Source organism: Lactuca saligna, chromosome 3 (genome assembly GCF_052625555.1).
Source record: "Lactuca saligna cultivar CGN05327 chromosome 3, ASM5262555v1, whole genome shotgun sequence".
Taxonomy (NCBI): Eukaryota; Viridiplantae; Streptophyta; class Magnoliopsida; order Asterales; family Asteraceae; genus Lactuca; species Lactuca saligna.
In genome coordinates this window covers 24,775,781-24,847,869 of record NC_136419.1, presented here as the reverse complement: position 1 = coordinate 24,847,869, position 72,089 = coordinate 24,775,781, and the positions used below count along the sequence as shown (strand labels likewise).

At 39.4% G+C, this 72,089-nt stretch overlaps 4 protein-coding genes across 10 annotated transcripts in view; 2 read left to right on the top strand and 2 right to left on the bottom strand.

Moving 5' to 3' along the window:
- The window catches only part of LOC145035275 (F-box/LRR-repeat protein At3g26922-like), a 1,276-nt gene extending 1,245 nt beyond the window's left edge, over nucleotides 1-31 (bottom strand). Inside the window, exon 1 of the mRNA XM_078983847.1 lies at nucleotides 1-31. This exon is cut by the window's left edge and continues 932 nt beyond it. Within this exon, the coding sequence (XP_078839973.1) occupies nucleotides 1-31 (31 nt within the window).
- Nucleotides 32-35,730: 35,699 nt separating this feature from the next.
- LOC145034826 (F-box protein At1g60400-like) lies at nucleotides 35,731-41,114 on the top strand. Of its 4 annotated transcripts, none has more exons than XM_078983358.1 (7): nucleotides 35,736-35,800; nucleotides 36,288-36,368; nucleotides 37,281-38,432; nucleotides 38,573-38,752; nucleotides 38,824-39,342; nucleotides 39,422-39,476; nucleotides 40,416-41,114. In XM_078983358.1, the coding sequence occupies exons 3-6, from the start codon at nucleotides 37,470-37,472 to the stop codon at nucleotides 39,461-39,463; spliced, it is 1,704 nt and encodes a 567-aa protein (XP_078839484.1). In that variant the 5' UTR covers nucleotides 35,736-35,800; nucleotides 36,288-36,368; nucleotides 37,281-37,469; the 3' UTR covers nucleotides 39,464-39,476; nucleotides 40,416-41,114. The 4 variants fall into 4 exon arrangements, with proteins under 4 accessions (XP_078839482.1, XP_078839484.1, XP_078839481.1 ...); XM_078983355.1 differs by having other exon boundaries at nucleotides 37,276-38,432; XM_078983356.1 differs by lacking the exon at nucleotides 36,288-36,368 and having other exon boundaries at nucleotides 35,731-35,800.
- Nucleotides 40,387-43,855, bottom strand: LOC145035274 (uncharacterized). Its single transcript, XM_078983846.1, has 3 exons — nucleotides 41,361-43,855; nucleotides 41,232-41,278; nucleotides 40,387-41,117 (listed from the first exon to the last, which is right to left on the bottom strand). Exons 1-3 carry the CDS (start codon nucleotides 43,853-43,855, stop codon nucleotides 40,387-40,389), a joined length of 3,273 nt encoding a protein of 1,090 aa, XP_078839972.1.
- An 11,817-nt stretch (nucleotides 43,856-55,672) lies between these two features.
- Nucleotides 55,673-60,304, top strand: LOC145034825 (putative F-box/FBD/LRR-repeat protein At4g03220). Of its 4 annotated transcripts, none has more exons than XM_078983354.1 (7): nucleotides 55,695-55,801; nucleotides 56,289-56,369; nucleotides 57,288-58,439; nucleotides 58,580-58,759; nucleotides 58,831-59,349; nucleotides 59,429-59,483; nucleotides 60,043-60,304. In XM_078983354.1, the coding sequence occupies exons 3-6, from the start codon at nucleotides 57,477-57,479 to the stop codon at nucleotides 59,468-59,470; spliced, it is 1,704 nt and encodes a 567-aa protein (XP_078839480.1). In that variant the 5' UTR covers nucleotides 55,695-55,801; nucleotides 56,289-56,369; nucleotides 57,288-57,476; the 3' UTR covers nucleotides 59,471-59,483; nucleotides 60,043-60,304. The 4 variants fall into 4 exon arrangements, with proteins under 4 accessions (XP_078839478.1, XP_078839479.1, XP_078839480.1 ...); XM_078983351.1 differs by having other exon boundaries at nucleotides 57,283-58,439; XM_078983352.1 differs by lacking the exon at nucleotides 56,289-56,369 and having other exon boundaries at nucleotides 55,673-55,801.
- The last annotated feature ends 11,785 nt before the right edge of the window (nucleotides 60,305-72,089 follow it).

Below are 72,089 nucleotides of genomic sequence, written 5' to 3'. Positions count from 1 at the left end.
CTCGTCCAATTTTATTGTGATCAAACTCCATTCTCTGCTCTACCTCGTTAACAATATTCAGTCAAGCACGTACAAACGATAGTCTACACTTCAAAACGTAATAAAATCAGGTAATTGGATGGTAAATAACAATACTTCTTATGCTTGCCGAGTCCTAATGCAACTAAAAAGTGGAGCACAATTTTGGACACAACAATAATAATTCATCAGGTGGTGCTCCTCATAAGGTTGGTCTTATAATTTGATGGTCTCCCCCGCGGGTCACATGAACAGAATTGGATTACCTATCATCGTTTAATCAGAATACTTTTATCACTTCTGTGGATGTATTAAGGCTGTTTGCAAATTTGATAACTCTTCTAGCTAGCTGATAAGTATATATATGATTGTTACTTCAATTAACATAAATCTCATGATGAAACCATCTATGCTTTCTTCTAAGTTCTTCTAATGAAATTGAGTATCCAAAAAGGTGACAAGATTCTATATCGTGCACTGTATTTTCCCTTTCTAACTAACCAGGAACCCAATTTTACACTTACAATACCAGTGAATAAATGCCCAAAATAAGTTCTTATGCTTTAACACCATAAGAGCAAATACATAGTTGTGTTTCATATACATAACTTTATGCAAGAACGGATATATGAATGAAGAAAATAGGTATTTTGATTTGGTTAGACAAATATAAATTCCAAATTCCATCTTCATATACTAATAGTAGAATCACTAGCTAACAGGTAAAAAAATATCGACTAGCATTAACATAATAACAATAATGTCAAAGAGGTTATTTAAGCATCTTTAAGACTTAATAAGAACTATTTGATTACGGATAAACATGATGATTACATTAAACAATCAACAGCTATCACCATAACAAAAGAAAACTTTTTAAAACTAAAAATCTCGACCATCCCGTACCAATCTTAGAATTCGAACAACAGAAGAGTAAACTTCTTAAAATCAAAACGACGTGGACAGACGTTGTAGCCTTTTGTTAATAATGCAGTATACATCAAACAACAATCTCTATAGAAGACGAATAAACATCTTCTTCTGATAATACAGTCTTTTCCTTATTTAGTATTCTCTTGATTTATCAAGTTCCAATCAACTGAAATACGATAATGACTAAAGTAAAATCATTATGAAACTCGAATGCCCTGATCTCTAAATTATGCAGTTAGCAAATGGAAGTTGATAAATCAATGCGTGGATGATGGAAAACTAGGGTTTCAGAGTGAAGTACCTCTTAATCTTCCAAGAAAAGCGAATTCCTGAACCCTAATACCAAGATCCTCGGTTACTCTGTTTATGCTTTCCACCATAAATTAATGCAACAAATTGATTTTAATTTCCAAAAATACAACTTATTTAAGTTAATTTTAACTTTAATTATATTTACCCTTCAAAAACTCAAAGATAATTACAAAAATACAATATGCACAATAACAGAAACTCATCTTTTAGAGTGCCTTTTAGAAGTTTATTTATCCTAAAGGAAAATTTCATTAAAAAAATAAGTTTACATGAAATTTTGATTGATACTATGTTTCTCTTTTCTCAATTAAATTGCAAAGTTTACAATCTGTTGCAAACGGTTTACTTCAAGTATTTTATGTTTCTAACATACTACCTAGACAAAAAGTTGATATGATTTTCATATATGACTCCAATCGACAAACATTTGTGTTCAATTGAACCATTATGTAGATCTATACTTAATTTCCTTAATTTCTTCTTCTTTTCTAGCATCAAGATTTTATGCAATAACTTTCCAAGATCGCTCAAGTCGGTCATCATTTAAGGATGGTATAAGCAAGGCAAGAAATGTTTCCTTTAGGAGATGTTACGGTGGGCAAGCAACAAGGTTCCCTTAGGATGATGAACCACTTGAACGACATTGAGAAGTCATTGAAAAAATAATGATTCTCTAAGAGAATAAAAGAAGAGATTAGGGACACATGTTTGCCAACTATGCTCATATGTGGAAGCTACGCTAGCTTCTTACCTAGTCTTCAAGTGAGAAAATGAAACACATGAAACAAATCGGTCGATTGGTTAAATTAGCAACAAAATTATAAATTTAGTGACTTAATTGAGAAAAAAACACAGTGGTGGAATCACCGTTTTGTCTAAACTTAATGTTTTTGTGCACTTTTGTCCTCATCATTATTATCAAAATGAGTTATTTTGGACCCAAAATCCAAGAGACATTTGTCTATTTATTTATTATGATCCTTCATTTAAGAAGAATGATATGGTACCTATAACTTTCTCCATATTTAGGAATCCATCATATTTACCATTCCAAAGAAACTCTCGACTACGAAAGACCACATCTTTATAGTGCTCCAAGTATCTCATTTATTGGTTTTGGTGTTCATGTTACTCTGATAGATGCATTTTATTTACTTTTTTTTATAGGTTTTTAGCATATTTTATCTTATTTTAACTTAATAATCATACATATTTCTCTTTTTTATCTATATTTGAACACTTCTAGCATTTGTTTAATTTCAGATTTATAGAAGACTAAAAGGAGTGGAAAAGATCGGAGATTGAAGAAATTATGCATAATTCATGATAGCAGAACATTAACTAGTCTTGGAAGCATAAAAATGGAAAATGGGCTAGTTCCTAGGAGAACATTATGCAGAATTTGATCAAGAGACAAGTGCAACTCAATCCCAATAACTAGCAAGCACATAGACACACATAATACACAAATACAAACATAATACACATACAAAAATACACACACACACACACACACACATATATATATATATATAGACACACACAAATATATGTACACACATACAAATACATAGACATACATAAACAAAATATACATTCCACATACAAAATTAAAAATAAAAAAGATGATGTAGAACCTATAGAGGTGTAATCCGGCGGAGAAAATGGTTGTTCCAAATTTCAAGATTTTATGGTAGGGAGCTCTAAATCGCAAAAGTGGAGCTAGAAATTCTAGCAAAGTTGAGTTTTATGTGGTGAGAAGAAAAAAGGGGATGAAAAGAAGAAAAAACGGTGAAGAAAGAAGAAGAAAACCACACCTGTAGAAGTTTGGTGACGTCGCCGATGATGAAAGATCGCCAATGGGGAGGTCGTTAGTTATGGGGAGGCCACCGATTAGGGCTTTGGCAGTCAAACTCTTACTCAATCGACGAGCTGAGGGGAAACAACAAATCGATAGTAAAATTATGTGGATTGAATCGTACAATACATATGAGGAAACTGAAAGACCCCAACTTTCGTATTTTTGAAAGACTCAAACTTTCACACTTCACAATATTATTACACCAAAACATGCTACTTGCATATTCATATAAGCAATATTTTACATTGATAAAGAGATTACAAACTACTGGATACAAACCGACTATTACAAAGTGTTATATATTACATAACTACCTAGGATATTGTAATTTATACAAACATAAACTGGAGTACAAAAGTACTATTACAAACTATTCTAAATCTTTCAACAGTATGTGATCATACTAGTTCTTAGCACCTGCAATTGTTAAACATTGATAGGGTAAGCGGTGATGCTTAGTGAATTCAATAACAGATACAATATAACGTTATGCCATATATATACTTCAATATGGCAAAAGCAAAGAGGAACAACAAGACATATGTGAAATCATGTGACAAGCGTTCATATTAATCAAAGACTTTATTCAAAGATATAGTTTTCAATGCTTGATATATATCAATAAAACTTTGGCCCAAATGGCATAGAAGACATGCAATTTCTGATTAACACCTTGTTAGATGTCAGGTTTATAGTCCTGTCTAACCATTTGCCAATGCCATAGAATCGAAGTCATTCTCTTACGGAGACATGCTCTACATGGCCAGAGGCTACGTACCAGTACCAATGTGAATCTAAGTCCTTTCACTGATCACATGGTCAAAGGTATTACATTTGCTATAAACATTGCGAATAAAATAACACGGGAAAATAACCCAGAATAATAACACTGAAAAGCACATAGCTGTAACAACCCGGATTTCCAGGTATCTTTCATTTATATATTTTTTGGTGTTTTGTGAGGGGACTCGGCGAGTTGGAGCTCAAACTCGTCGAGTAGGGTCGCAGTTATGGATGCGGGTTTGCGCCTGGACTCGGCGAGTCTACGCTGTTTAGTGAAACCCTAATTTCCCGGTCCTAAGCTCTATTTAAAGGACCTTATGGCCCTTCATTGTGGCAACTTTGATCCTTGAGAGCACCAAAGCAGCTAAGGGTTCCTGTGAGTGAGATAAGAGGCCATTGTTCACCAAATTTGTGTGTATTTGCAAGAAAGGAAGGGGGAAAGTCAAGCTAGAAGAGTTGGGAGCTTGGATCTACTTCCATTTCGTCAAGGGAAGCTTCTTGAGGTATCTTTCAGAATTTATTTCCGTATTTTGTTGATATGGTCAAATCTAGGGTTTCTTCTTTCCTTGTTTGCTTTGTAATTAAAGTGTGAGAGGTCCCATGGAGATATGGTACCTAGATCTGGACCTTAGCAGGTCCAGAAAGTCCTAAATGCTATGTTTTATGTCCTTCCTTTTGGGTTGGAGACTAGGGTTGCCATCTTAGAGGTCATTTCTCCAAAAAGAGCCTTGTAAATGTTGCATGGTAACCAAGATTGTGACTTTACATGATGAATGAGCTTAGGAGGGCCAGATCTATGAGTGTATGGAGCAGATCTAACCTCAGAATCAAGATTGAGCTGATGCATGGCATGGACTCGCCGAGTCTGAAGAACAGACTCGGCGAGTAGCATGAAGTTTGTCCTTAACCACTCAGTGAGTGGTCCTGCCGAGTTATGGTTGACTCAGTGAGTCACGGAGAGTTAGAGAGGGATTGACAGGTGGACTGAGTCGAGCTGGAACTCGCCGAGCTGTCCTTGCGACTCGGCGAGTTGACTCGTGGTGGCCCCAAGATTCATGACCAGGTGGAACTCGTCGAGTCAGGGGAGTACTCGACGTGTCAAAAGAGAATCCTAGAGAGTTGGTGAAAACGCTTAGACTCGCCGAGTCGCTATAGTGCACTCGCCGAGTCCGGTCAAATTGATCGTTGACCGTTGACCAGAGTTGACCAGTGTTGACTTGGTAGGGGTACTCAACCTTAGTGGTAAAGGTATTAATTAGATATATATGATGTTATAGGAGGATTATAGCTCAGAGGATCGAGCACGAGTGATTTCCAGGATTCGCGAGTTATCGAGATATACGAGGTGAGTCTTCTCACTATACTGTACCCGGAAAGGTTTGACTGTGTGACTGGAAGGTCGAATGTGATATGAGATATATGCATTATGTGTGATAAGTTAAACGTTATATGTGCCATGTATGATATGCTTGATATGGGCCGGAAGGCATTATGTTATGGGCTGGAAGGCGAATATGTTATGGGCCGGGAGGCCTTGTAATGTGGACCGTAAGGTTGACGTGGGTAGGACCGGAAGGTTTACCCAGTCGGGACGGAAGTTCCCTGAGACACATGGACCGGAAGGTCAGGGCCTGGAAAGGCGTATGTGTGTAGGTTGTATTTTGCGGAACTCACTAAGCATTTATGCTTACAGTTGTTGTGTTATGTGTTTCAGGTACTAGCGAGGACCGTAGGAAGGCGCCGGCGTGATCGTACACATTATCGAGGGAAAACTATTTTTATGATCTTTGGGATGTATTATGTTGTGACAATATTGTTTACTTTTGAATTTGAAATATTAATCGATGTTTTTGATGATTACAAAAGTGAAAAATTGGTTTTAAAATTTACGTTGTTACAAGTTGGTATCAGAGCATTGGTTTGAGGGATTCGGGTACACCTTCGGGCGTAACTGAACTCAAATCGGGGATTTGAGAAAATTTTAAATTAATAAATCAATAAAATTTGATAAGTGATTTTTGAAACAACCAAAGAAGAAGAAGTGTGTACGGTCAGCCAGCGCCCGAACGGTAAAATCCCCAAAATACTCTTACAATATGAGTTATTAGATATGATATGATATGATATGATATGCATGCTAGTAGACTAGGTATTCATATTAGGACTAGAGTGGCCTGATTTGTGATGCCTTAGTCTAGGGAAACCTGCTTCTATGAGGTGCTTTGAGAGCGAGTGGGTAGCTAGTGCATGGCAAGAATAGAGTACTCAGGATTCGGGGTTTGGGGAGGAGGACTTGGGGTGAATGCTGATGCGGTGTAGTTGGTAATATTGGGCCCGTACTATTGAAGACACCGGGTCAGTGGGCAACCCAAGTAAGAATCCCTGGGTATCGGAGAGTGAGTAGGGCTGCGTTATCAAGTGCGATTATGCTCGATAGAGTCTCTGATATTTTTATGTTGTATTTCAGAGATATCATGGTTGGACCACGCCACAGACCTGGTACGAATAGTGTGACTGACGAGGAGCTTCGTCATATGATTCATGAGGAGGTGGCTGTAGCGATCCGGGCTGAGATTCCGGAGATGTTTGGGTTTATTAAGACCATACTGATGGAGACATTTGATGAGCGGTACGCCGCGTTGACCGAGGCCGCAACCACTGCCAGACCACAGGGGGGTGACTCGTTGCTGTTCCGAGAGTTCAGCAACACGAAGCCACCTGAGTTTGATGGGACGTAGGATCCGATTGCTGCGATGAGATGAATTGCTGATATCGAGGGATGTTTCTACACTTTCTCATGTCCGGAGCATCTGAGGGTACGGTTCGCCTTGAACCAGCTCTGCCTGGGAACAAAGGATTGGTGGAAGTTCGTGACGACGAACTTCACTCTGGCAGAGGTTTCAGCTGTGACTTGGGAGAAGTTTATTACTATGTTCAGAGACGAGTACGTTCCCCCGGTGGAGAGGGAACGGTTGGTTCAGGAGTTCTTGACCCTCAAGCAGGGTAATGATTCTGTCACGGTGATCACGTGGAAGTTTCATGAGAGGGCGATGTTCTGCCCCGAGCAGGTGTCCATGGAACAGGCTCGGATGAGTCGGTATTTGGGTGTGCTGAGGAGGGATATCTGGGAGTTCATATCGAACTCGTCATATCAGACTTTTACTGAGCTTCAGGCGAATGCCAGGAAGCGTGAGATCGAGTTGGAGACCCAGGCTAGGGAGGAGGTCGAGTCTCAACGGGTGGATCAGCGGCCGACTCAGTCTCAGTCGGCAGCCAAGCGGACCAAGTCCGCCGATTCGAGATCGGGAGGTTAGAAGGGACGCACTTGCGGAATGTGCAGCAAGAGTCACGAGGGGGCATGTCGATCGGGTGCTTGCTACAAGTGTGGCAAGGAGGGGCACATTGCTAGGGATTGCCCCAAGGGATTCATGGTTTGCTTTCATTGCAACCAGACCGGCCATCGGAAGGCCGAGTGCCCCCAGCTTCGCCAGGGATCTACGCCTGCTGCCAGGGTTACCGAGACTCGGCCAGTGAAGGCTGAGGCTCCGAAGGCTCGTGGAAGGGCTTTCCAGTTAACTGCGGAGGAGGTCCGCGTGGTGCCTGATGTCGTAGCAAGCATGTATTCTTTCATGTATTTACTTTTATGCTAAGATATTGTGCTTATATTATGATATGCGTAGGTACTTTTCTTGTGAATTATGTACCTGCTTTGGTATTATTTGACTCGGGTGCGAGTCGGTCTTTTGTATTGTTGGCTTTTAGCCAGCACATCGGTATTGATCGGGAGGTGATGAGTCGACCCCTACGAGTTTCTATAGCAGATGAGAAAGCGGTATACGCCACTGATGTGATTCGAGGATGTGTGCTCGAGATTTTTGGGGTCGAGTTCCCTATAGACTTGGTTCCTATAGCTATGGGGGATGTCTGCGTTATCATGGGCATGGACTGGTTGAGTAAGTTAGGGGCAGTCATCGATTGCGAGAGACAGCTGGTGACAATTCGAGACCCTAGTGGGGGAGTGCTTACGGTTTATGGCGAGGGGACTCGGTGTGGGTCGCCGTTTTGTTCGGCTGCCAGGGCAAGGCAGAGTCTGCAGCAGGGCTGCAATGGATTCATAGCCTACGTGATGGATACTCGAGTGGCCGCGGGGAGGCCCAATTCGGTTGATGACGTTCCTGTTGTATGCGACTTTTCGGATGTGTTCCCCGAAGAGTTACCAGGTGTGTCTCCGGAAAGGCAAGTGGAGTTCCGTATCGATTTCGTTCCGGGAGCGGCGCCCATCGCCAAGGCGCCTTATCGTCTCGCTCCACCGGAAATGCAGGAGTTATCCTCGCAGATTCAGGAGCTGTTGGGAAAGGGGTTTTTTCGACCGAGTAGCTCACCTTGGGGAGCGTTGATTTTGTTCGTCAAGAAAAAATATGGTTCACACCGGATGTGTATCGATTACCGGGAGTTGAACAAGTTGACGGTTAAGAACCGGTATTCGTTACCTAGGATCGACGATCTGTTCGATCAGTTGCAAGGGGCATCTTGGTTCTCCAAGATAGACTTGAGGTCGGGTTATCATCAGATGAGGGTTCGGGATGAATATATCCAGAAGACTGCTTTCAAAACTCATTATGGACATTATGAGTTTGTGGTGATGCCTTTTGGGCTCACCAATGCCCCGGCTGCGTTCATGGATCTTATGAACCGGGTGTGCCGGCCGATGATCGGTCGGTGATCGTATTCATTGATGATATTTTGGTGTATTCGAGGTCTAGGGAGCAGCATGAGGAACATTTGAGGGAAATTCTTGGGATATTGAGATCGGAGAGGCTGTATGCCAAATTCTCCAAGTGTGATTTCTGGTTACGAGAGGTCCAGTTTCTCGGGCATCTTGTTAACCAAAAAGGGATATTGGTCGACCCGGCCAAGATTGAGGCGGTGTTGAGGTGGGAGGTGCCGAGATCGCCCACTGAGATCAGGAGTGTTCTGGGTTTGGCTGGATATTATCGCAGGTTTATCAAGGATTTCTCCAAGATTGTCGTGCCACTTACTAGGATGACTCGGAAGGGTGCTGCGTTTTCATGGGGACCGGAGCAGCAGTCGTCATTCGAGACGCTTCGTCAGAAATTGTGTGAGAACTAAGCATTCCTTATAAGGGGTGTGGATACCTTCCCTATCACAACGCGTTTTAAAGCCGTGAGGGCAGCAGATCATATAAGAACTCTGCACTTAAGCGTGCTCGGGCGGGAGTAGTACCGGGATGGGTGACCCCCTGGGAAGTCCTCGTGCCGAGTGGCCCAAAGCGGACAATATTGTGATACGTGCAAGAGGGGGTGTTACAAATGGTATCAGAGCCAGGGCACGGGTCGATGTGTTCGACAGGGACGTCGAACCCTATAATGGGGGGTGAAAGTGGGTTAGATCTGATCCCACATCGGCTGGGAAGGAGAACTAAGCATTCCTTATAAGGGGTGTGGATACCTTCCCTATCACAACGCGTTTTAAAGCCGTGAGGGCAGCAGATCACATAAGAACTCTGCAGTTAAGCGTGCTCGGGCGGGAGTAGTACCGGGATGGGTGACCCCCTGGGAAGTCCTCGTGCCGAGTGGCCCAAAGCGGACAATATTGTGATACGTGCAAGAGGGGGTGTTACAACCTTGTACTCCTGAAGGTCTCTCCTTGGAAAGGAATGATTCGATTCAGGAAGATGGGCAAGTTGGGGCCCCGATATATTGGTCATTTCCGTGTGATCGCGAGGGTAGGCCAGGTAGCCTATCTTTTGGAATTGCCAGCATAGTTGGGGCAGATTCACGACACTTTTCATGTGTCGCAGCTGAGGAAGTGTATAGCCGACGAATCGGCAGTGGTTCCATTAGAGGATATTCAGGTAGATGCGAGCCTGAATTATGCCGGGAGACCAGTGGCCATCAGAGATCGGAAGATCAAGGTTTTAAGGAACAAGGAGGTACCCATGGTGTTGGTTCAGTGGCAACATCAGAAGGGATCAGAGATGACCTGGGAGCCGGAGCGTGAGATGCGTGAGCAGCATCCGGAGCTATTTGTAGAGCGAGACTTCGAGGGCGAAGTCTAGTTCTAGTTGGGGAGAATTGTAACAGCCCGGATTTCCAGGTATCTTTCATTCATATATTTTTTGGTGCTTTGTGAGGGGACTCGGCGAGTTGGAGCTCAAACTCGCTGAGTAGGGTCGCGGTTCTAAACACGGGTTCGCGCCTGGACTCTGCGAGTCCAAGGAATGGACTCAGCGAGTCTGCGCTGTTTAGTGAAACCCTAATTTCCCGGTCCTAAGCTCTATTTAAAGGACCTTATGGCCCTTCATTGCGGTTACTTTGATCCTTGAGAGCACCAAAGCAGCTAAGGGTTCCTGTGAGTGAGATAAGAGGCCATTATTCACCAAATTTGTGTGTATTTGCAAGAAAGGAAGGGGGAAAGTCAAGCTAGAAGAGTTGGGAGCTTGGATATACTTCCATTTCGTCAATGGAAGCTTCTTGAGGTATCTTTCAGAACATATTTCCGTATTTTGTTGATATGGTCAAATCTAGGGTTTCTTCTTGCCTTGTTTGCTTTGTAATTGAAGTGTGAGAGGTCCCATGGAGATATGGTACCTAGATTTGGACCTTAGTAGGTCCAGAAATTCCCAAATGCTATGCTTTATGTCCTTCCTTTTGGGTTGGAGACTAGGGTTGCCATCTTAGAGGTCATTTATCCAAAAAGAGCCTTGTAAGTGTTGCATGGTAACCAAGACTGTGACTTTACGTGATGAATGAGCTTAGAAGGGCCAGATCTATGAGTGTATGGAGCAGATCTGACCTCAGAAGCAAGATTGAGCTGATGCATGGCATGGACTCGCCGAGTCGCAAGGACAACTCGGCGAGTAGCATGAAGTTTGTCCTTAACCACTCAGTGAGTGGTCCTGCCGAGTTATGGTTGACTCAGTGAGTCACGGAGAGTTAGAGAGGGATTGACAGGTGGACTGAGTCGAGCTGGAACTCGCCGAGCTGTCCTTGCGACTCGGCGAGTTGACTCGTGGTGGCCCCGCGATTCATGACCAGGTGGAACTCGTCGAGTCAGGGGAGTACTCGACGTGTCAAAAGAGAATCCTAGAGAGTTGGTGAAAACGCTTAGACTCGCCGAGTCGCTAAGTGCACTCGCCGAGTCCGGTCAAATTGATCGTTGACCATTGACCGGAGTTGACCAGTGCTGACTTTGTAGGGGTACTGAACCTTAGTGGTAAAGGTATTAATTAGATATATATGATGTTATAGGAGGATTATAGCTCGGAGGATCGAGCACGAGTGATTTCCAGGATTCGCGAGTTATCGAGATATACGAGGTGAGTCTTCTCACTATACTGTACCCGGAAAGGTTTGACTGTGTGACCGGAAGGTCGAATATGATATGAGATATATGCATTATGTGTGATAAGTTAATCGTTATATGTGCCATGTATGATATGCTTGATATGGGCCGGAAGGCATTATGTTATGGGCTGGAAGGCGAATATGTTATGGGCCGGGAGGCCTTGTAATGTGGACCGTAAGGTTGACGTGGGTAGGACCGGAAGGTTTACCCAGTCGGGACGGAAGTCCCCTGAGACACATGGACCGGAAGGTCAGGGCCTGGAAAGGCGTATGTGTGTAGGTTGTATTTTGCAGAACTCACTAAGCATTTATGCTTACAGTTGTTGTGTTATGTGTTTCAGGTACTAGCGAGGACCGTGGGAAGGCGCCGGCGTGATCGTACACATTATCGGGGGAAAACTATTTTTATGATCTTTGGGATGTATTATGTTGTGACAATATTGTTTACTTTTGAATTTGAAATATTAATCGATGTTTTTGATGATTACAAAAGTGAAAAATTGGTTTTAAAATTTACGTTGTTACAATAACACATATAACACATAACATACATTTGTTCCTATATATTGAACTCACCTTTTAAATTAAATGGGGGTTAAAATAGTAATTTGGATAGCACTTCGGCTTTAAATATGACTTTCTATGTTGAAAACCGAAAGCTTAATTGAAAACCAGGTTCTGCGAAGGTAGGGCTTCAAAACCGAAAGGTTAAATTTTTTGGGCTTCTCGGGAGCTTCGGGACGTGTTTCGGGTGTTAAAATTGATACCGGGGATTCGGGGAAAGTTAAAATAGTGAGTATATGGAATTAGGGTGAAAAAGTGTTAAATTTTCAAAGTTACCCGGGAAGGCTCGCAGCCTCCCTTTATGTAGGGCCGAGGCTTCTGATCCGAGGGTTGAGAAGCGAACAGCTGTCAGCAGATGCGAGGGCCAGCGAGGTCGGACGTGGCTCGGATGCGAGACTGGTAGGCGAGACGTGGAGGAGCGAGCTTCGGACACCAAGGCGAGGCGCATCGGACTTTCGTTGGACCGCACTTCGGTCGAATCAGTATGCAACACACGTCGGTTTCGGTTTGGGCCACGTCTTTGATACGCTGCTGCTTCGTGCGAGGTGTCGTGGCCTCGCACTATTCATGCGAGATTTCTCGGAATTTGAGCCCCGAACTTCTAAAATCCATAACTTTCGCATACGGGCTCCGTTTTTGACGTTCTTTATATGTACGCATAGCTAAATATACGCTCTACAACTTTCGTTTAGACTTCGCCGGCTAATTTTGAATTTATTTTTAATATTATTATTTTTAACAGACCGGGACAGGAAAATCCGTTAAAAATTCATAACTTCTTCATCTGACATCCGTTTTCGTCAGACATTTTACCGTTGTACTACAAATGACGAGACCTTCAATTCTTGTTTAGGATGTATCGGTCAAATATTGTTCGATCTAAAATTCGAGCTTTTAGCTGTCTACTGCTAAGTTGAAACTTCGAAAAATCATAACTTACTCATACGAAGTCAGATTTTGGCGTTCTTTTTATTGAACTTCTCGGTTTAACGAATACCACGACTTTCATTTACATCACTAAGGCAAAAAAATAGTTTATCAAAAACTCACTTTTTACATCATTCGGCGTGTCGGTTTTATCGCGGATCTTCGATTGGTCATAAGGTCTTCGTTATAACTCGGATTTCGACGAGGTTTTCACCTAAATGCTTCTAACGAGATTCTATAAAACATTAAATAATAAAATTTCACTTATTTCAAATTTTATATTTTCGCTAAATTTCACTATTTGGCTATTAATTGGAATCTTATAAGACTTCCAATATTTTATGAGTGATTCTAAACATAGTTTTACTTCATTTCTAGTAAAAACCATCTTGTTAGAACTCAACACTCAATTTCACATAGTGTTTCACAATTTTATTCATTACAAAACACGATTTCAAAATGTGTATGTTACAGAAACACAGAACAAAAGAGGGAAAGAACGAAGCGGAAGGAGGGTATATTCGCGACGCCCTATAGCAGCTATGCAAGCATGTTAGCAACGATATGAATCTAATTGTGGAGACATGTGTCTGGAAGGAAGTTTTGGCGCCATCTATTTACATTATTAGTGGCGACGCAATCGCCGCTATTGGTATTGTACGCAACGTGGTCCAATTGCAAGCCGTTGGATTTGCAACAAAATCAACATATACACTCAGGTTTTCATAGGGATTGGGGTTTAGCCACTATTATCAGCGACATCCAACACGATTGGTGGTTGTCGCCGCTAATAGTGGTTATTCTTATATATATATATATATATATATATATATATATATATATATATATATATATATATATATATACACACACACACACCTTATAAAGTATATTTGGTCAAACACTTAAAAGTAATTCGCACAAACCATAATGTAATATGTACAATCAATTTATGTATGTAGAAAATATAAATCTTATCCGATCAACAAGTCAAAAAGTTAAAGATTAGATTTTGAATTTTTAAAATTTAAAATAAGATTTGATTACGTCTATCTCATTTTGAAATTCAAGTTTTCTTATTTTTATCCCTTAAATATCGAATGTGAATCTTATCCCTTAAATATAGGATGTGAAGCTAGCCGAACTCATTTCTCTCTCATTTACTACTCTCATTTTTCTCTCATCCCATCAAAGTCCACGACAGAAAATTCTAGCAATCACCACCACATCCCATTTTCATTTGCACAAAAAAAACGTCTTTAGAAACTATTTTTTTAAAAAGATTATTTGCACCCGTCGAAAAGCGTGTATAATGGTTTGTGTGTGTGTGTGTATATATATATATATGTATATATATATATATATGTATATATATATATATATATATATATATATGTAACACCAAAATTTTCAAACAAATTTTTCACATTTTCAAAAACATACTTTCATTCATAAATATTATAAAAATGTCATTGTATCACATATCAATCCATAGAAACACGACCCCAATATCATAATGTATAAAAACTCCTTATGTGTGTATTGATCATGTCGCCGCCTTTTGGCGATCCTCACTGGTACCTGAAACACACAACACTGTAAGCATAAATGCTTACTGAGTTCCCGAAAATACCACATATAACACATAATAGCCACTCGAGACTATAACTCTGTGGGACCTCCAGTCCTAACTTTGTGGACCCTCTGGTCCTAACTCTGTGAACCTTCCGGTTCTAAGTCAATAAACTTTGGAAAATACACGGCATGAATCACATAGAATTAATGCAGTGAATCACAATCACATAAAAAACATACAAGATACTCTGTCATATAACTCTAATTACCAGTCTAGGTAAAGTATAGTGAGAAGACTCACCTCGGGTAACTCGGTAATCTCGAACTCGGTAAAAAAATATGGTCTAGCCTCTGCCTAATCACATGGAATAAGCAATCTAATCAATACAACTCTCAAGGATTGACTAATACCTCTCTTAGCACTCTCTAAAGGGTAAAAGACCATTTTACCCCTCCCATGGCGCAAAGACCCTAACATTGACCAAACCCTAAAAGTCAACAAAAGTCAACTCTCCGGGTTACGCTGCGCATACCAAACATGTATGATGGGCATACCCGACAACCTCCCAGAAGCGGGGAACGCGACCCCCTACATTGCGCGTACTGGGATTACTCCCCGCGTAAGTCCCAGTTTTATGCTCCTTAGCATTTGGGGTCTTAAACGGTTATGACACACGTCCAACTTTCAAATATGACCACCCTAAGCCTATTAATCCATAAAGTTGGTGACTTTAAGCCTTTGCATGGCTGTGAGAGTCACCAACACCCAAATCTTTCCACTTTCAACACTCTAAAGCCCACAACTCCAACATGACTTCCTAATGACGACCAAGCTGGGATTTTTATGGATCAACATCACACATAACACTGAAATGGGATAGATCTAGGTCCATGGAGCCCCCTTGCTCTTGAAGTCTCCACCTTTGGGACTTAAACCCTAGAAATGGACCATAAAACACCAAACCAAAATACAGAGGAAAGTTCTGAGCTTTTTACCTCAAAGTGAAGCTCCTTCCTCTGAAGAACTCAGATCCAAGCTTGAACTCCAAACCTTAGCCTCCACAAGCATCCCTCCTTCTTCTTCACTAACACACAAAGGCACTTTTAGCTCAAAACACTCGCATACAAGCTTTAGGATGAAGGAAATGTTGTCTTACGGTTTCACTGTCTGAAATGTTGGCTGAGGATAAGGCCTTAGGATTGTTTTTATAGTGCACAAGCCATAAATTAGGGTTTGCATATGGGCCCGCTACGCCCAGCGTAACCCTGGGAACGCCCAATATACCTAGGTGAGTCCGCATCCAATTAAAGCGCATGAGTACGTACAACGTACTCCTCAGTACGCCCCGCGTACTCATTTGCCTTATTTTTTCAATTAAGGGCTTAACTTTACAACTTTGGAAAAGGAAAAGGGTTTAAGAGACACACCTGGAATTTGGGATGTTACATTTCTCCCCCACTAGAACCAGACTTTGCCCCTGAATACTACTCCTGCACCTCTGACTCTAGCTCCCAAGTCAGCTCGAACCCTCTCCGATGTTGCCACTGGACCTGAACCAGAGGCACCTCCTTGCTCCTCAAAACCTTAATCTTCCTGTCCAAGATCGTGATCGGTCTGTCAACATAATTCAGACTCACGTCCACCTGGATATCCTCCAACGGCACAACTTCCAACTCGTCGGCTATACATTTCCTCAGTCGAGACACGTGGAAGGTATCATGAATCTTGCTCAACTCCACAAGTAGCTCCAAACGATATCCTACCTTGCCCACCCTCACGGACATTGTGAATGGACCAATGTACCGGGCCCCCAACTTGCCGCTCTTCCTGAATCAAATCACTCCTTTCCATGGAGACACCTTCAGGAGTACAATATCTCCGACCTGAAACTCGAGCTCGGATCGTCGCCTATCCGCGTAACTCTTCGGGCGACTCTGAGCTGTCAACAACCTCTGCATGACCTGTTGTATATGCTCTGTCGTCTAAAGCACTAATTTAGTGCTACCCAACACTCACTGCTTGACCTCTCCCCAGCAGATGGGAGTCCGACACCTCCTCCCATAAAACAACTCAAAGGGAGGCATACCGATACTCGAATGGTGGCGGTTGTTATAAGAAAACTCAGCTAATGATAGATATGTGTCCCAACTTCCTCCGAAGTCCAACACACATGCCCTAAGCATCTCCTCAAGCGTCGGAATTGTCCGCTCGTTCTGACCATCCATCTGTGGGTGGTATGCGGTACTGAAATGTAGCCTCGTACCCAACTCCTCGTTGAATTTCTTCCAGAACCTGGAAGTGAAACACACATCTCAATTCGACACGATCGAGATCGGCACTCCATGTCACGTTACCACCTCTCTCACATACAACTCTGCTAGCCTCTCCGCAGAAGATCTCTCACTGATAGTAAGAAAATGAGCGCTCTTTGTCAACCGGTCAACGATCATCCAAATTGCATCGACACCCCTCGCATTCCTCGACAATTTGGTGATAAAATCCATGGAAATCTATTCCCACTTCCACTGGGGAACCTCAAGTGGCTGCAGCTTGTCGTGCGGTCGCTAGTGCTCGGCCTTAACCCTGCGATGGGTCGGACACCTTTCTACAAACCATGCCGTGTCACTCTTCATACAGGGCCACCAATAGTCTCTCTTTAGGTCCAAATACATCTTAGTGTCCCCGGGATGGATCGAAAACCTCGACCTGTGTGCCTCTTCCATCAAAATGGTACGTGCCCCGCTCTCAAATGGCACCCAAATCTGGCCCTAGAGGGTCATAAGCCCTCGACTATCGGTAATGAACTCAGATACTTGCCCGATCACCCGTTCTCTCTTGCGGTTCTCCGGTCTCTTGGCCTCTACCTGGGCCTCCTGAATCATGTCCAACACTGGAGTCATCACTGTCAACCTCATACAAATATCCCGTATCAGGGCACTCTCCACCCTACGACTCAAGGCATCGGCTACAACGTTAGCCTTGCCCGGGTGGTACAGGATCTCGCACTTATAATCCTTTACCACATCCAACCATCTCCTCTGGCGCATGTTCAGGTTGGGCTGATCCATCAGATACTTCAAGCTCTTGTGGTCCATGTATATGGTACACCGAACCCCATACAAATAGTGACGCCAGATCTTGAGGGCGAACACCACAACCCCCAAATCCAGATCGTGAGTAGGATACCTCGTCTCATGAGGCTTCAGCTGCCTCGATGTGTATGATATCACCTACCCTCTCTGCATCAACACCACACCCAATCCCGATATTGACGCGTCACAACATACCATAAAATCCTCCATCCCCTCCGGAAGGGCTAACACTAGGGCTTCACATAATCTCTGGCGAAGTGTCTTGAATGGGGCCTACTGCTTCGGGCCCCAACTGAAAGCCACGCCCTTCCGGGTCAACCTGGTGAGAGGAACAACAATCCTGGAGAAATCCTTGATAAATCTCTGATAATAACTAGCCAACCCCATAAAACTTCTGATCTCTAAAGGGGATCTCAGCACCTCCCAACTCATCACATCCTCAATCGTGGCCGGATCGACAAATATCCTATTTTGGTTGATGAGGTGTCTTAGGAACTGGACCTCTCGTAACCAGAAATCGCACTTGGAGAATTTGGCGTAAAGCATCTCCGATCTCAGAACTCCGAGGATCTCCCTCAAATGCTCCTCATGCTGCTCTCTGGACCTCGAATACACCAATATATCATCAATGAACAAGATCACCGAATGATTCAACATCGGCCGGCACACCCTGTTCATGAGATCCATGAACACCGCCGGTGCATTGGTAAGCCTAAAAGGCATCACCACGAACTCGTAATTCCCATAACGAGTCCTGAACGCTGTCTTCTGGATATCCTCATCACGCACTCTCATTTGATGATATCCAGACCTCAGATCAATCTTGGAGAACCAAGACGCTCCCTGCAACTGATCGAACAAATCATCGATCCTCGGTAAGGGGTAACGGTTCTTGACCATCAACTTGTTCAAGTCCCGGTAATCAATGCACATCCGATGTGAACCATCATTTTTCTTGACAAAAAGGATCGGTGCTGCCCACGGCGAGCTACTCGGCCAAATAAACCCCTTCCCCAGCAGCTCCTGCAGCTGTGAGGATAACTCCTGCATCTCTGGTGGTGCACTACGATAAGGCGCCTTGGCGATAGGCGCTGCCCCAGGAACCAAATCGATACGTAACTCCACCTGCCTCTCGGGAGGCACTCCTGGCAACTCGGGGAAAACGTTTGGGACCTCACGCATTATCGAGACCTCATTGACTGACCTCGGTCTCTCTACATCTACTCTCGTATCCACCACATAAGCCACATACCCACTATAGCCCTATTGTAGGCTTTGCCTCGCTCTAGCGACCGAACAAAATGCTAACCCAAAACAGGTACCCTCGCCATAAATCGTAAGAACTCCCTCACTAGGGTCTCGTATGGTCACCAGCTGTCGCTCGCAGTCGATAACCGCTCCAAACCTGCTCAACCAGTCCGTGCCCACGATGACATAGACATCTCTTATCGCAATCGGGACCAAATCAATCAGAAAATCAACACCGAAGATCTTGAGTATACATCCTCGAATCACATCAGTGGCATACACCGCTCTCTCATCCGGTATGGAAACTCGCAAAGGTCGACTCAACACCTCTCGATAGATACTGATGTGCTGACTAAAGGCTAACGACACAAAAGACCGATTCGCACCCGAGTCAAATAACACCAAAGCAGGTACAAAACTCACAAGAAATGTACCTACATATATCATAATATAAGCATAATACCACAAACTCAAATAAATAGATGAAAGAATATATACTAGCCACAACATCGGGAGTTGCGCAGACCTCCTCCGCTGTCAACTAGAAGGCTCTCCCACGAGCCTATGGCGCCTCGGCCTTCACTGGCCGACTCTCTATAGCTCGAACAACAGGGGTAGATGCTTGTGATGCTCCCTGGGCTGACCCCCGCAATTGCGGACACCCGGCCTTCCGGTGTTCGGTCTAGTTGCAATGAAAACAGACTGCAAACCCCTTGGTGAAATCCTTGGTCATGTGCCCCTCCATGCCACATTTGTAGCAAGACCCTGCTCTACAAACCCTCTCATGACTCTTGCCGCACATGCCATAAGTGCGGCCCTTCTGGTTCCCTGATCTCGAATCGATGGCCTTGGCCCGCTTGGCTGCCGGCTGGGACTGTGCCGATCGCCGATCCCTCCCCTGAGACTCCGCCTCCTCCCTGGCCTAAGTCTCGAGCTCAATCTCCCTCTTCTGGGAATTTTCGTGAAGCTCGACAAATGTTCGGTACGATGAGTTCGCCACGAACTCGAGGATGTCTCTCCTCAAAATTCTCAAATACTGACTCATGCGTGCCTGGTCGGAAGACACGTGCTCAGGGTAGAACATTGCCCTCTCATGGAACATCCTGGTGATCACAGTAACAGACTTGGTACCCTGCTTGAGGGTCAAGAACTCCTGGGCCAAACGTTCCCTTTCCACCGTGGGAACGTACTCATCACGAAACATAGCAGTGAACCTCTCCCAGGTCACCACGACAAGCTCTACAAAAGAATTGTGCGCAGTCACAAACTTCCACTAGTCCTTCGCTCCCAAGAGAAGTTGGTTCAACGCGAACCGAACTCTCATATGCTCCAGACAAGAACACGTATAGAATCATCCCTCAATATCATAAATCCATCTCATCGCAGCGATCGGATCCTGCCTCCCGTCAAACTATGATGGCTTCATGTTGCTGAACACTCGGTACAACAACGAGTCACCCCCTGTGGCCTCGCAGCAGCGACGGTTGCAGTGGCTGCAACAATAGCAGCATCAGAAAGAGCAGCATAATGCTTGTCAAAATTCTCGATCAGAGTTGTCTTGATAGACCCAAACATCTCCGGTATCTCGGCTCGGATGGCAGCAGCCACCTCCTCGTGAATCACCCTGCGGATCTCCTCATCACTAACACCACTGCTCTCAGGTGTGTGGCGTGTCCCAACCATGATGTCTCTGCAATACAACATAAAATATCAGAGACTCGCTCGAGCATACTCGCACTTGATAACTCAACCCTACTCGTTCCCTAGTACCCCAAGGATTACTTGAGTTGTGCACTGCTCTGGTGTCTTCAGTAGTACCGGCCAATACTACCGTCCACACCGTATAAGTATTCACCCTAAGTACGCCTAGCGTAAGATGGGGTACACCCAGCTTGGAGGGGATAAGTGGTCGCAGGTGTTGGAGACGTACGCCCAGCGTACGAGAAGTACGCCCCTAAACCCTAATTTTTAGGGTTGGCTCACTATTTAAAGCACCTTAAGTCCGAGGGGGAGCGCCTCCCTTTCATTCTCAGAGCCTTAAACCCTAAATTCGAGTGGTAGCTTCATCCAAGAGTGTTGTGAGCTTTGTGGGTGCATTTTGGGTGGTTTTTGGTGCATTTCAAAAAGATGGAACTTGTTACAAAGATGGTAATCAAGGAGGAGCGTGTGGATCTGGCATTTGGGTCTCATTCTCAGCTTGATGAAGGTATAAAGCTTTGATATTGATCATTCATCTCTTAGATCTACCTTTGGGAGTTCTAGTTCATTTTGGTCCCAAGGATGGAGCTTTATGGGTGAAATCTGATCCTTAAGCTTAGAGTTGCCACTCTTTGTGTTAAATGAGTCCCTAAGGCAGAAAGTTGCCATCTTGGAGGTCTTAATGGGTTCATGCATGAGTTAAGACCATTTCCATGGAAGTAGATTATCATTTTTGGAGATTGAGCTTATGTGGGTCATGCAAAGCCATCAAGTAAGCAACTTTAGGCTTTAAGATGTTGAAGAGGACTTGGATATGCAATTGTAGCTTCTGGAGTAGAGTATTAAGAACTTAATGGAAAGTGGCTTAACAGAGGAGTACAATGGGCATACATGCAGGTACGCGCAACGTACACTCCATTCAGCTAGTACACTTAGCGTACAGAAGAGTACGCCCCGGTTTGGGATTGATATTTATTTGTGGAGGCCCATTATGGTTTTGAGCATAATTTGGTATTGGACCATTAAAGGACTTATGGACATTATAATGTTGGGCTTTTGTTTTGGGTTTCGGCCTTAGTTTTGGATCATACTGGGCCAAGGGTAGAATGGTTATTTTACCACATGCATGGATTAAGGATTTTGGTATGGGACCCAATCGTTAATTAGGTATATTGTTTGGTACTGACAGCTCGGGAAGCTGGCGGGGCAGAAGCTAAGGAGTTCATGCGGGAAGCTTCTGCAATGCGAGGTGAGTCTTCTCACCATACCAATGGTTCTAAGGCACCAAGGCCGACCCATTTTATGATATTTGGTATACTTTTTGTGTAGAGGTGTGTGACATATTTATGCAGTGAGACGTGGTAGAGATAGCTTTTACACCTGATGGTAGAGATAGTCTTTTTGGCTGATGGTAGAGATAACCTTTGGGGCTAACGGTAGAGATAGCCTTTGGGGTTAATAGTAGAGAGAGCCCTTGGGGCTAAGTGTAGAGATAACCTTTGTGGCTAATGGTAGAGGCAACTTTATAGTTGATTGATATGTGATATGTGGTAGAGGTAGCTTTCATAGCTAATTGATCTGTATTATGTGGTAGAGGCAGCTTTTATAGCTAATTGATTTGTGGAATGCGGTAGGGATAGATCTATAGCTAATTGATATGCGATATATGGTAAAGATAGCTTGTATATCTAATATGATATGTGATATATGTTATGTGGATTATGTGTAGGGTATGCTCTGGGGGACTCACTAAGTTTTGTGCTTACGGTTTATAGTTTTGGTTTCAGATATCATCGATTTGGAAACGAAGAGCTTGGATGGATCGTAGTGCATACACCTATGATTTCCACAGTGAATGATTTTGGGATGAACTCTGATAAATGTTTTTACTTAATGATGGTTTGAAATGTTTGAAATAAATGGTATTAATGTTTTAGCTACATTAAAGATGAAATTTTTACCCTTGGTTTTTGGGTTGTTACAAAAGTAGTCATACTCTATTTAAAATAGTTGTACTTGATTCTAAGGGAATCCGTATCAGAAGGGATGGGTTTTCAGCTAATAAACAAATATCCACACTTGATTCAAATGAGAAGTATTTGATTAAGATTTGAGTTGTATTAGATTTGATATTCACATTTTTCTAGTACGGATATGTGTTAACCATGGTTGTTAAGATCAGTATACCAGATCATTTTCCGTTTTGCAAGATCATGATCGTAAGGTCAAATCGGATCGTAAGATCCTACCAAAAACATTTTAAAACATAAAAAATACATATTCATCCATCAGTTAGGTATCCAGTTAACAATAAATATTTTAAAACATAAAAATTGCATTTACAATACATTATTTGACGATAAAGAATTCAAAATGGTATTCTACGTATTTAGTCCAAAAATATATTTGAATTATTTTTAAAAAATATAGTATCGATCCTACGATTATACATGATCCTACCAAAAAACGAGTCAAGTAAGATTGGGATCGATATACATAGGTGAGATCGTACGATCAAGATCACGATTTGAACAACCATAGTATCAACTATATCCTATATCCCTATCCCATTACTCTTTTTCGAGTAGTGTATGATGCAACTTTAATACAAAATATAATGTATCCTACAAATTTTCGAGTGGATATAGTTAAATCTAAATTGGTTTTTACAAGTATATAACCTTTAAATATATGTAAACAATTATAAATGATCAAATTAGAAAAGTTGAAATTGATGATTAGCAATTAATGGTATTATCATAAATTAATTAGGAATGTACATTATTTGTTATAATTTAGATATAAACTTATATTTTTTTCCTAAAAATAGCAATGTATTTATTAGGGAATGTATATTATTGTTAGTTATAACATTCTACTCATATTATTATTATTATTATTATTATTATTATTATTATTATGTATTTATTTTTGCAAATCTTTTATTAGTCATTATGATTTTAAATTATCAAAAATATTTTTTTTCTCAATCGTGGTTTCCATGGGTTTAAACATAACCTACTTGATAATATATTTATTCATATATAATTATAAATGGTTATTTCACATTGAAATATTGATGTGTGTAAAACTCACTTAGTTTTAATCCTACTTTAATTATCAAATAACACACAAAAGGCAGTGAACCTATCAATTGTGGTATAGCTAAATAAGCAGGGTATCGAACACAGGGAACGGCAAATTAAATTAAAGACTAATTCTATCTAAATTACTTTAGCAAATAAGGGTTTTTCTCTAGTTTTACAAGACTAGAAACTTACTAAACAAAACTAATGCAAGGCTAGAAAAGAACAAATTAACTAGATTCAATAATGGGAAAGAAACTTCTGTTTAGTTCAACTCGGTTAACTTTATGGTTGCTTTTAAGGTAATAGTGCAATGGATTAATTCTTTCGTTGGTTACCGATTCAAGTGATTAAGTTGTGTTCACTACCCTAATCCTTAGCAAATAAACTAATTCAAACAGTGGCCAATTGCTTAACTTAATTATATTTACTAGATTAATTATTCGGGTTAAATTAGACTTGCAATAGCTAATTAAATTGTTATTTTTAATTAACCTCTTGTTCAATAGTCATCTTACAAGCTTGCACATGAATTTACTCAATTTACTTATTAATCCTAGTTTCATATTCATTAATCCTAGACATATGATTTAGTGGTCACTTATCATATGAGGTTGATAATTAATAGATGTTCATGCTAATTAACTATCTTCCTATTAACAGAAAATAAATTATCATTCATACACAAGGTTCTTTAGCAAGCTAAAATAACAATTAATCACCAACTTAGAATTAATCCTACCAATCAATCAAACCATATTGTCAACTTTGTATCCCCAAACAGAAGTATAAAGAAATTAGTTCATAACTAAGGTGAATAACAGCAAACAAATAAGTTCAAGTTGCTTAATCATATTGACCAAACAAAAGAATTAAGTAGAATGATGAAATTACGCCTCAATTACTCCCGGAATTGGATTCTAGCTTCTTTGGTCGACTTCTAGGGTTCTTCTGGCTTCTTATTCGCAGCTTAACACCTCTCAAACTTCTCAGAATTCTCCCCTTTTCGCATTAAAGAGTTATCTTTATATATGCAAACCGACTCGTCGAGTCATATGGCGACTCGCCGAGTCCCTCTCACATTAGTCGTAACCTGATAACTGTCTTGACTTCCGAATGTTTATCTTTCTGAATCCGCGATCGGACTCGTCGAGTCAAGAGATAACTCGACGAGTAGAAGCCTTATTTTGGTTGTTTTCTTTCTTCTTTCCACTCTTGAGCTCTTAACCGCTTCTCTTGCTTCCTTTCGCTTCCGAGCTTCATCTTTGGACTGAAAAACACAATTTAACACTTTTAAGTACCTTTTGTCCATAATATGCAACAATTTAGCTAATATATGAATAATAAACTACACTTAATACACACTAAATATGCACATATCAAAATACCCCACACTTGTCTTTTGCTTGCCCTCAAGCAAAACTGAATTTTAACACATTAGAATCACATATAATAACTCCAATCCAACCCAACCATTATGCCAAGACCGCAACGCATGCATTTGTGTCTAAAATTCCTAAAAACCCCCCATACTTCAAATACTCACAATCCTCATAAACATTCGCCCACTCACCCCGAACTATGCTCATTTTATGCAACCCTCCGAATCTATCCTCAGAAAACCTCTTTAACCTCAAGGTATTTTTGGTTGAGCAACCCAAGCATACATAATCTAGAATTACAACTTTTCGATACCACTTTGAAGCTCTTTGGAATTCTTCACTTGCTTGATAATTTGATCTTGAATATCTTTGAATTCACCACCTTTGTTTGATTTCTTTGGTATCTTCAACTTTTTGGATTTCTTCAGAATTTTCAATCTTCAAATCTCATACTTAACTTTGATGCTCCAAAAATTCTTCAAACTTTTTCTTGTAATTCTCTCTTTCTTTTTAAACATGTAACTTACTTTTTTTTTTCACTCAAAACCCTACATGCTTAAGCAGGGGCGCTCAACTTCAACCTTTATTGGCTAATGATAAAAATCTTCCTGGATACATTTCAGGTTTAGGCTGCTAAACATATTGCATCCCTCAGGCTGAGCAAGGTCGTGTTTTTGTCTCATGATTTCACTGAAATAAGGAAGCCACAAATGCACTAGAACGTATATAGGCTCAACTAAACATTTGGGTTGTCATGCAATTATTAACACAATTCTAACATGAAATCCTATTTTCTTACCAAAATTTCCTAAATTAGATCCTAAATAATCCTTTTGGTATGCAAAATTTTTGAAAATTGACTATTATGTAACCAACCCCCTACCCCACACTTATGTGATGCAATGCCCTCATTGCATACTATGCATAGAAACATAAAAATAAAGAGGGAATCGGAACAAACTCCCCTGGGATAGCAGTGGATAGGTTGATCACTCTCATTTAAGCTCCATCTTCAATAAACTTCATACATGGGAACAATCTCATCCATGTATCGTGTGGGTCGCTCTAAACATGCGAAAATCGGCATAAGATCTTCAAGAATGGATATGGAAGTGGAAGGATGCAAGTGGTATAAGTAGTAGCACCAAATTAGCAGTCATTCGGCTAAAAAAAAAATTGATCGACTCGTCGAGTCTGTTGATGGACTCGCCGAGTAGCAGCGCGCATTCTGAAAATATCTGGAAATACAAAGCGACTCGTCGAGTCAGCTTAGTGCACTCGACGAGTTGGCACCTGAATGAAAAATCTAGATATGTGGCAACTGTTTGAGTCCATAACAACTTCATTAACGCTTCCTCACATGCAGACTCAGTCGCTCACACTCCTAAGACCGTACTTGACACTTTGACGTTAAAAACTCGCTTCCTTGACTCGCTCTCACACGTAAAAACAACCATGCTTTACCTCATCCTAAGCAATCAAAATGCAATCCTGAAAATACTTAAAGCAAACAACTATTAAACAAAATAATATCTTAAAGCATACACACCAAAAATAAAACAAAATAAAAATGCAAATTGTTTAAACACAAAAACACAAAAAAAATTAATCCTCATCCTCCTCATCATCGTTATTGGCTCCACTTCCTCCCGCTCCGCTATGGCGTGCACTAATCCTCTCGTCCCACGATGGAATATATGGATAATTCCCACCATCAATATGTGGAATATTGAAGTGGTCAAAAAGTCGTATGTGGGATTGATTGCTAAAATTTAGCCCCCGCGCCATTTGGTCTTGCATCCGCCTCATCTCTACATTGTACCAATCCATTGGTACATCTTCATTCTCTACCGGAATCACCGGCGGCTCATCCTCCATATCCCTTTCCCTTCGTGATCGCACCCTCCTTCCCGGTGCTTCGGGACCTATAACCGGGTCATCATTTGGGATGGCATAATGGCCACCACCATAGTCTTCAATAATTCGGGCCCTGCGGAAAAGAATAGGATTAAATGGGGGTGTCGGGATCAAAGTCATGAGGTTCCAGGCACCACGGTTCATCAACCCGAATGAATTAGCCAAACGGGTGACAAACATGCCTCCATTGATGCGCGATGTTTTGCGATCTTTGACCGCACCCGCTGAGAGGTATGAAGCAATGCACCACGGGATGTTGCAAAAGACGCCTGGTGTGATAATACTCCAAAGGTAGAAAACATCAAGGTTGGAAACCTTGTCATCGTCCTTCCTCTGGTTGATGGTGGAGGAAATAAGGCGGTGAATGAGGCGGTGGGTCGGGGATCGGATGCTCCCTTCCTGCGCAGACTTCGGGATATAAACTTTATTCCCAATAGTGTGCCACCAACCCGTGCTAGTAACCCCATCGGGAAACACCATGTGAGTGGTTGCCAAAAAGGCCCGAAAGAGGTTCGTAGAAACCAACGGTTGATCATAGATCCCTAGCCGGCAAGCAAGATCCACCACCGAGCATTGATGATACTCGCCTCCAAGACAAAATGTAAAACTTGCCGGATGATACAAATCCACTCCACCGGTAAAAGATACCGTGGAAAAGAACTCCAAGCAAAGCTCCAAATACACCGGCTCTTGCATGCGGAAGACCCGGCTCCATCCATCACATATCATTGACTCGCCGCCATGTTGAAACTCCCTTAAAAGGTATGGAGCTAATTCCTCTTCATATCGCACCGTTTGCAACCATTCCCAATCTATTCTGTTCGGGACATAAACCTCCTTCTTTTTAATATCGGCAAGCTTCTTTTTCCACTTCCGCATTGTTGAAGCGGACTCGATTCGCGGGAATTTTAACCATGGAAATTCCTCTTGGCTACCCCTTGAAGATTGTCCTCTTCTAAACATGATTCCTGCAAAACATATAAACCATACCCAGAAAACACAGAATGTTAACAAGCCGAACTGTTTCTGCATCTCGACTGGACTCGTCGAGTCCATGCCCGACTCGGCGAGTCGCGGGACCTGTACGAGTCAGTCGACGGGTTTCACCAAATTGAACCATGTAATCTCTAATTTCTTGCAAGGGTTTTGTTCAGGGACTTCCTACTAAGTACCAAGGCCATAATAAACATTCAAAACAACAAGATCCATGATAAAATCAAAAACCTAGAATTTAGTCACTATTTCAAAAACGGGTTTTTTTTTTTTTTCATGAAATTGCAAGTGTAGATGGCCTTAATATCACTTTCTATCTAGAAAACAAGAAGAAAGTTGTTACCTTTTTAGTTTAATTCTTGAAGATTTGGAAGAGAGGTTGGAGAAGTCTTGAATGCTTGAGAGAGAAGTGTACCCGGCGAGTGTAATGTGAAAATTGAACTTTTAGGGTTAAAACCCTATTAGATGTAAAAGTAATTTCGAAAATGTTTATTTTTTTCTGTAAATAAGCTCGACTCGTCGAGTCAGGGTCAGACTCGGCGAGTCCCAGCGAGCAGTTAAAATTTCTCTGAGATCAGTATGTACTCGTCGAGTCAGGGTCAGACTCGGCGAGTCGTTTATAAAACATTTCTAATTTTTGAAATTTTGTTATTTATTCAAAATATTCTCACCCCACTCTTAAGCTAGGTGCTCCCTTAAGCAGACAAGTTCGATGATTTGGAAGATTAACATTAAAACACAAAACAAAAACAATAAATGAAAAAAACTAAAGAGTAAAAGAAAGCAAACTCTAACGACGGGTTGCCTCCCGCCAAGCGCTTCTTTTTGAGGAGTCATTAGCTAGACTCCTTCCCATTTACGTTTTGTCGCCTTCAAGCATCGGGAATGTGCGCCGTACTTTTTGCGGTTTATACTTAGTCTTGTAGGCGTGAATCTTTTTCTTATAAGCCCTTTTCAATTCGTCTCTTCTCTTTTTCGCTGTATCATCCTCAGCTGGTTGGGCCTCTCTTTTCCTCTTCTTCTTTTTCAACCCATGCTTTTTCACCAATTTTTGAACCTCCTTTTCTTTAAATTTGATAACTTCATACTTCATATTGGTCCGTGCTCTAGGTTTAGTGGTGAATTGGGGATCAGCTTCCGCTCCGCTTCCATTTATGGCTTCATTCTCTTTTGTGCTCGACTTTTTTCCAAATGGCATCATATCAAGGCATGCCACGTTGGCGTGTTGGACCTCCATTCCTTTTACTTTTTCTGCAGATCGTTCTTCCAAAGAATCACTCACAGTAACTGAATCCAGGGTATGTGAAGAACTGTCAACAAATAAATCAGCTTGAGTTAAGTTTTTCTCCAAATCGACTGGACTCGTCGAGTCCATTATGTCGACTCGGCGAGTCTGGTCGGGTTTCATCAATTCTGGATCGTTGTCTGAGTCGGCTCCTTCCAGTAGCTTCTCTAGCTCCTCCAAGTCTTTGTCAGCATCTGAAACTTCTTCTGAGTGTAGCGTGAACTTACTTGGGTCTTCTTTTAATAAAATATCAAGCTCTTTTTGCAATACCTCATCATCTAATTGGACAAATGAGATTTCTTCTCGCTTTTCTTCTTCTTGCTTGATCTCTGGATTAGCTTTAAACATCACCGACTCATCACCCACTCTTAATGTCAAAGTAGACTCGGATATGTCAATTAGGGCACATGCGGTGTTTAAGAATGTTCTGCCCAAAATAATTGGTATTTCGGGGTCTTCTTTCATCTCCACCACCACGAAGTCTACTGGGAAGATAAACTTGTCTATTTTGATAAGGAGATTTTCACATATGCCTTGTGGATGAATAATTGTTTTATTTGCCAAATGGATTCTCATATTTACCGGCTTTGGCGCTGGTAAATTTAGCTTCTTAAAGAATGAATAGGGCATCAAATTAATGCTTGCCCCTGAATCAGCCAAAGCTCGTGTGGAAACATCATTGCCAAATTCGCACGGGATTACTATATTACCCGGATCACCCTTCTTCTCAGGTAGCTCACTCATCAATATCTCCGCGACTTCAGCAAGATCTTTCCTGGCAGCAAACAAACCCTTAAGCAAGTTAAAGTATTTGGGAGTTTGGAGCATTGTGTCCACGAATGGCATATTGACTTGTAAGGCTTTAACATGCTCCATGAAGGTTCTATAGGCTTGAACTTTTTCTGAAGGAATGGCTCTGGATGGGTATGGCAAAGGAGGGTTGTATGTCTTCAGAAAACTGGCTTTTTCATCCTTCCCGACTGGACTCGTCGAGTCCATTTTGGTGACTCGGCGAGTCGGATCGAGTTCTTCTCGTTCTGGTTCTTCTTCCTTTTCTGCCTTCCTTTTGGAAACCCTTAGTGTTTCTGCCAATTCTTCTTCACCGCTGGAGGTTATAACGCTCACGTTCTCGTTCCTTGGATTGGGTTGGGTGTCGCTCGGAAGTTGGCCCGGTCTTCTTTCGTTTACTTGATGTGCAAGTTGGCCCAGCTGCTTCTCTATGTTGAGAATAGAGGCTTGCTGATTCTTCAACATGTTTCTGGTTTCTTGCATTGCCACATCATGATCATTATGCCTTTTCTCGGACGCGCTTATGAATTTTGTAAGTATGTCTTCTAAGTTCGTCTTCTTGTCCGTCACCGGTTCTTCCTTTTGATAATAACCCCTCTCCCTCTGCTTATATTTTTCTTCCTTCGCCTTCCTGTACTCTTCGTATGGGAGCCACTCCTTCTTCGGTTTCCTCCAGTCTTCATCATATCTATCGCCGCTGGAGTAGCATACTTGAGCCTTTTTATTACCATTCTCGTCTCGATCACATTCCTTAGTAAGATGAGGACCGCCACAATGTTCACATCCAACTCTAATAGCATGGATCGTTTGATCCATTTTCGTCATTCTTCGGTCTAGGCTATCGAGTTTCGCTATCACCGCCGCCATACCATCGTTTACCGAATTTACTGCTCCGCGACTCACTTCATTCCTCGGGTTGTGGTATTCTCTAGAGTGCCTAGAGAATTCTTCAATTAACTCCTTTATTTCTCGAGGTGTCTTTCGAGTGAGTGGGCCTTGTGAATCGAGTAGTTGCCTCGTGGTGACATTCACTCCATCATAAAAGATAGAGACCTCTTGTTGGCTATTGAGATCGTGGTGGGGGCAATTTCGAAGTAGGCTCTTGTATCTTTCCCAAGCTTCATATAGGGATTCGCCAGGTTGTTGCTCGAAGTTGGCAATGGCTTTCTTTAGCTTGGCTATCTTGGAAGGTGGGCAGAAGTGGTCTATGAACTCTTCTTTCATTTTGGCCCATGTAGTAACTGATCCGGGAGGGAGTGACTTCAACCAATCCTTTGCAGCTCCTTTGAACGTGACAGGAAGCATGCGTAGTAGCTGGACCTCGCGGGGCACATTAGGTACATTGAAGTAATCCGCCACGTCATTTACTTCATCTAAGTGCTTATAGGCGTCTTCATGATCTCTCCCGTGAAATGGTATCTCCTTGAGTTGAGCGAGAATATGGCCCTTTAGTTCGAACGTAGCGGTAGCGGGGATTGCGGGTTGTACAAGTCCCGGGCCGGTGTCATCACGCATCCTTTTCTTCCACTCCCCCATGGGGATCTCGTCAATATTAGCCATTGCGGTGGCTAAGTCTTCTTCAATATCGGATGTGTGCTCGCTTTCTTCTTCGGTCTCGTATTCGGTGTCTTTCGGGATCGGATCTTCGGTTGACAACGACGCACTGGATGCTCCTGCTTTGCTGCTCCTCTTCTTGCCAAACATGGATTTGAAGTTTTTGAGTGGTGAGTTCTTTGAAGAGGTGGTTTCTCCAACGGTTTTGCCCTTGTTTCTTCTTAATGCGGTTTCCGGATCTTCAAGAGGAGGAATTAGAGGTGTAGAAGATCCTCGGGTCATGAACTAACTGCAACTTAAAACAAAACAGAACGCGTAGAAAGAACAAAATTTTAATCTGATTCAGCGTCAGACTCGCCGAGTCGGGGCGAATGCACTCGGCGAGTTCACGTGAAAATCAGTTTTTTTTTTTTTTTTTTTTTTTTTTTTTAAACTTAAACAAAAATTGAACAGAAATTAACTTTGCGTAAGATGAATCTCACACAAAGGGTCGATTGAATTAGAATTTAATGCTAATTTTAGAACCGTTCCCCGGCAACGGCGCCAAAAACTTGATGTGTGTAAAACTCACTTAGTTTTAATCCTACTTTAATTATCAAATAACACACAAAAGGCAGTGAACCTATCAATTGTGGTATAGCTAAATAAGCAGGGTATCGAACACAGGGAACGACAAATTAAATTAAAAACTAATTCTATCTAAATTACTTTAGCAAATAAGGGTTTTTCTCTAGTTTTACAAGACTAGAAACTTACTAAACAAAACTAATGCAAGGCTAGAAAAGAACAAATTAACTAGATTCAATAATGGGAAAGAAACTTCTGTTTAGTTCAACTCGGTTAACTTTATGGTTGCTTTTAAGGTAATAGTGCAATGGATTAATTCTTTCGTTGGTTACCGATTCAAGTGATTAAGTTGTGTTCACTACCCTAATCCTTAGCAAATAAACTAATTCAAACAGTGGCCAATTGCTTAACTTAATTATATTTACTAGATTAATTATTCGGGTTAAATTAGACTTGCAATAGCTAATTAAATTGTTATTTTTAATTAACCTCTTGTTCAATAGTCATCTTACAAGCTTGCACATGAATTTACTCAATTTACTTATTAATCCTAGTTTCATATTCATTAATCCTAGACATATGATTTAGTGGTCACTTATCATATGAGGTTGATAATTAATAGATGTTCATGCTAATTAACTATCTTCCTATTAATAGAAAATAAATTATCATTCATACACAAGGTTCTTTAGCAAGCTAAAATAACAATTAATCACCAACTTAGAATTAATCCTACCAATCAATCAAACCATATTGTCAACTTTGTATCCCCAAACAGAAGTATAAAGAAATTAGTTCATAACTAAGGTGAATAACAGCAAACAAATAAGTTCAAGTTGCTTAATCATATTGACCAAACAAAAGAATTAAGTAGAATGATGAAATTACGCCTCAATTACTCCCGGAATTGGATTCTAGCTTCTTTGGTCGACTTCTAGGGTTCTTCTGGCTTCTTATTCGCAGCTTAACACCTCTCAAACTTCTCAGAATTCTCCCCTTTTCGCATTAAAGAGTTATCTTTATATATGCAAACCGACTCGTCGAGTCATATGGCGACTCGCCGAGTCCCTCTCACATTAGTCGTAACCTGATAACTGTCTTGACTTCCGAATGTTTATCTTTCTGAATCCGCGACCGGACTCGTCGAGTCAAGAGATAACTCGACGAGTAGAAGCCTTATTTTGGTTGTTTTCTTTCTTCTTTCCACTCTTGAGCTCTTAACCGCTTCTCTTGCTTCCTTTCGCTTCCGAGCTTCATCTTTGGACTGAAAAACACAATTTAACACTTTTAAGTACCTTTTGTCCATAATATGCAACAATTTAGCTAATATATGAATAATAAACTACACTTAATACACACTAAATATGCACATATCAAATATGTTAGCCATTGATTTTTCAAAGTACTAAAAATACATAACATAAAATATAGTAATATATAACATATAATTACAAAAAAATCAAAGTATATACATATGAAATAAAAGCATTATAAAAAACCAGGAAAAAATATTTCTCCCAAAATTGGTGAATATTATTGGCACTATACCGTTAGAACCCTATAAACCAATTGCATATTTTAATGATAAGCGAAAATACGAGATAATTAGTTATTAATATTGCATTAACATATATGTAATGGAATATGTGAGTATTAAATGTGATTTAGTGTGGATAACCTAGAGGTCTAAAATCTCAAGGGTGTTATTGAAATAAACGAGAGCTAAAATCAATTAATTCACCTTTTAAGTTTTGCTCTTGATGAGTTGATTGACACATCGTATCTTCTATGTCCATATTGACTTTTAGTATTTCAAATTATATTCATATGTATGATAGTGTGTCGGTGAGTAAGAGATTGTTTACACGAGAAGCATGAAGATATGGATGGTGGAAATAGAGATAATAGTCAACAAGTTTTATATGAACCATATGGTTTCGAAAGTTGCTATAGAAAATGTGGTGACGATGTCTATCTCATCTTCTGTTATGCGTTTTGTTTACATGAAGATGGACGAAACACCAAGGACGCGACATCTTGATGAAGAAGGTAGAAATTGGTTAGTGGGATGGGGGAGGGGGGATATTTTTATTAAAGTGTATATAAATTATAAGAAAATAATAGAAAAGGTTGAAAAAATATAATATAAGGGTATGTTTTATGTTTGTGGAGGACAATAACCAAACAAAAAAAAAGTTATAAAAATTAAAGGACTGTTTTAGTGAAAAAGAATTAGTAGGAATGAAAGCTGCAAATAACCGCAAACCACATGAGCAATTTATGTAATTTACTCAAAAATTATAAGACAAAACTGCAAAAATGGTCCCTGTGGTATGCATTTTTTTGGGGTTTTAGTCCAAACCCCAACTTTTTTGGATTTGTGGTCCTTTTGACCATGTTTGTACGTAAATTTGGTCCCTCGTAAAATTAAAATGACTATAATGCCCTTTCTGATATATTTTTTATGTTTTTTTATTTAATTTAAATAAAAAAGAAAATAAATAATTAACTTGGGCCCACATATCTCTCTCTCTCTCTCTCCAAACCTGACTACTCACCGCTCCCTCATCTTCTTCCCCTGGTGCCATTTCCCCTTACTGATAACACCGATAACAGAGAAAAATTCCTTAGGATGACTCTGATTTACAAGATGAATCGATCGATGAATGAGGTGGGCCGGAGCAATTACTAATCGATTACCTTACTCAGAAAACGCTCGATGAGGCCCAAATACCATATCGTTTCAATAATCCTTGGAGTCACCAGAATTGTCAACAATAGCCTCACCAAAATCCTTCATGAATTCATCAGAATCTTCCAGGTTGTATGTGAGGTAAGCCTGCACGGTTGTTTTTAAACTTGATCTTACAAGTTTGATACTTGGAATTTGAGAATCCTTATGGGGATTTTAAGAAGTCGATGAAGGAGACTCATGATTTAGAAGATTGGGATTGTTTGGAGAAGACAGTGGGTGTATGTATGTGTGTTTTGTTCTTGCTTCACCGAAATCCCTATACCCTCTTCCTCATATAACCTATGTTGGCTGATGATTCAATGATGGAGAAACCATGTCATAACCAGATCAGAGTTTTCATCTGCAGTTGGGGGCACCAAAATGAAGGGGGAAACTAGATTGGTAACCACAAACAATGACAGATTAGATGGCATAACGAGAACATAAGAAACAACCACATAGGAGATGGCAGCGATAGAGGAGGCTGGAGAGGGTCGATGTTGTTTGTATTGGGGTAGCGAGAGCATATGGAACCTCAAACCACCATAGAACACCACCCACCTACCTTTTCGACTCGCACCTGAAGAGTTTGTGGCCTGACTGTTGCCGGAGAAGTAGGATGCATCGGAGTTTGAGGAATCATCGGTCGCTACCTCAATGTGTGTCTTTTAATCTCAGTGTGTGTTGATGAAGAAGACGATCAGGAGAGAGAGAGAGAGAGAGAGAGAGAGAGAGAGAGAGAGAGAGAGAGAGAGAGAGAGAGAGAGAGAGAGAGAGAGAGGATGTGGGCCCAATTAATTAATTATTTTCTTTTTCTTTTAAATTAAAATGGAAGAACATAAAAAATATATCACAAAGGGCATTTTAGTCTTTTTAGTTTTCCAAGGGACCAAAATCACAAGCAAACATGGTCAAAAGGACCACGAAACAAAAAAAGTCGAGGTTTGGACTAAAACCCCAAAAAAATGCATACCACAGGGACCATTTTTGCAATTTTGTCAAATTATAATTTGCACAAAAATCGATATTGCTGTAATGCACGAACGTATATAAAAGGTGGTTTCTGGTGTTAGGGTTTAGGCAACTCGTAGATTGTAATTTCTTCGATTAAGAGGTATGTCATTCTCAAACCATAGATATTAGGGCATTCGAATTTCACATTTCTGGATGCTTTTACTTTTGAAATTCTTTGCATCAGTTGATTGGAATTGATAATTCAAAAGGGTATTAAATAAGCAGGCGACCGTGTTATTAGGAGAAGATGTATCTCCTTCTGCTTTTTGTCTGTTGTATTAGCGAAATTATGTTAATTTGACCGATCGATTTCTGGAGTAGTTCAAATCTATATCGATGCTGCAGTACTTACAAAAATGCCAGACCAATACCATTTTCATTTCAAATTCAGACCTTCTACGCTTCAAATTCTAATATTTACACGGATGTTTGAGATTTTAACTTTTAATCTTCATGGTGATAGCTATTTGCTGTTTAATGTACACATCTTTTTTTTTTCTTTAAATCTTTAATCAAAATAATTCTTATCAAGTTTTGAAGTTGCTTAAATACCACATTTGACATTGTTTTTATTATTTTGTTTTTAGGCTATACTGATGATATGGGTATCCGACAATTAGCCTAATAAGATGGAATTGGGGATTTTTTTCTCTATCATCTGATCATTCGTATGTCACTTTTTTATTTAGTTTTGCATTTGAGAAATACATTTTTATATCTCTTCTTATGGTGTTAAAGGTTAATAACATCTTTTGGTGTATCCACTTTTATTACAAGTGCAAAAATTCGGTTCCCAGTTAGTTTTTTTTAAAAAAAAAAAAAAAAAAAGGAAGATTGGTTATGATGTATTATTATGTCTATCACTTTTTTGGATACATAATTCCAATAAACCATGTCTTGGTCAAGATAACAGTCATCCACATACAGCTAGCTAAAAGAGTTATCATACTGCTACGAACTCAAAAATTGAAAGAGAATTAAGAACAGAGATTCAGAGAATAAGTGATTGTAATGTCAAATTGCAATTCAAAATTAAAAGCTTTGAAAAAGAGAACCATAGCTAGTTCGAGGGGCTAGTTTCTCCCTAGATAAAATACCATATATGAAAATAAGATTACTCTCTCTCTCTCTCTCTCTCTCTCTCTCTCTCTCTCTCCCCCCTACCCGTACGCCTTATAAATACACCGTAACAATGTAAATATTGTGAGATACCTAAATTACCCCTTCACTAAAGATGCTCATTTATTTTGCGAAGTTTCCAAAAAGAAAAACGTGGACTTAAATGGATGTGTAGCACATATTTTCAAACAACCTTGATACATTTACAATTGAAGTGGAAAAGTAGTCAAGATGTGATTTGAGGAATCCATGTTAGGAAATAGAATTTGTTCAAGAGACCCCTCTGCCAGAGGCCGTAAGATGATAAGACCAGCCCTATAAGCAGCACTACCTGATGCATTATTACCGCCATGTTCCTTTCCATATTTAGTTGCATTAGGATCCAACATGTATATATATCAGAGGTATTCTTATAAGCTATTATCTAAGTAATTGATTTAATTTTACATTATAAAGTGCAGTTGATATGGGATTGTGATTTGTGGAGCCAAAAGAGAAGGAATGATGGTTATCTAGCTAAAAGCAGAAAAGAAGCATCAATGAGAATGGATATGGATTCTAAATTGTGTTCGGAATCAAGGGAAAATTAACTAGGATATATTGTATCTATGTGCCTGACTGCATATCTGAACGAGGTATAACAACAGAGAATGGAGTTTGATCATGATCATGATCATGTTAGGAGGCGAGTGGTGGAAGAAGACAGATTGAGCAGCTTGCCAGATGAGCTTATTCATAAGATCCTTTCCTGTTTTGACATGAAATATGCTGTTCAAACATGTTCGTTGTCATCAAGATGGGAGTTTCTCTGGACATCAATGCCTTGTCTTAACTTGTCAAGTAGGGAGTTTAGCTGTTTACCAAAGTTTGCCAAATTTGTGAATCATGTTTTGACTCACCGCAACCATCAAGTAGAAGTGTCTTCTGTAAAGCTACATTTCAATGGAGCAGCTAGTCAGGTTTTCGTGAGAAAAATTGCAAGTTATATGTTCTCTCACAATGTCCAACAACTAACTGTTGTTTGTTTTCCCAAAAAACACCATGAATTCCCTCCTTCCCTTTTTAGCTCTCAGACTCTTAAGCATTTCACATTGAGTAACCGCCCTCTTTATACTTCACCTTGCCTTACACCCAAAACACCTTGGGATTTTCCAGCTTTAGCAACTTTGCATCTTAGCCACATCACATTGTGTGATGATCACACCGAGAAGTCTGTTGATCTTTTCTCCAAATGTGTAAACTTAAAGAACCTCACTTTGGAGTGGTTCACTGTCGAGGCTATTGACATCATTACCCCTCGACTTTCTAATCTCGTGCTTATCAAAGGCAGACGCTCATTGGTCATCAACCTGGTTGCACCTCAACTTGAACATCTCACAATAATTGATTGTTCAATCGATTACTTGAATGCTCCACCAGGGCTTTCATCTTTGTGCTACACGGGTGATCTTCCTCAACAATTCTCCAAAGATGGATTTCATTCTCTGAACAAAGTGTCTATCTGTTGTGATATGTATAGGCAATATAAGGAGAAAGTGGCACGCAAGGCTATTAAAATGCTTCAAGAGCTCCACAGTGCCAGATATCTCACACTTAATGTGGACTTTATTGAGGTATGTTGATATCGATCATGTCACCCCATTTATGACATTCAGTGCTGCTGTCAAATGGGTGTATGATATAAATGAAGTTCAAGATGAGATTTTAATGCATCTTTAATGTATAAATTTGTTGTCAATTTTTTTTTTTGCAGTGTCTTTCCTCTTATCCAAATTTATTATCACACCATCCATCACCTTTTAGCAGCTTAATCTGCTTGACTATAGACTCTAGCATGAGGAATGATGCATACAATGTAAAAATGTCTACCGAAGCTAGAAACTTCTTTCTTGAGAACTCTCCAAATGCCACATTCATCATGGAATTACCCGAGGTACTTTTACAGAATCATATACTCATTGCAACCGTTTTCTCTTAAATTAAAAATTCTTGTAAACTCTGTAGCCTCCACCTACAAAAGCAATGAAGCAGAAAGAAGCTAGGGCAAAAAAGGCTAAACGCGCTGCAGAGATTGCAATCCATATGACAGAATTCCAGGCATTGTTAGATCATGATAATATGAATGTTGAGCGAACACAAGCAAAGGAAAAGGTTAATGTTACCCTTGAGAAGCTCATGGCACAATCAAAAGCTCAAGTAGGGAAGATGCATAACCAGACTGAGAGACTTATGGCAGAGTTTAAGATCTGTGTGGAAGAGGTGCGGGATTTGGTTAATGAAGAAGAAGCAGAAGTTAAAGCAATCATTTCAAAGGGAACCCTAATAAGATCATTACTGGAAGATATGCCTAAGAGAGAGAGGACAGAGGTCGAAGCACGCTACTCTCGACAGCTTGAAGAAATAGAAGCACAACATGTTCGTCTAGCCTCTAGGCTTGTGACTTTAGAAGGAATCTTAGCTTGTGAACAATTCATGTCTCATTGCATCTCAAAATATCTGGCATCATCTAATTCCTCCACAACAGTAAGTTTCTGATTTCATTTATGACTCTGAGTATTCCAAAATCCAATATTGATGGCTTTTTAACTTTGCTTAATGTAAGATTCCTACACCCTCCACATCGAGCATCAACCCTATGCCGTGAACCACCCACCCAGGTAACCCTTATTCTCTACAACAGTAATTACTACTTAATTAGCGGGGTGGGATGCGTTGGTGGAAATGATTTTTTTTTTTTTTTTTTTTTCAAAAAAGAGGCTGATTCAATACCAGTTTCGAACGACGTTACTAATCTGAGATATGGTTTTTGTTTTTGAAAAACTCTCGAATTAGTAACGAGAACGAATACCTTTTTTCCTTAAATTCTAGAACGAACTGGATACACCAAGTTTCACTCCGGCCAATTTGGTATAAATTCAGCTAAATTATTGTTATTATATTTTCTCGTGATGTAGTTTATTAAAAATAATCTATGTATATATTTTTATTAATTTATAGTTAATTAATTAAGTAAATATATTGAAAAGGTTGGGGGTTATACAATACAAATAAAAAAACAAAGGCTTAAAACTTTATATAAATAGAAACAAAATAGATAAGATTTCAATACTTATAAAATAATAATACCTCTATTAGTCACATATTACAAATACGGGTTAATGCATGACTTTTAGCACCACAAGGAAAAAGGCCATTACCGGCGACAAAAGTCGCCGGTAAAAGTCCCAAATGTCGCCGGTACTGATAATAGCGGCGACGCGTCGCCGGTACTGACTCGTCGCTATTGATCAATTTGTCGCCGCTAAAGATAATAGTCGCCGCTATTAGTATGTTGCCGCTACTGACAATTGTCGCCGCTAATAATCTTGTCGCCGGGAATGACATATGTCGCCGCTAATAGTGTCGCCGGCAAAAGTGTCGCCGGTAATGATAACTGTCGCCGGTAAAAGTGTCGCCGGTAATTTGTTTTTCAATTTTTTTTTTTTAAATAACGATTTTCGTTGCCGGTGATAAACACAGTTCATATTACAAACACATATTACAAATACATATTACATAAGAACTATTCTAATCAGAATCTTTCTCATATCCTTCAGTGTCTTCTTCGGTATCATAGTCAGAATCGGTGTCATCGTAATCAGTATCGCAATCAGAAACATCATTGACTCTACCAGTTGGCGGAGGAACTTCAGATGCACTTTCTACATCAACAATGACTCTAGGAATGTTTTGAAAGTACATGCTGAAATCGATAAAAAGTGGAGCATCGGATGAAGAGATATTTTGAAGTACATCGACATCGTCTTCATTTTCGTGTGAGACATTGTCAACATTTTGAACAAGGTCATCGTTCGATGGTAGATCCCAAATACTTCGATGATTAACATGCTCGACAACACACCGATGGTTATTGTTTGGCTCTCTGATGTAGAACACTTGTTTGGCTTGTGACGCATATATGAGTTGATCATCTTTGTATGCTTCGCGTCGTGTGTCGATACTGGTGAAACTATCACTAGAAATAACTCCTATTCGAGTATCAAACCACTTGCAACGAAATAGTACAGTTGAATAATCATGTGTATACCTCAACTCTATAATCTCTTCTAACTGGCCATAATACTTCTCGCCTTTCTCACCCACCGCTAAAACCCCAGAGTTTTGTGTTGTACGTTGTGTGTCACGACTAAGTACCATAAACCTAACACCATTGACTATGCATGCGGTGTAAGAATAGGCATTCATTTGCGGGCCCATTGCAAGAACCGACAACTCTTCGTGGAATTCTGGAGATTTTTCTATTTTCATTTGATGAACCTAACAATTATAAATTAATATGTATTATGTATTCGTTAGATCAATGAAAAAAATTTGTTTATTAATTTATATTACCTTTTCACGAAACCAATTACGAAATTCTCTCTTTTCATCACTTTGGGGATGCTCAGATTTGAATTTCCTATGTTGATGACCAAAAGATATAGATTTTAAAAAGATAAAATAAAAAATTAAGAATGAAAGTTAGAGATAAGATTAATTACTTGATATACTGTCTGACTTCTTCACAGCTATTCAATACAAACCATTCCATGTTATGCATTTCCGTTAAATTAAGAGTTTTGATTTGAGTTGTGCTGGTCGGTCGACATTTAGACTCAAACATCCAAAACTTTGTTTTTTCAATGACAACATCTACATTTCTTTCCGGACGATTCTTTACATCTCGAAGGTACATTGAACAAAATGATAAAGCTTCTTCAGCAACATAACCCTCAGCTATAGAACCTTCTGGCTTCGCCTTGTTTCTGACATAGTTTTTTAGTTTTTTCATATATCTCTCGAATGGAAACATCCATCTCATACAAACCGGGCCTCCAGCAATTGCTTCATCAGGTAAATGCAAAAGTAAATGAACCATAATGTCAAAAAACGCCGGAGGATAAATCAATTCTAACTTGCACAAGATTGCAATAATGTCTACTTTTGCTTTCCTCATATCCTCCACCTTCAATGTTCTGGAACAAAGTTGCTTGAAAAACGTACAAAGGTCTACAATAGGTGTATAAGTATCTTTGTCTAACAACCCTCTTACTCCAATCGGTATCAAACGTTGAATAAGAATGTGGTGGTCATGCGATTTCAACCCAATAATGTTAGTATTGGTATCGTTCACTTTCTTACTAATGTTAGAACCAAACCCATCCGGCAGCTTAACCTCTTTTATAAATTGACAAAAGAGTTGTCGACTAGATTTCGTGAAAGAGTATCTTGCCTGGGGTCTATGAAACTTGTCACCATTTTTTTGCAACCATTCATTTCTCCGAATGTTTAGAATTCTCAAGTCCTCTCGTGCATTTGATGTGTCTTTGCTTTTATCGTTCATTAGGAGAGTACCTAACAAACTCTCATCCACATTTTTTTGGACATGCATGACATCTATGTTGTGTTTCAACTGTAGAGAAGACCAATACTCTAGTTCGAAGAAAATGCTTCGCTTCGACCAGTTCAACTCATAATCTTGCCGCTTTGGCTCCCCGCCTCCATGCTCAGGATGTTTACCCAGTTTACGAGTTAGTAGACGACCTAGTTGCTCTTGTATGTCATCATTATTAAAGTGTCTCGGAGCGGGTCTTGTCTCTTCCATCCCATTAAAGTCCAACCTCTTTCTTAACGGATCATTAGCATCTAGGAAACGACGATGACCGATGTATACGACTTTGTTTGTTGCACGGTACGAAGGAGTGTCTTCATTGCAAGTAGCGCATGCTCTATACCCTTGCCCACTCCAACCCGATAAACTACTACGAGCTGGCCAATCGTTTATTGTCCACAACAACATAGCTCTCATCGTGAAGAATGTGTTTGTCGCCGCATCTTTAATACGTACGCCTGAGTTCCACAAATGTTTAAGCTCTTCCACCAACGGTCTAAGGAAAACATCCATATCCTTACCTGGAGCTTTCGGTCCTGGAATCAACAAAGTCAACATGAATGATGACTCTTTCATACAAAGCCAGGGTGACAGATTGTATGTGGTGAGTATGACCGGCCATGTGCTATGTGGATTACACATGTTTCCAAATGGATTGAAACTGTCAGCTGAAAGACCTAGGCGTACGTTACGGGGTTCACTCGAGAAGTCGGGGTATTTTTTATCAAAATCTTGCCAATGTTCCCCATCAACAGGATGAATCATCACACCATCTTCTGAACGTCTGGTACTATGCCAAATCATATTTTTGGCAGTGTGCCTCGAACAATATAAACGTCGTAGTCTAGGGGTCACAGGAAAGTACCGTAACACCTTATGAGGTACTTTCTTACCCTTGGTGTTTTTATCGATCCATCGGCTCTCTTTACAAACGGGACAAACTTGCAATGAATCATGTTCTTTCCAAAAGAGACAACAATCGTTTTTACACACATGTATCGACTCATACCCCAGGCCAATAGACTTTAGTTTCTTCTTGGCTAGATAATGTGAAAGGGGAACCTTGTTGCCTTTGGGAAATGCTAATTGCAAGAGCTCAAGGAGTTGATCAAATGAACTATCAGTCCATTTGTTGTTCACCTTGATATGCATTAACTTTGCTAGAAACTCAAGGGAAGAAAAGATGCAACCAGTATACAATTGAGTTTCCATTTCCTCCAACAACTGTGCAAAATCATCATCCACACCGCTACCCCTTGTATTCGAGGTTCCTTCATCGAGGTTGGTATCATTTTCTCTCGACTCCCACATCACATCGTCGATTAAATCGGCCATTTCGTTACTTGGCAAGACGACGGGAGGAATAAAAGATTCACCATGATAGATCCAAATTTTGTACGCCTTACGGAAACCATTTATAAATATATGGCGTTCAACTACAGTCGGGTACTTGAAATAACGGTTATCACATTTTTCACACGCACATCTGATTTTACCATTACTATCAACGTGCAACTTCGACTTCTCAATAAAAGCTTTGAGTCCTGCTTGGAACTCGGGATGGTTTCGATATGGATTAGTAGTCCAGCTTTTATCAATAGACATGATGTTGCTGAAACATAATTTTGGGTTTAGAGTTTAGTATACAGAATTAGCATTGTTTTTTTTTTCAATCCACATTTTTTTACATCTAAAATAATACAAAAATTAAGTAATAAAGAAATGAAAAAAATAAATTAAAAAATTTTATTTATGCATTTTTTAAATTAATTTTAATTAAAATTACTTGTAAGTTAGCTTGGGTAAAAACTAGAAGCTTTCTAGTTTTTGTATATAAGTTTTTAAACAATTTTATAGTTTTTTTTTGTGTTTTTTTTTTCAATTTATAAAAATAATGTATTTTTTTTTTCAATTATAGCATCCTACTTATAAGAAAACCACATACTTTTACATACGTATTATGTTGTTGTGTTGTATTTTTTACCGTCGAGATTAAAATGTATATAAGTTTTTAAAGATTTTTATAATTTTTTTTGTGTTTTTTTTTTTCCAATTATAAGTTAACTATATAACTTATTGGTTAATTAATTTGGAGTTAGCTTGGGTAAAAACTAGAAGCTTTCTAGTTTTTGTATATAAGTTTTTAAACAATTTTATAGTTTTTTTTTGTGTTTTTTTTTTTCAATTTATAAAAATAATGTATTTTTTTTAAATTTCAATTATAGCATCCTACTTATACCAAAACCACATAGTTTTACATAATACATAAGAAGGTGAAATTTACATACATATACCACATATACATCAAATACAAATACACACAAAATAACATCCTATTTAAACCAAATACACATAATTTCACATATATACATAATAACATCCTATTTATACCAAATACAAAAGTTTCACAATCATATATCACATTTACAACAAACATACATACATTCACATACACACAATAACATTATACTTATAACAAATACATATAACTTCTACTAATATACCACATATACATCAAACACACATACATTGGAATATATATACCAAATTCACATATATTCAAACAAATACAAAATATACAATCCAATTTTCACATATGACAATTATCACATAATTTCACATATAAATACAACTTGAAGCTATACAATTAATTGCAATTAAATAACCACAAACAAAAAATTGAATAACTTGCTTCTAATCCAAAACAATACCACCAAAAACAAAAATATGAACAATTTATTATCATTCAATCACTACATAAAGCTACAAATCAAAATTCATACAAAATAAAAAAGAAATCATAAAAAAAAAAAACTTACCTTTCTTCAACAAATGGAGGCACCTACAAATTGATCACAAAGCTTTAACCACTTGCTTGGAACAATGCTTCTAATCCAAAACAACACCACCAAAAATAAAGAACATGAGCAATTTATTATCATTCATACAACACAAAAATGAAATCATCAAAATAAAACTTACCTTTCTTCAAGAAATGGAGGTAGAAATTGATCCCAAAGCTTTAACCACACCTAGGGACACTTGCTTGGAACAATGAGGGGAGAAATTTGCTAGAAAGAAGCAGATTGAAGAAGAAATCGGAAAAATGGTGAAGGAACTCAAAGCAAATAGAAAGGGAAATGAAGAAGGTACTGTAATCTGCGTGCGTTTTTTTTTTTTTTATCTGGGATCATCAATAGCGGCGACACCTTTAGCGGCGACGCGAGGTCAATACCGGCGACAATTGTTAATAGCGGCGACAAACTGGAGGGAAGGGTACCGCGTCATTTTTAGCACACAATTAGCAGCGACTTTTTTAGAGTTTTAGTGGCGACATGCGTGTCGCCGGTATTAGGTTAGACCGGATAAGGCACCCCACCCGTTGGATTGGATATCTCATCGAACGGTTGAGATGCAATGTAGGGGGAAAGTGCGGATTCGGGTGACAACCCTTTAGCGGCGACACTTTTAGCGGCGACTATTGGCTTTACCGGCGACTCTAGCTAGAGTCGCCGGTAAAGCCAATAGTCGCCGCTAAAAGTGTCGCCGCTAAAGGATATATTTCTTGTAGTGTAGTACTGAGATTCAGCCGTAACTTTAACACCTAGCTTCATCTTTTATTGGCAGGGATGTTAAGGATTATGCCAATATGAAGATGTTAGTCCTCATTGGATTCATGAAAAAGTCGGATGTATCATCGTTTGAATTGGGTTTTGTTACATAAATTAATGAATCTTACTCTTTTGGTTCTTTTTTCTACAGATTTTTTTTTATTACTATATGCCTTAGCGAATGTTAATGATTTTTTTTTAAAGATTACAACACAAAAACTCAGTTCTTTACAACAATGTCACTCCTTGCAATAATGTCACTCAATTTCTTTTTGTTGTTCCTCTAGTTGACTGTTTCACAGCTCTCGATAGCAGCTTTCATATAAAAATAAGCATCGTCGGTGAAAATTCTTTGCAACAACAAAAATGCTAATGTTATGGGCAAAAGTGGAAATGAGTTGTGAATTGAACAAAAACAATAGTCTTCTTCACAGAGATAATCACATTGGTTGGTACTAGAGGACTTTGCAACCGCTTTTATCTTATTTTATTCATCATGTATGACCTATAGACATACTTTTGACCACAAAGATATTTGAAAGAAATGAGGAAACGAAAATCGAGCTTGTGTGTGTTGACTCCACCTCTTTTCATAGATGAAATTTCACAACCTTTTGGAATTTGACTACAAAAAAATGTCAATTGGTGACAAAAACAAAATTGTCACTAAGAGCTGTCATTAAACGATTTAGTGACCAAACTTTTGGTCATCACTTTTCATCACTATAGGTCCGTTACAAAAACTGATTAGTGACAAAATATAAAAGCGGTCGTTAAATAGTGACGAAATATACTGGTCACTAAATCTGTGACGACCTGCTTCGTCACTAAATGCCGTCACCGTCTTATCTAATTAGTGATCAGAAAAAGTCGTCGCTGTCTTATCCGATTAATGACCATAAAAAGTCTTCACTGTCATATCCGATTAATGACCATAAAAAGTCGTCACTGGTTTATCAAAGTAGTGACCATAAAAAATCGTCACTCATTTATCCAATAAGTTACAAAAAAAGTTTTCCACTGATTTTTGTTGCTATTTCTTATATTTAACCAATTTAAGTAACTAGCATGAAACTAGTCAATGGTAAAGATATAATATGATTCATTTATCAAAATTAATCCCATGAAATAATAAACATAATTTGTTCACAAATTTAATAGAACCTAGAGTATACAGTACTTAAATGACTAAAAAAAATATACAAAGTAGGGTTATACAAGATATTCAAAGAATATGGATTCGACTTCTTTACCATAAAAATATACAATGATTTGCTCCACTACAAAAAATATGTCGTTTAGTGGCAGACAAAAAGTGTCACTAAAAGCCTAAAAATGCCACTAAAAGCTTCTCAAAGAATCGGCGGCATACTTAATAAATGCTATTAGAAACGCTACCACTAAAACCTTTTAGTGATACTTTTTGTTTTTGATGTTGCAGTTTTTAGGCTTTCAGTGGCACTTTTTTATGTGTATTTCTTTTGTGACACGTATTTTGTACCACTAAATTTGATTTGATTCAATAATTTATGCTACTTTTAGTTACACTTTTTAAGATTTTAGTGACATTTTTTTATTTACCACAATAAAAAATAGTGGCATATTTTTATGTGTTACAGCAGAAGAAAATTTTTTGTTGCATACATTTTGTGCCATTAAAAAGCTCATGTGATCTAAAAAATTCATGCTACTTTTAGTTATAGTGAAAATTTTATTTGTCACAATACAATTTCATCTATAATATAAAATAAAATAAATAATTAAATTGTAGCATAATGAAAATAATCAAAATTTCATTGTTTTTCATTAATATTTTTTAAACTTTTTGAATCGAATATCTAGGTAAATATCAAATATATCTAAGTACATGTTAAACATAAAGTAATGAACAAAAGTTAAAACACGTATATAAAAATAAAATAAAATAAAAAACAAAGACATGCTATGTTGAATAAATTATGTTATCTCGAACTCTAGAATCAATGCTAGGAATTCCCTGCCCAAAAACAAACAAAGATAATCCAAAATCCAATGAAATAGGGCTTAGTTTAGAAAATAAATAATATAACACTCAACACAAATAAACTTTATTTATAAAAACAAAGGAAAGTGTAACACCCGGGATTAATAAGGTACTAATTATATTATTATTAGCTTAATGAATGGAATTGATTTGGGCTTGGACCATTAGATCCTTATGATGGGCTGAGAAGTGTCGTACGCGGGGCGTACTATGCCAAGTACGCTCAACGTACTCATGAGTCGAAGACATGTACGCCCAACGTACCAAATGGTACGCGCAACGTATGTATACAGATTCTAAAACCCTAAATTTTAGGGTTTGATCCCTACATAAAGGACCTTATGCATTTGGTCCATCCCCCCTCTCACCCTTAGACAACCACCATGAAAACCCTAACCCATATTTGTGTGGTCTTGTGATTTGGTAGCCACTTGAGAGCATTTTAGTGTTGTTTTGGAGTTTTGGAAGAGAAAAAGTTTGAAGAATGAGCAAGGATTCAAAGGGAGCTTGTAGATCCAACAGATTAGCACCATTTCTGACTCATTTGAGGTATCAAGTTTCAAACTTGATCATTGCATGCTTAGATTTGATTTTAGGGTGTTTTATGTCACTTTTGGACTCCATTGTTGAGGTTGCTTAAATCCTGATAGTTTCAGACCATAAGAGTTGTCCTTTTGAGCTCTTAGAAGCACTTAGAGTCATAAAAATCAGACCCTGATGGTTAAGCCACATCCATGCAAGTGTTTGATGGTCACAAAGTTTGGTTAAGGACCAAAATCATGTTTTGATCCCTAACCATGCATGCAAGCATATAACGTATGTGACTTTATGGACTAGGAGGTCTTAAAGGAGCTGGATCTACATTATGGATGTGAGGTCTTAATGGATTAAGTCACAAATGGAGCCCCAAGGAAGTTGGCAGGTACAATAGGCGTACACCCTCGTACGCTATGCGTACTGGCTCAACTTCCTACTTTTGGTCAAGGCCAGAGTACGGTGAGCATACGCGCTAGGTAGCATGCAGAGTGGTGAAATTGGGCTTTTGGGCCTTAGAAGTTTGGGTCTGGACAGTTAGGCCCCATGGTCCACTGTGGAGTAGAGTTTTTGGGCCTAGAACTGAGATTTAAAGCATTGGACCTTTTTGGCCATATTGTGCCACTCGAAACCATTTTTTTGGGCTAAGGATTTATTGGGCCTGTGATAAGGTCCATTTAAGGAGTTGGGCCCAATTTAGAAAATCGGGCCATTAGTGGGCTGGGAAAGATAAGATGGAATTGGGCCTGGGATGGTCTAAATTAGACCAAGGGGTAAAATGGTCATTTTACGAGGTGAGTTACCTTCCAGTAGAAGTGAGTCGAAGGCACCAATGTTGGCCCACTAGTAATTGTTTGTAGATGAGACGATTGTCTTTGTGATAATTGTCTGGTATGCCACCATTTGTAATGCTTTATGTGCTAGGATGCTATGATATTATGTGATAGTGGTAGGAGGGGTGAAATAGTCCTCGATTACCAGTTGAAAGAGACCGAAGGGGTAGATAGTACCCATATATGCCTAGCAGCATGTTTATGATATGTTATTATGTAGTAGTGGTAGGGGTGAAATAGTCCATGTAACTAGTTGAGATAAACCAAAGGGTAGGTCGGGCACACAGATATGCCTGACAAGGGTAGGTTGGGCACCCTGTTATGCCTAACAGGGGTAGGTTGGGCATTTCCTTCAGATGTTTACAGATATGCTATCTTCGGCCATTTCCGGTGGATATTGGGTATTTGTATCGCTTGGGAATTGTGATAAGTTGGATCTCGGGTCGGTTTTCTGCTATTGTCTGGGTTAGCAAGGGTTTTCAGATGCCATTCTTCATGTCGAGGAATCTTTGAGAGATCTTTATACGGATGTATCTCACGGAGCAGATTTTGTGTGTACCGTGATTACTCCGAGTCATTGTTGGAATCTGTTTAGTGATATGGGTTGCTACGGGTGTAGTAGGTTTGGCCGCATCTTTAGGGATTGCCCATAGGGAGGAGCCGTGAGTGCACCTGCTCCAGTTATCTTCGAGGTTGGTTCAAGGGCTTGGACAGGGGAATTATGACTAGTTTTCAGTAGGCTTAGTTTTTATGTTTGGAAGAGCCATCGGGATTGCCGAGGGAAGATAAAGTTGTCTTTGAGGTTTGGTTAGACTATCCGTTCATTGGACTCCGAGATCTAAGCGTGATAACGCTTTTTAAGCGTGTTAAGTCATTGACGTTGTTTGGATATAGGAAGTGTTAGCTGGATTTCAGGAAGTGTGCTGTTTGGGTAGGGATATTTTTGGTATGCTAGCTTTAGTAAGCATCGGCCGTCAGCAAGGTAAGCATGGGAACGTAATGAGGATTGGTAATCCTTCAATTTTCATGTGCCGAGCGGACTTAGTTGAATCTAAGTGGGGGAGAACCGGCCAGGCATCCAGGGGTAGAAGCACGGGTGAAAGTGATGTCAGACTACGGGGAGCCGTAACATTCACTAATGGTAAGTTAGGGTATAGTGTTGTAAGACTGCAGACGAGCTATAGCATTCACTAGCAATAGAGAGTGTTGTAAGACTATGGGGGTGCCGTGGCATTCACGGATCCTTTCAGGTGATTTGGTCTGGGGTAGGCTAGTTCGCAGCGTTGTGGGGGAGCCACAACTTAGTTAGGATTAGGACCAAAGGTGATTGACCGAATAGTTATTCGGGGGCGAGCCCGGATGGTTATGCGAATTAAGATGGAACCGGTAGAGACTGTTAAACTAAGGGTTGGACCTTGTGATACATGATCTTGTGGTCGAGTAGTGCATGTTTCTGTAGGGCTACAGCTGGGTAGCCATGTTATTGGATCTCATAAGAACCTGGTGGTTGGACCGGGTGCGAGACTGGAAATCTCAGGAATTGGCTAAGGGTATTTATTAATCGACCGAGTAAAGGATGACGGGAAGTCATGGTGCATTATGCAAGTACCGATTCAAGGATTCTAGGATAGGAGCACAATAACAATTCGGATTTGGATAGGAACCCGAATCGGAATTCGTGTAGGATTTTGTTTCAGTGAGATGAGATGTGGGGCATCAATATGCCAAGGGCATCGAGGGCAGAATTACAGGGTGGTGAACGGGTTGGTTTAATGGTAGTCTAAGCCATTTTCATGTGTCTCAAGTGGCTCTATCCGTAATAGAGCCACGACATGTTGGAATCAGGAAACGCAAGGTTAAGGAGGTCGGGTATGATGTAAGACTACAATTATTATGGTAGTATTCACCTTTTTACGTCGGATTCAGTTGGCAGACAGGTTGGGAACAGGGAGGTCCCCGGTTGTTCTTCAGGAAAGCAACCATGTGGAAGCAAGAGGAGTAGGAGCAACTTCAATGATTTGGGGTCTGTGTGTGGAATTGCTTGTTATTCAGTAGTCGCAGTTGATCGGTGATTTTGTTCTTTAGGAAGCCCCAAGGTATTGCGAGTGAGAAGTATTCTATCTAGGATGGTTTCTTGTGAAATCAGTTCGATGATGATTTGATGTGGGCAGTCTGTTAGGGAGGCAGACCATCTCGAACTTCAGATTTCGGATGAATCAGATGTGATGAGGTTACAAGGAATTCGTTCATCTTCGGGTTCTAGAACCCTATGAGGATTGGTTTCGGTTGCCTCGGGTAGGCTATGGTATTCACAAGTTTGTGGCAGTGTTGCTCATGTTGTCTGGTATGTCGAGAATGGTGATCATTGATTTCGAGGATGAAGTCTAAATGAAATCTAATTTAAGTGAGGGAGAGTTGTAACACCCAGTTTTGAAAGTGTCCGATTGTGTCTTTGGAGGCCAAGGGTATAAGCGTAATCTGACAATTTGGTCTTTTATGGGTCTCAAGTCTTATTTGGAAGGTTGTAGGGCTCGGGTTTGGAGCTGGGAGCATAGGGTTTCTCATCACCTTTTTGTGGATATGAAGTTCGTAGGAAACGGACTTAGAATGAAGAAGTTATGGTACTTTGAAGATATTGGCATTTTTGGTCCTTAGTAGAGAAAAGTGGCAAGGATATCCCATGCATGCAAGGTGGCCAACTCAAGAGTACGCCTAGCGTAAGATGGGGTACACTTAGCTTGGAGGGGATAAGTGGTCGCAGGTGTTGGAGACGTACGCCCAGCGTACGAGAAGTATGCCCCTAAACCCTAATTTTTAGGGTTGGCTCACTATTTAAAGCACCTTAAGTCCGAGGGGGAGCGCCTCCCTTTCATTCTCAGAGCCTTAAACCCTAAATTCGAGTGGTAGCTTCATCCAAGAGTGTTGTGAGCTTTGTGGGTGCATTTTGGGTGGTTTTTGGTGCATTTCAAGAAGATGGAGCTTGTTGCAAAGATGGTAATCAAGGAGGAGCGTGTGGATCTGGCATTTGGGTCTCATTCTCAGCTTGATGAAGGTATAAAGCTTTGATCTTGATCATTCATCTCTTAGATCTACCTTTGGGAGTTCTAGTTCATTTTGGTCCCAAGGATGGAGCTTTATGGGTGAAATCTGATCCTTAGGCTTAGAGTTGCCACTTTTTGTGTTAAATGAGTCCCTAAGGCATAAAGTTGCCATCTTGGAGGTCTTAATGGGTTCATGCATGAGTTAAGACCATTTCCATGGAAGTAGATTATCATTTTTGGAGATTGAGCTTATGTGGGTCATGCAAAGCCATCAAGTAAGCAACTTTAGGCTTTAAGATGTTGAAGAGCACTTGGATATGCAATTGTAGCTTCTGGAGTAGAGTAGTAAGAACTTAATGGAAAAGTGGCTTAACAGAGGAGTACAATGGGCATACATGCAGGTACGTGCAACGTACACTCCATTCAGCCAGTACGCTTAGCGTACAGAAGAGTACGCCCCGGTTTGGGATTGATATTTATTTGTGGAGGCCCATTATGGTTTTGAGCCTAATTTGGTATTGGGCCATTAAAGGACTTACGGACATTATAGTGTTGGGCTTTTGTTTTGGGTTTCGGCCTTAGTTTTGGATCATACTGGGCCAGGGGTAGAATGGTTATTTTACCACATGCATGGATTAAGGATTTTGTTATGGGACCCAATCGTTAATTGGGTATATTGTTTGGTAGTGACAGCTCGGGAAGCTGGCGGGGCAGCAGCTAAGGAGTTCATGCGGGAAGCTTCTGCAACGCGAGGTGAGTCTTCTCACCATACCAATGGATCTAAGGCACCAAGGCCGGCCTATTTTATGATAGTTAGTATACTTTTTGTGTAGAGGTGTGTGACATATTTATGTAGTGATACGTGGTAGAGATAGCTTTTACAGCTGATGGTAGAGATAGCCTTTTTGGCTGATGGTAGAGATAACCTTTGGGGCTAACGGTAGAGATAGCCTTTGGGGTTAACAGTAGAGAGAGCCCTTGGGGCTAAGGGTAGAGATAGCCTTTGTGGCTAATGGTAGAGGCAACTTTATAGTCGATTGATATGTGATATGTGGTAGAGGTAGCTTTCATAGCTAATTGATCTGTATTATGTGGTAGAGGCAGCTTTTATAGCTAATTGATTTGTGGAATGCGGTAGGGATAGATCTATAGCTAATTGATGTGCGATATATGGTAAAGATAGCTTGTATATCTAATATGATATGTGATATATGTTATGTGGATTATGTGTGGGGTATGCTCTGGGGGACTCACTAAGCTTTGTGCTTACGGTTTATAATTTTGGTTTCAGATATCATCGATTTGGAAACGAAGAGCTTGGATGGATCGTAGTGCACACACCTATGATTTCCGCAATGAATGATTTTGGGATGAACTCTGATAAATGTTTTACTTAATGATGATTTGAAATGTTTAATAAACAATATCCACACTTGATTCAAATGAGAAGTATTTGATTAAGATTTGAGTTGTATTAGATTTGATATTCACATTTTTCTAGTACGGGATATGTGTTAACCATGGTTGTTAAGATCAGTATACCATATCATTTTCCGTTTTGCAAGATCATGATCGTAAGGTCAAATCGGATCGTAAGATCCTACCAAAAACATTTTAAAACATAAAAAATATATATTCATCCATCAGTTAACTATCCAGTTAACAATAAATATTTTAAAACATAAAAATTGCATTTACAATACATTATTTGATGATAAAGAATTCAAAATGGTATTCTACGTATTTAGTCCAAAAATATATTTGAATTATTTTTAAAAAACATAGTATCGATCCTACGATCTTACGATCCGATCCTACGATTCTACGTGATCCTACCAAAAAACGAGTCAAGTATGATTGGGATCGATATACATAGGTGAGATCGTACGATCAAGATCACGATTTGAACAACCATAGTATCAACTGTATCCTATATCCCTATCCCATTACTCTTTTTCTAGTAGTGTATGATGCAACTTTAATACAAAATATAATGTATAAGGTTATATAGTTAAATCTAAATTGGTTTTTACAAGTATATACCCTTTAAATATATGTAAACAATTATAAATGATCAAATTAGAAAAGTTGAAATTAATGATTAGCAATTGATGGTATTATCATAAATTAATTAGGAATGTACATTATTTGTTATAATTTAGATATAAACTTATATATTTTTCCTAAAAATAGCAATGTATTTATTAGGGAATGTACATTATTCTTAGTTATAACATTCTACTCATATTATTATTATTATTATTATTATTATTATTATTATTATTATTATTATTATATTTATTTATTTATTTATTTATGTATTTATTTTTGCAAATCTTTTATTAGTTATTAGGATTTTAAATTATCAAAAATATTTTTTTTCTCAACTGTAGTTTCCATGGGTTTAAACATAACCAACTTGATAATATATTACTCATATTCATATATAATAATGAAGGGTTATTTCATATTGAAATATGTTAGCCATTGATTTTTCACAGTACTAAAAATACATAACATAAAATATAGTAATATACAACATATAATTACATAAAAATCAAAGTATATACATATGAAATAAAAGCATTATAAAAAATCAGGAAAAAATATTTCTCCCAAAATTGGTGAATATTATTGGCACTATACCGTATAAACCAATTACATATTTTAATGATAAGCGAAAAGACGAGATAATGAGTTACTAATATTGCATTAACATATATGTAATGGAATATGTGAGTATTAAATGTGATTTAGTGTGGATAACCTAGATGTCTAAAATCTCAAGGGTGTTATTGAAATAAACGAGGGCTAAAATCAATTAATTCACCTTTTAAGTTTTGCCCTTGATGAGTTGATTGACACATCGTATCTTCTATGTCCATATTCACTTTTAGTATTTCACATTATATTCATATGTATGATAGTGTGTCGGTGAGTAAGAGATTATTTACACGAAAAGCATGAAGATATGGATGGTGGAAATAGAGATAATAGTCAACAAGTTTTATATGAACCATATGGTTTCGAAAGTTGCTATAGAAAATGTGGTGACGATGTCTATCTCATCTTCTATTATGCGTTCTGTTTACATGAAGATGCACGAAACACCAAGGAGGTCACCTTGATGAAGAAGGTAGAAATTGGTTAGTGGGATGGGGGAGGGGGGATATTTTTATTAAAGTGTATATAAATTATAAAAAAATAATAGAAAAGGTTGAAAAAATATAATATAAGGGTATGTTTTATGTTTGTGAAGGACAATAACCAAACAAAAAAAAAAGTTATAAAAATTAAAGGACTGTTTGAGTGAAAAAGAATTAGTAGAGATGAAAGCTGCAAATAACGGCAAACCACATGAGCAATTTATGTAATTTACTCAAAAATTCTAATTTGCACAAAAATCGATATTGCTGTAATGCACGAAAATCGATATTGCTGTATATAAAAGGTGGTTTCTGGTGTTAGGGTTTAGGCAACTCGTAGATTGTAATTTCTTCGATTAAGAGGTATGTCATTCTCAAACCATAGATATTAGGGCATTCGAATTTCACATTTCTGGATGCTTTTACTTTTGAAATTCTTTGCATCAGTTGATTGGAATTGATAATTCAAAAGGGTATTAAATAAGCAGGCGACCGTGTTATTAGGAGAAGATGTATCTCCTTCTGCTTTTTGTCTGTTGTATTAGCGAAATTATGTTAATTTGACCGATCGATTTCTGGAGTAGTTCAAATCTATATCGATGCTGCAGTACTTACAAAAATGCCAGACCAATACCATTTTCATTTCAAATTCAGACCTTCTACGCTTCAAATTCTAATATTTACACGGATGTTTGAGATTTTAACTTTTAATCTTCATGGTGATAGCTATTTGCTGTTTAATGTACACATCTTTTTTTTTTCTTTAAATCTTTAATCAAAATAATTCTTATCAAGTTTTGAAGTTGCTTAAATACCACATTTGACATTGTTTTTATTATTTTGTTTTTAGGCTATACTGATGATATGGGTATCCGACAATTAGCCTAATAAGATGGAATTGGGGATTTTTTTCTCTATCATCTGATCATTCGTATGTCACTTTTTTATTTAGTTTTGCATTTGAGAAATACATTTTTATATCTCTTCTTATGGTGTTAAAGGTTAATAACATCTTTTGGTGTATCCACTTTTATTACAAGTGCAAAAATTCGGTTCCCAGTTAGTTTTTTTTAAAAAAAAAAAAAAAAAAAGGAAGATTGGTTATGATGTATTATTATGTCTATCACTTTTTTGGATACATAATTCCAATAAACCATGTCTTGGTCAAGATAACAGTCATCCACATACAGCTAGCTAAAAGAGTTATCATACTGCTACGAACTCAAAAATTGAAAGAGAATTAAGAACAGAGATTCAGAGAATAAGTGATTGTAATGTCAAATTGCAATTCAAAATTAAAAGCTTTGAAAAAGAGAACCATAGCTAGTTCGAGGGGCTAGTTTCTCCCTAGATAAAATACCATATATGAAAATAAGATTACTCTCTCTCTCTCTCTCTCTCTCTCTCTCTCTCTCTCTCTCTCTCCCCCCTACCCGTACGCCTTATAAATACACCGTAACAATGTAAATATTGTGAGATACCTAAATTACCCCTTCACTAAAGATGCTCATTTATTTTGCGAAGTTTCCAAAAAGAAAAACGTGGACTTAAATGGATGTGTAGCACATATTTTCAAACAACCTTGATACATTTACAATTGAAGTGGAAAAGTAGTCAAGATGTGATTTGAGGAATCCATGTTAGGAAATAGAATTTGTTCAAGAGACCCCTCTGCCAGAGGCCGTAAGATGATAAGACCAGCCCTATAAGCAGCACTACCTGATGCATTATTACCGCCATGTTCCTTTCCATATTTAGTTGCATTAGGATCCAACATGTATATATATCAGAGGTATTCTTATAAGCTATTATCTAAGTAATTGATTTAATTTTACATTATAAAGTGCAGTTGATATGGGATTGTGATTTGTGGAGCCAAAAGAGAAGGAATGATGGTTATCTAGCTAAAAGCAGAAAAGAAGCATCAATGAGAATGGATATGGATTCTAAATTGTGTTCGGAATCAAGGGAAAATTAACTAGGATATATTGTATCTATGTGCCTGACTGCATATCTGAACGAGGTATAACAACAGAGAATGGAGTTTGATCATGATCATGATCATGTTAGGAGGCGAGTGGTGGAAGAAGACAGATTGAGCAGCTTGCCAGATGAGCTTATTCATAAGATCCTTTCCTGTTTTGACATGAAATATGCTGTTCAAACATGTTCGTTGTCATCAAGATGGGAGTTTCTCTGGACATCAATGCCTTGTCTTAACTTGTCAAGTAGGGAGTTTAGCTGTTTACCAAAGTTTGCCAAATTTGTGAATCATGTTTTGACTCACCGCAACCATCAAGTAGAAGTGTCTTCTGTAAAGCTACATTTCAATGGAGCAGCTAGTCAGGTTTTCGTGAGAAAAATTGCAAGTTATATGTTCTCTCACAATGTCCAACAACTAACTGTTGTTTGTTTTCCCAAAAAACACCATGAATTCCCTCCTTCCCTTTTTAGCTCTCAGACTCTTAAGCATTTCACATTGAGTAACCGCCCTCTTTATACTTCACCTTGCCTTACACCCAAAACACCTTGGGATTTTCCAGCTTTAGCAACTTTGCATCTTAGCCACATCACATTGTGTGATGATCACACCGAGAAGTCTGTTGATCTTTTCTCCAAATGTGTAAACTTAAAGAACCTCACTTTGGAGTGGTTCACTGTCGAGGCTATTGACATCATTACCCCTCGACTTTCTAATCTCGTGCTTATCAAAGGCAGACGCTCATTGGTCATCAACCTGGTTGCACCTCAACTTGAACATCTCACAATAATTGATTGTTCAATCGATTACTTGAATGCTCCACCAGGGCTTTCATCTTTGTGCTACACGGGTGATCTTCCTCAACAATTCTCCAAAGATGGATTTCATTCTCTGAACAAAGTGTCTATCTGTTGTGATATGTATAGGCAATATAAGGAGAAAGTGGCACGCAAGGCTATTAAAATGCTTCAAGAGCTCCACAGTGCCAGATATCTCACACTTAATGTGGACTTTATTGAGGTATGTTGATATCGATCATGTCACCCCATTTATGACATTCAGTGCTGCTGTCAAATGGGTGTATGATATAAATGAAGTTCAAGATGAGATTTTAATGCATCTTTAATGTATAAATTTGTTGTCAATTTTTTTTTTTGCAGTGTCTTTCCTCTTATCCAAATTTATTATCACACCATCCATCACCTTTTAGCAGCTTAATCTGCTTGACTATAGACTCTAGCACGAGGAATGATGCATACAATGTAAAAATGTCTACCGAAGCTAGAAACTTCTTTCTTGAGAACTCTCCAAATGCCACATTCATCATGGAATTACCCGAGGTACTTTTACAGAATCATATACTCATTGCAACCGTTTTCTCTTAAATTAAAAATTCTTGTAAACTCTGTAGCCTCCACCTACAAAAGCAATGAAGCAGAAAGAAGCTAGGGCAAAAAAGGCTAAACGCGCTGCAGAGATTGCAATCCATATGACAGAATTCCAGGCATTGTTAGATCATGATAATATGAATGTTGAGCGAACACAAGCAAAGGAAAAGGTTAATGTTACCCTTGAGAAGCTCATGGCACAATCAAAAGCTCAAGTAGGGAAGATGCATAACCAGACTGAGAGACTTATGGCAGAGTTTAAGATCTGTGTGGAAGAGGTGCGGGATTTGGTTAATGAAGAAGAAGCAGAAGTTAAAGCAATCATTTCAAAGGGAACCCTAATAAGATCATTACTGGAAGATATGCCTAAGAGAGAGAGGACAGAGGTCGAAGCACGCTACTCTCGACAGCTTGAAGAAATAGAAGCACAACATGTTCGTCTAGCCTCTAGGCTTGTGACTTTAGAAGGAATCTTAGCTTGTGAACAATTCATGTCTCATTGCATCTCAAAATATCTGGCATCATCTAATTCCTCCACAACAGTAAGTTTCTGATTTCATTTATGACTCTGAGTATTCCAAAATCCAATATTGATGGCTTTTTAACTTTGCTTAATGTAAGATTCCTACACCCTCCACATCGAGCATCAACCCTATGCCGTGAACCACCCACCCAGGTAACCCTTATTCTCTACAACAGTAATTACTACTTAATTAGCGGGGTGGGATGCGTTGGTGGAAATGATTTTTTTTTTTTTTTTTTTTTCAAAAAAGAGGCTGATTCAATACCAGTTTCGAACGACGTTACTAATCTGAGATATGGTTTTTGTTTTTGAAAAACTCTCGAATTAGTAACGAGAACGAATACCTTTTTTCCTTAAATTCTAGAACGAACTGGATACACCAAGTTTCACTCCGGCCAATTTGGTATAAATTCAGCTAAATTATTGTTATTATATTTTCTAGTGATGTAGTTTATTAAAAATAATCTATGTATATATTTTTATTAATTTATAGTTAATTAATTAAGTAAATATATTGAAAAGGTTGGGGGTTATACAATGCAAATAAAAAAACAAAGGCTTAAAACTTTATATAAATAGAAACAAAATAGATAAAACTTATAAAATAATAATACCTTTATTAGTCACATATTACAAATAAGGGTTAATGCATGACTTTTAGTAGTGAGATTCAGCCGTAACTTTAACACGTAGCTTCAACTTTTATTGGCAGGGATGTTAATGATTATGCCAATATGAAGATGTTAGTCCTCATTGGATTCATGAAAAAGTCGGATGTATCATCGTTTGAATTGGGTTTTGTTACATAAATTAATGAATCTTACTCTTTTGGTTCTTTTTTCTACAGATTTTTTTTTATTACTATATGCCTTAGCGAATGTTAATGATTTTTTTTTTGAAGATTACAACACAAAAACTCAGTTCTTTACAACAATGTCACTCCTTGCAATAATGTCACTCAATTTCTTTTTGTTGTTCCTCTAGTTGACTGTTTCACAGCTCTCGATAGCAGCTTTCATATAAAAATAAGCATCGTCGGTGAAAATTCTTTGCAACAACAAAAATGCTAATGTTATGGGCAAAAGTGGAAATGAGTTGTGAATTGAACAAAAACAATAGTCTTCTTCACAGAGATAATCACATTGGTTGGTACTAGAGGACTTTGCAACCGCGTTTATCTTATTTTATTCATCATGTATGACCTATAGACATACTTTTGACCACAAAGATATTTGAAAGAAATGAGGAAACGAAAATCGAGCTTGTGTGTGTTGACTCCACCTCTTTTCATAGATGAAATTTCACAACCTTTTGGAATTTGACTACAAAAAAATGTCAATTGGTGACAAAAACAAAATTGTCACTAAGAGCTGTCATTAAACGATTTAGTGACCAAACTTTTGGTCATCACTTTTCATCACTATAGGTCCGTTACAAAAACTGATTAGTGACAAAATATAAAAGCGGTCGTTAAATAGTGACGAAATATACTGGTCACTAAATCTGTGACGACCTGCTTCGTCACTAAATGCCGTCACCGTCTTATCTAATTAGTGATCAGAAAAAGTCGTCGCTGTCTTATCCGATTAATGACCATAAAAAGTCTTCACTGTCATATCCGATTAATGACCATAAAAAGTCGTCACTGGTTTATCAAAGTAGTGACCATAAAAAATCGTCACTCATTTATCCAATAAGTTACAAAAAAAGTTTTCCACTGATTTTTGTTGCTATTTCTTATATTTAATCAATTTAAGTAACTAGCATGAAACTAGTCAATGGTAAAGATATAATATGATTCATTTATCAAAATTAATCCCATGAAATAATAAACATAATTTGTTCACAAATTTAATAGAACCTAGAGTATACAGTACTTAAATGACTAAAAAAAATATACAAAGTAGGGTTATACAAGATATTCAAAGAATATGGATTCGACTTCTTTACCATAAAAATATACAATGATTTGCTCCACTACAAAAAATATGTCGTTTAGTGGCAGACAAAAAGTGTCACTAAAAGCCTAAAAAATGCCATTAAAAGCTTCTCAAAGAATCGGCGGCATACTTAATAAATGCTACTAGAAACGCTACCACTAAAACCTTTTAGTGATACTTTTTGTTTTTGATGTTGCAGTTTTTAGGCTTTCAGTGGCACTTTTTTATGTGTATTTCTTTTGTGACACATATTTTGTACCACTAAATTTGATTTGATTCAATAATTTATGCTACTTTTAGTTACACTTTTTAAGATTTTAGTGGCATTTATAGTGGCATATTTTTATGTGTCACAGCAGAAGAAAATTTTTTGTTGCATACATTTTGTGCCATTAAAAGCTTATGTGATTTAAAAAATTCATGCTACTTTTAGTTATAGTGACAATTTTATTTGTCACAATACAATTTCATCTATAATATAATATAAAATAAATAATTAAATTGTAGCATAATGAAAATAATCAAAATTTCATTGTTTTTCATTAATATTTTTTAAACTTTTTGAATCGAATATCTAGTTAAATATCAAATATATCTAAGTACATGTTAAACATAAAGTAATGAACACAAGTTAAAACATGTATATAAAAATAAAATATAATAAAAAACAAAGACATGCTATGTTGAATAAATTGTGTTATCTCGAACTCTAGAATCAATGCTAGGAATTCCCTACCCAAAAACAAACAAAGATAATCCAGAATCCAATGAAATAGGGTTTAGTTTAGAAAATAAATAATATAACACTCAACAGAAATAAACTATATTTATAAAAACAAAGGAAAGTGTAACACCCGGGATTAATAAGGTACTAATTATATTATTATTAGCTTAATGAATGGAATTGATTTGGGCTTGGACCATTAGATCCTTATGATGGGCTGAGAAGTGCCGTACGCGGGGCGTACTATGCCAAGTACGCTCAACGTACTCATGAGTCGAAGACACGTACGCCCAACGTACCAAAGGGTACGCGCAGCGTATGTATACAGATTCTAAAACCCTAAATTTTAGGGTTTGATCCCTACATAAAGGACCTTATGTCTTGGGTCCATCCCCCCTCTCACCCTTAGACAACCACCATGAAAACCCTAACCCATATTTGTGTGGTCTTGTGATTTGGTAGCCACTTGAGAGCATTTTAGTGTTGTTTTGGAGTTTTGGAAGAGAAAGAAGTTTGAAGAATGAGCAAGGATTCAAAGGGAGCTTGTAGATCCAACAGATTAGCACCATTTCTGACTCATTTGAGGTATCAAGTTTCAAACTTGATCATTGCATGCTTAGATTTGATTTTGGGGTGTTTTATGTCACTTTTGGACTCTATTGTTGAGGTTGCTTAAATCTTGATAGTTTCAGACCATAAGAGTTGTCCTTTTGAGCTCTTAGAAGCACTTAGAGTCATAAAAAAAGACCCTAATGGTTAAGCCACAACCATGCAAGTGTTTGATGGTCACAAAGTTTGGTTAAGGACCAAAATCATGTTTTGATCCCTAACCATGCATGCAAGCACATAACTTATGTGACTTTATGGACTAGGAGGTCTTAAAGGAGCTGGATCTACATTATGGATGTGAGGTCTTAATGGATTAAGTCACAAATGAAGCCCCAAGGAAGTTGGTAGGTACGATAGGCGTACACCCTGATACACTATGCGTACTGGGTCAACTTCCTACTTTTGGTCAAGGCCAGAGTACGGTGAGCATACGTGCTAGGTACGCCATGCATACACATGCAGAGTGGCGAACTTGGGCTTTTGGGCCTTAGAAGTTTGGGCCTCGATAGTTAGGCCCCATGGTCCTCTGTGGAGTAGAGTTTTTGGGCTTAGAACTGAGATTTAGAGCATTGGGCCTTTTGGGCCATATTGCGCCACTCAAAACCATTTTTTTGGGCTAAGGATTTATTGGGCCTGTGATAAGGCCCATTTAAGGAGTTGGGCCCAATTTAGAAAATCGGGCCATTAGTAGGCTGGGAAAGATAAGATGGAATTGGGCCTGGGATAGTCTAAATTTGACCAAGGGGTAAAATGGTCATTTTACCCTAAGAGGTATTATGGATTTTGACTAAGTGTTGTTATGATAATGATAGCGGGGGAGTCATCGGAGCAGCTGTTAGAGATTCCTTACTGTGATATTCGATACTCAGCTTTACGAGGTGAGTTACCTTCTAGTAGAAGTGGGTCGAAGGCACCAATGTTGGCCCACTAGTAATTGTTTGTAGTTGAGACGATTGTCTTTGTGATAATTGTCTGGTATGCCACCATTTGTTATGCTTTATGTGCTAGGATGCTATGATATTATGTGATAGTGGTAGGAGGGGTGAAATAGTCCTCGATTACCAGTTGAAAGAGACCGAAGGGGTAGACAGTACCCATATATGCCTAGCAGTATGTTTATGATATGTTATTATGTAGTAGTGGTAGGGGTGAAATAGTCCATGTAACTAGTTGAGATAAACCAAAGGGTAGGTCGGGCACCCACATATGCCTGACAAGGGTAGGTCGGACTCCCCAGTATGTCTGACAGGTGTCGGTTGGGCACCCTGTTATGCCTAACAGGGGTAGGTTGAGCACCCCGGTATGCTCAGTAGGGTAGGTCGGGCACCTAGATATGTCTGACAGTATGTTTATTGTATGGTATGTGGTATTATGGGGGAACTCACTAAGCTTCGTTCTTATGGTTTACATTATTGGTTTCAGGTACCTCTTCTTCGAAGGGAAAGGAGTTGGCATGACTGCAGCCCATCGCACACTCGATTTTCTACACATGAGAGTCTTAGGATTTGTACTCTGGCATTATTTTCCTATGATATGTTTTTGAGAGATATTAGCATATGGTTTTTCATGATATGAAATAACATTGGTGGAATATTCGGTAATTTGTTTGTTGAATCTTTAAATTAAAATTTGAAGTTTTTGGTCTTGAATTTTGGGATGTTACAAGTTGGTGTCAGAGCCTTGGTTTGAGGGATTCGGACACACCTTCGGGGTGTCTGGACTCAAATCGAGGGTTTGAAAGATTTTTACAAAAAAATAATTTTTCTAAAATCTAAAATAAAAAAGTTTTTGATAAAGAACAAGGAGTGTGATGCGTGTAATCAATCGAGCTCAAGTAAATTTTCCACAAGATACCCATACATGTTTGCTATGATATATGAGATGACTATAAGAACCGCATGGATTAGAGCTAAGGATCTAGGAAGGATGCCTTACATGCCTACTGTATGTCTATGAGAACTGCATGCTAGATTATGGCTAAGGATCTAGGAATGATGCCTTACATGCCTACTGTATGTGTATGAGAACTGCATTCTAGATTAGGGCTAAGGATCTAGGAAGATGCCTTATGTGCTTGTTTTAAGTTCTTCTTGAGTTGCATGATAGTACTGACTGGTCGGAGATATGATAGCCTGATTAGGATATGCTTGGTTTGGGTTACTCAATGCTCGAATGCTACGTGCTTTGTGCTTTTAGGGGTCCTATGAATACGTTAAGTTACATATTGCAAGGACTAAATAATTCCAGAAGGTTAGGTCTAGCCCTATTTTGCAGCTCTTGTTTGAGTCCAACCGTTGTAGGGTAGGACCCCTCATTTGAAGAATTATCTAGACTTAACAATATCTAATGGTATTCACGAGCTAGTTAGGGAGAGATAGCAGGGACTTCTTATGCAACTAATGGCGGAGAGTGGGTTGGAGGTTACCCTAGGGTAAGTCTAGGATGAGATTAGTGCAACGAACAGTATTAGTGAAAGGGACTTGGTGAAGTCAAGGCAATCCTTGAGGACAGTACGGATAGATGTGGAAGGTAGTATCGACACGTACTACTGAAAGCATATGATCCGTACTCGAGTCAAGGAGGGCTGAGATAGAACCAGGGAAATTGTAGAGTGTGTGAGACCTCTCAAGGTTATGAATGACCCTGATGATTATGTGTTTTGTTTTCGAATGGTGATGACACATCACGGAGCAGGAGGTTCAGGGTTTGGCTCAGGTTCAGGTTCGGGTGCAGGTTCCGAGCCGGTTAATGACAAACTACGCGAGTTCATCGCATCTGAGATTACGAGAGGCATCCTTGAGGCGACCCCGGTGAATTTCGGGTCGATCAAGGAAGGGATCATTGAGCTGATGGAGGATCGTCTCAGGGCATTCCAGTGTGACATGGCGTCTAGTCAGTCAGGGACATGCACACTCTCCTTCAAGGACTTCAAGGGATGTGATGCACCATACTTTCATGGGGTGAAGGACCCCATTGTGTCCAGGAGATGGATTGCGGACATTGAGTTTGCACAGTTGACGAGCTTCTGCCCTGACGGGTCGAAGGTCCGGTATGTTGCGGGTTGTTTGAGAACAGAGCTAGAGACTGGTAAGAGGCAGTCAGTGATTCTTTGGGAGCCCCAGCCATAGTGGCTATGACCTGGTCGAATTTTGTGACTTGGTTTAGGGCTAGGTTTGCACCGGCTGTGGAGCTTCAGCAGTTGGCCAGGGAGTTCCTAGATGTGAGGAAGATTACTGAGTCGGTGGCGGAGATTACCGCCAACTTTAGGAAGGGGCCTTACTGGTGCCTCAGTACGTGGGTGACGAGGAGATGAGGAAGACTCGGTACCACGATATGTTGAGAGCTGACATCCAGAAACATGTCAGCTACTCGGCATGCCTAACCTTGGATGACATGATAGCCATGGTGAGGGTGAGAGAGAGTGACATAGAGCACCTCCGAAAGAGGAAGGCGGAGACGGGGTAGACGACTGGGGTTTTGGGAAGAAACCGCAAGGGATTCGACTCGAGATCGAAGGGCCACTAGGGCTGGAGCCGCTGCAGGAAGTGCGGCAAGCTACACGAGGGAGTTTGTAGAGCTGGGGGATCGGATTGCTATATGTGCGGCAAGACTGGGCGTTTCAGCATGGATTGTACAACCCCTATCCCCTCTATTCAGACATCAGACATGTTGTGCTTTCACTGCAACCAGCAAGGCCATAAAAAGGCCAACTGTCCGAGATTGGTAGCAGCAGCGCCAGTGGTGGTGCCAGCTCCAGCGGCCCTACGGATCACAGATGGCCCGATAGGGAAAAACAGATACTCCAGTAGTAAGGAGCCGAGCCTTCCAGCTGACTACCGAGGAGGCGCGTGCTGCACTGGATGTGGTGACGGGTATGTTTTCTTCTCCCCAACTCTTATTACATGTCGGTTATGATATTTATGTTGAATGTTTTATGTGTTTTGTTTAGGATCGTTCCATGTGAACGGCATCCCCGTACATGTGTTATTTGACTCGGGGGCTACCCGATCATTTGTCTCTCTTGCCCTTAGAGAGAGGTTTTCTGAGTCTTCAAGCATGTTGGATTGTCTTTTAGAGGTCGAGATTGCTGACGATCGATTTATCTGGGCATCAGAGGTCTATAAGGATTGTGTTTTGAGGATGTATGAAGAGCGTTATCTCTTAGATTTGGTTCCCATTCCATTGCTTAGAAACAAGGTCATCATCGGCATGGATTGGCTGAGCCCTAATGGGGTGGTGATCGACTGTGCGCAGCAGCTAGTACATGTCAGGACCCCAAATGGGGGAGAGTTGGTGATTCAAGGCGAGAGACTGTGGCGTGGACCAGCTTTGTGCTCAGTAGCGAGGGCTAGGCGCTACCTTCAATAGGGTTGCGCAAGGTATGTCGCCTACGTTATGGATACCCAGGAGGCAGGTAAGGCGACCGTGAGTGATGTTCCAGTGGTGCGAGTACTTATACATATTTCCTGAGGAGTTTCCTGGGATACCTCCGGAGAGACAAGTGGAGTTTAGGATCAACCTAGTCCCCGGTGCGGCTCCGATAGCCAAGGCACCATATCGGTTGGCTCCTCCCGAGATGCAGGAGATGTCTACACAACTGCAGGAGCTGTTAGACAAGGGATTCATTAGGCCGAGTAATTCGCCTTTGGGAGCCCCGATCCTGTTTGTGAAGAAGAAGGACGGGTTGCATCGGATGTGTATAGATTACCGAGAGCTAAACATGGTAACAATGAAGAACCGTGACCCACTCCCGAGGATTGATGATCTCTTCGACCAGCTACAGGGGCATCTTGGTTTTCCAAGATAGATTTGCGTTCGGGCTACCACCAAATGCAATTCAGAGATGAGGATGTACAAAAGACTGCTTTCCGGACTCGCTATGGCCACTACGAGTTCGTGGTGATGCCCTTTGGTCTCACCAATGCCCTTGCCGCATTCATGGACCTAATGAACCGCATATGCAGACCGATGTTGGATCGGTTTGTGATAGTCTTTATTGATGACATCTTGGTTTACTCCAAGACACAGGAGCAGCACGAGGAGCACTTGTGGGAGGTGTTGGATACCCTGAGGAGGGAGAGCTTGTATGCCAATTTCTCGAAGTGCGTGTTCTGGTTGCGCGAGGTGCAGTTTTTAAGGTACCTTGTCAAACAGAACGGTATTTTGATATACCCAGCCAAAATGGAGGCCGTGATGACATTGGAGGTTTTGAAGTCTCCATGTGAGATTCGTAGTTTCCTCGGATTAGAAGGATATTACCAGAGATTCGTATAGGACTTCTCCAAGATAGTAGTACCCTTGACCCGACTGACGAAGAAGGTCATTGTATTTTGCTGGGGGCCAGAGCAGTAGGCAGCTTTCGAGATATTTTGCTTATATGGGGTGGTGGTTTGTGTCAAATATTATGGCAAGATCCACACTCCACCTCAAGATCTCACTTAAAAGATTTTATTCTTAAATATATATCCCCATAAAAATATGCCCAAATTATGAATATTTAGGGCCTTATATATTAAAATATGATTTCTGGAGAAAATTCCGCGTTAAAATAATTAAAAACGGATTTAAAACGGAGAAATGATCGAAAACCGGGTGAAAAAGGGTGAAATCCGAAGTCCAAGACCGGAGTCTCGGTCATCAGCAGCCAAAACCGGAGTGGCTTAGTCGCCTGGGTGTGGTCCGAGGAGAAGGAGTTGCAGTGCGAGGGTCCTGACGCGGGCATGGTTGCGGTCGGGCTGTGGCTCGCTGTGACATCCCCAATTTCTCGGCCAGAAAAGACCGATTTGTTTATGCTTTGTTTTATAAATCAGAGTAATCGTTTATAGAAAACGGTTGCGGAATTTGTTCCCAAAAACAAGATATGATAAAAACTTATCAAAACACTTCTCAAAGAGAATGTATTTTCATTAAATAATAAAACCTCAGGATGTCATGTTCCGATACAGACACATAAGCATAAACAGAACATACATTCATTTACTCTAGTGATTTTCATCTCCTTTAATCTCTCAGTGCAAAGCAGCTTCGTATCGATACCTGTGATACAATTAAACTGAGTGGGTCAGGCTTGGGAGCCTGGTGAGCATATAGGGTTTTCAACCCACAATAATATAATTATTATATTTAATTATCTAACAATCAACCCAATTACCCATCCCCATTATATTCTTTTAATCTTCCCTAAAGATATTATCCTAAGGGTCATCTCCTAAATCATATTTACCGCTCATCTCCTTACATCTTATATCCTTATATGCTTGTTCCTAAGAACTTTTCCTAAGGATCATCGCCTACATTGCATAGACAATACTAATTTCGGGATCACTCCCACAATATATGTCTAGTAAGGGTTAGGGTATCATCGCATGATTACGCAACCACAACATCGCCTGGACTCGTAAATCATAATAAGGGTTAGACTATCATCGCATGAATACGTAGCCACAACATCGCCTGGACTCATAATTCATAGTAAGGGTTAGTCTATCATCGCATGAATACGTAGCCACATCCCCTGGACTCGTGATTCATAGTAAGGGTTAGAGTATCATCGCATGAATACATAGCCACAACATCGCCTGGACTCGTAATTCATCACCTACAGGTTATGAGCCTGCTGGTGTTTCCACGGGGTCATCTAGAATACTCCGTGGTCGCCATCTATACTCTGGTAGATGACTACATCGCCAAATTTCCACATCGCCGGTCAAGGTTATGGTATCTCCTCTTATCTCACATCACCTATTTATCATCACCTATTTATCATCACCTTTATATCATCACCTATTTCTCATCACCTAATTATCATCACCTATTTTTCATCACCTAATTATCATCACACATCATCTAATTCATCTACACATGTTCTACCCAACATATTTGTAGATATAAAATACATATACATATTAACTCATTTAACACCTATATAAAACATCCATTCCACACTCATCTCAAATAAACAAAATATATAAACACATAGCACGTATTTCATAACAAATACTTTATATATATATATATATATATATATATATATATATATATATATTAGAAGAAAGTGAACACACACTCATACGTATAAACAACAATATATATACACATAGCATGTATTTTATATAATACTTCATATCAATGTGTAAGATGAAAGTGACTACACACTCACTTGATCAGAAGATGATCGGACAGCACTACGGCTCTTCAAGTAGATATTCTTCGGTGAAACCGAGATCACTTCACACACCTAGTTTCTCGCGGGCAGAGCTTCGGCTCGGAAACTCTTTTCTTCTTAGGATCTTCGGGCTTCGGGACTTTCTTCGGGTCTCGGGGTTGATACCGGCGTTTCGAGGGGTTAAAATTGCACGTAAAACGATGTAATATGGGAGAGAGATGAGAGAATGAGCAACCAAAATCGGCTGTCCCTTCAAAGCTAAGAACTGGAACTACTTGCACCTAAAACAGTTTTGAAAACTAAAATGTTTAAGTTGTCTAAAACAGTCCGTGAATGGAGTTAAACTTTTCTGATGAAGGCTGTTAAATGAGTTTAGTAAAAACATGAAAATATAGGGGTATGAACTCACCTTGAGTGGTTTGAGTAGATGAGTGTTGAAGAATGGAAGTGTTCAACTCAAGAACACTTGAAAGATCACTTGAAGATTCGAGATCTAACATGAATGTGATGATGTTTGTGTAAGCAATCTATGATTTTGAGTAAGAGGGAATGTAATAATCATAGAGAGGATGAATTATACTTACCAAGAGTGTGAGAAAGCTTGATAATCAGGCTTGAGTCTCGAATTTGAGGGAGGAAGTTTGAGAGGAAAAGTGTTTGATCTTCTTGGTGAAAATGAGGAAATATGAGTGAAGTGAGGGAAATGAAGAGAGATAAGAGTGTTCTCCAGCTCCTTTGGATGCGGGTGGCTGGGAAAAGAGAGGGGTAGTGTCTTGAAGTGACTAGGAGTACAAGGATTGGTCAAAGGAATGGGTATGGGGTGGTGGTTTGTGTCAAATATTATGGCAAGATCCACACTCCACCTCAAGATCTCACTTAAAAGATTTTATTCTTAAATATATATCCCCATAAAAATATGCCCAAATTATGAATATTTAGGGCCTTATATATTAAAATATGATTTCTGGAGAAAATCCCGCGTTAAAATAATTAAAAAATGGACTTAAAACGGAGAAATGATCGAAAACTGGGTGAAAAAGGCTGAAATCCAAAGTCCAGGACCGGAGTCGCGGTCATCAGCAGCCAAAACCGGAGTGGCTTAGTCGCCTGGGTGCGGTCCAAGGTGTAGGAGCTGCGGTCCGAGTGTCCTGACGCGGGCGTGGCTACATCGCCAAATTTCCACATCGCATGAATACGTAGCCACATCCCTTGGACTCGTGATTCATAGTAAGGGTTAGAGTATCATCGCATGAATACGTAGCCACAACATCGTCCGGACTCGTAACTCATCACCTACAGGTTATGAGCCTGCTGGTGTTTCCACGGGGTCATCTAGAATAGTCTGTGGTCGCAATCTATACTCTGGTAGATGACTACATCGCCAAATTTCCACATCGCCGGTCAAGGTTATGGTATCTCCTCTCATCTCACATCACCTATTTATCATCACCTTTATATCATCACCTATTTCTCATCACCTAATTATCATCACCTATTTCTCATCACCTAATTATCATCACACATCATCTAATTCATCTACCCATGTTCTACCCAACATATTTGTAGATATAAAATACATATACATATTAACTCATTTAACACCTATATAAAACATCCATTCCACACTCATCTCAAATAAACAAAATATATAAACACATAGCACGTATTTCATAACAAATACTTTATATATATATATATATATATATATATATATATATATATATATATATATATATATATATATATATATATATATATAAAAGAAGAAAGTGAACACACACTCACACGTATAAACAACAATATATATACACATAACATGTATTTTATAAAATACTTCATATCAATGAGTAAGATGAAAGTGACTACACACTCACTTGATCAGAAGATGATCGGACAACACTACGGCTCTTCAAGTAGATATTCTTCGGTGAAACCAGGATCACTTCACACACCTAGTTTCTCGCGGGCAGAGCTTCGGCTCGGAAACTCTTTTCTTCTCGAGATCTTCGGGCTTCGGGACTTGCTTCGGATCTCGGGGTTGATACCGGGGCTTCGAGGGGTTAAAATTGCACGTAAAACGATTTAATATGGGAGAGAGATGAGAGAATGAGCAACCAAACTCGACTGGCCCTTCAAATCTACTTATAGGGCAAAACTGGCCCTTGCCACGTCGTGGAACCTTTTGCCACGTCGTGGGCTTGATCGTCACTGCATGCGTCATCCCAAGTTGCATCTGGGGGACTCCCGGAGGTGTCAGGAGACTTGCCACGTCGTGGTGTCTAACAGTTTTACGGTTTCGCGCCCCGAACTTTAGAAATTCA

Excerpts from the sequence above, each read along its gene's own strand:
- LOC145034826 (XM_078983356.1), top strand. The coding sequence starts at position 37,470 with ATGGAGTTTGATCATGATCATGATCATGTTAGGAGGCGAGTGGTGGAA. Across the intron at positions 38,433-38,572 it reads TTAATGTGGACTTTATTGAG|TGTCTTTCCTCTTATCCAAA; the intron begins GTATGTTGATAT and ends TTTTTTTTGCAG. Across the intron at positions 39,343-39,421 it reads CATCTAATTCCTCCACAACA|ATTCCTACACCCTCCACATC; the intron begins GTAAGTTTCTGA and ends GCTTAATGTAAG.
- LOC145035274 (XM_078983846.1), bottom strand. The coding sequence starts at position 43,855 with ATGTCTATTGATAAAAGCTGGACTACTAATCCATATCGAAACCATCCC. Across the intron at positions 41,279-41,360 it reads GAAGTCAGACAGTATATCAA|GAAATTCAAATCTGAGCATC; the intron begins GTAATTAATCTT and ends TCATCAACATAG. Across the intron at positions 41,118-41,231 it reads TGATGAAAAGAGAGAATTTC|AAAAATCTCCAGAATTCCAC; the intron begins GTAATTGGTTTC and ends AAATGAAAATAG.
- LOC145034825 (XM_078983352.1), top strand. The coding sequence starts at position 57,477 with ATGGAGTTTGATCATGATCATGATCATGTTAGGAGGCGAGTGGTGGAA. Across the intron at positions 58,760-58,830 it reads TCATCATGGAATTACCCGAG|CCTCCACCTACAAAAGCAAT; the intron begins GTACTTTTACAG and ends TAAACTCTGTAG. Across the intron at positions 59,350-59,428 it reads CATCTAATTCCTCCACAACA|ATTCCTACACCCTCCACATC; the intron begins GTAAGTTTCTGA and ends GCTTAATGTAAG.